Genomic DNA, 72,089 nt, shown 5'->3' with positions numbered 1-72,089 from the left:
TATATATATATATATATATATATATAGTGTATGTGTGTGTGTGTGTGTGTGTGTGTATATAAACAGTATATATATATATATATATATGTGTGTGTGTGTGTGTGTGTGTGTGTGTGTTTCTACTTAACCATATTTTGGGGAAAATTTGTATCCAAAATAAGCAAAACCTGACAATCACCAAAAACCTCCATTTGGGAACATCCTCTTTTGTAAAACTGGTATAAAAATAAACAAAGTTTATTTGAAAGTGTAAAAATGCAGAAAGTTTTCTGTGAGGGGTAAGGTTAGGGGTGGGTTTAGGTTTAGGTTAAAAAATATATATATATAAAAAATATATAACTATCTGCATATAAAAACAATATAAGTCTATGCAAATGTCCCCAAGTAAGTGTGTGTGTGTTTGTGTGTGTGTGCGTGTGCGTGTGTGTGTGTGTGTGTGTGTGTGTGTGTGTGTGTGTGTGTGTGTGTGTGTGTGCGCGCAAGTTTGTGTGTGTGTTTAAAAAAACATTTTGTTAATATTCCTTAATGGAAGACCTGAACATTTTTTGATTGGGAAACAAAATATGAACTACTGGGAATTATGTTCTATATAGTGTGTATTTTTATGAATAAGATGACAAAGGCTTCATCTGCTTCTTGTTATTCTAATTGGCTAAATTATTATTTTTTTCAATCAAAACTATTTATTAAAACAAAACATAGACCAGGTTGTTCATCTGACCAACAAACAGAGAGAAACGGAAATTGCCATTGAGATGGCGTAAAACATTCAGAACATACTCTTGCACCATGCGGAAGGTTAATTTGTTTCTTTCTACTTCAAGTTGTTCACCATGGAAGCTTTATATTGTGAATAGAAGCATTATTTATCTTTTATTGCATCGCAGGCGTACAGAGAGCAGTAAGGTCACACCACACAGACCATCTGACAGAACTTATGCCAGGCAAAGTGATGGAGTGATCTAGTGCCAAGATGAGCTGTAGGCATACACACACAGCACTGTGTGCACTCCACCCAACTCTGAGCAAAGTCATTTAGGTCTTAAAACGTTAGTTCACCCAAAGATGAAAATTCTGTCATCAATTACTCACCCTTATGTTGTTCTAAACCCGCAAGACCTCCGCTCATCTTCGAAACACAAATTAAAATTTGTTTTTATTACTTCTTCTCTGACCAGCAATGTAATTACCGCGATAAAGGTCCAGAAACATAGCAAGAAGATTGGTAAAATAATCCATGTGACATCAGCGGTTCAATCGTAATTTTACAAAGCTATACGAAGATTACTTTTTGTTTGCAAAGAAAACAAAAATAACAACTTTATTCAACAACTCGTCTCCTCACCCTAGAGTCATTTTGGAGAGTATCCAGTGAAGGCAAACAGCATATGCTATTCTTTGTCAGCTGCGTCACGCGGAAAACAACGTATCTGTATGGGGCCTGCACAGAATAGTATATACTGTTTGTGTGGATACTTTCCAAAATTGAGCTAGGGCAGTGATCCTCACTATTTTTTTCACAAGAGCCACATTGGCAGAGCAAAATCAAAATGCGAGCCACTTTTACGACAACATACTAAGTCACCTTTGCAAATGTGCATTTCTACATATAAATTGGACATCCCACAAAAAAGAAATAACACGGCCAATACATTTTCGTTTAAGACCAGATTTACTAGTGGGATGAGCGAAAGCTGGCATGCATGTCAAACAAAATGCCCCCAAAAGAAAAAAATCTCTATGTTTTCAGTGCTGATGCATTCATGTAACATTAAGGGCACCTAAAACCTGTCACAACGAACCGGCAAAATTAATGATTATGAATATGTAAAATATAGCAGAAGACATTAAATTTTTTTTTATGTCTGTCGTCTAGAAAGATGCTGACTCTCGATCTTCACAGTAGTGAACGCGCCTGAGATAAATGCACATTTCATACGGGAGGGAGAGCAGTCTGTTTTCTTTCGTTTTGAATTGTTTTGTTTAAAAGTAGACATTTCAAGCTTTATATATAGCCTATTTGTCGGGTCTGTGAGGCAAGTAGGCTATACGCTGAGTTTCGGTTCATTCATGAGACTAACTCCAGGTTCACACCGGCTCCTTCGTATCGTGGTTATCTATTTTCTATTTACTTCTTATTAAATCCAGACAATTGGTTGATGAAACCTTGATTAAAATTAAGATACAATTAATACAAAACGAAATCAAATTTAAAGACAGGCTTTGTGCTTTCTGTTTGAGGTCTCAGTGAAAGTTTTAAAGCAGTCTTAGTGCCGCTGTCAGAGCGCTCACGTCCGTAACGGAGAACTGTCCCGTCCATAAGATTTTTTTTTTTATTATTATTTTTTTTTTATACATTTCTAAATAAATGCGACTTATAGTCCAGTGCGAGGCTAGGCCTATATGTTTTTTCTTCTTCATGGCGCATTTTTTGACTGATGCGCCTTATAGGCTACTCCGGAGCGACTTATATTGATAGGCTACACCTGTATGAATTCTCATTTTACTTTTTGAACTCCATTATTGAGCCGAGTTTTGCTTGAAAATAGTCTACTGTTGATGACTGTGCAAGACTAATGGATTCAGGATCAGGCTTGAATGAGCATGCTTCAGACTCGTGGTGTGAGCAGAGCGAAATTGGAGCGGGAAATGCGACGCTCCGTCCACCACTCTTTTGAAATTGCCGCTCTGCGCTCTGTCCAAGATCCGCCCGCTCGCGCTCCCCGCTCGCTCCCGCCTCACATGCTCTGAAGGCAAGTGGCAGTGTGATACTGTAAGCTACTATGCGAGCCGCCAGTTATAGCTTGACGAGCCGCGCAATGAGTAACTGTGCGCTAGGGTGATGCGAAGGAGACTAATTGTTGAATAAAGTCATTTTTTTTTTTTTTTAAGTATTTTCGTAGCTTCGTAATATTATGGTTAAAGCCCTGATATCACATGGATTATTTTATCAATCTCCTTGCTATGTTTCAGGACCTTGATTGTGGTAATTACAGTGCTGTCTATGGAGGGTCAGAGAGCTCTCAGAATTAATCAAAAATATCTTAATTTGTGTTCTGAAAATGAACCGAGGTCTTATGGGTTTAGAACAACACAAGGGTGAGTCATTAATGACAGAATTTTCATTTTTAAGTGAACTATCCTTATAACTGTGTGTGTGTATATCATGCTGCTGCGTGTCGTCATCAAAGCATATCATTTTCACGTGTTATTAAGCCTTGCCACTTGCCAATTTAACCATTCAAAAAACTTTAAAGCATTCAAACACAAGACGTGGAAAAGCTGAACTGAGCAGCTGGTTACTCGCGCTGTGCTCGGTGCGCACGCGGAGAGAGAGCCGCGTCTCACAGACAGCAACACTGAACCGACCTCTCCTTTGCGGAATTGCTAATGCAACCTCTCCACACCACAGACTGAACACAATTAATCATTGCTTGGTAATTGGCCAACAAAGTATTGACTGTTGTATGAAGTTTTGTTTGATAGAAAGTTATGCAATGGATTACAATCAAAGTTATCTGAAATTATCAAGATGAATTTGTTCTGACAATTTAACTCTTGAGTTCTTGTCATATTTTATTACCATTTTCTAAACTATAGCAAATAAACTGATAATGTGAGAAATGTTGAAGGTGTCTGAATAAATTTTGGTTTGACTGTATGTTTAATTTTTACAGTGCCATTTTACATTTAATTATTCGGTTTCTGTACCTGGACACTTACAAACTTGAAAAAACTTAAACACTGTGTAAATAGCACAAACAAGTAAACAGAACGAACATACAAATAAAACACTTTTTTACAGTACAAACCTTGTCAGTGAACTATGAAGGAAAAAAAAAAAAACATTCAAAATAATCATTTATTAATCATAATCGAGGTAAAATGTTCAATTAATCGAGGTTTTGATTTTAGGCCATAATCGTCCAGCCCTACTCATAAATATATAAAATTCCATACAAGCAAAATCACCCAAATTTCACAGTCTCTCTTTGAGTGGTCTTCACCACAGCACAATGACTTCACTGTGTTAGTTTGACACTGCTGCTTGAATGGCATTGTATTTTGTTTTAATATTTTCACCCATCCTATTATAAAGAGAGTTGTTTTTCTTACTGCGATAGAGTTGGCCTGAGAGGGATATCCACCAGTCTCTCTAAGGTAAAATAATTTGAGAAACATTTAATTTCCCTGAAAATTTTCTTTATTGCCCTCCGAGTTTCTATTTGATTACAGAATACAGATTTCATCCATCCTCCCTCGTTTCTGTCATCTCATTACTCGTTTTTCTCTTTCACATTTCTTAAATAAATCATTGCTTATTTTGTTTCTATTTCCTCCACCCCCCAATCTTTTCTTCATCTCTATCTGAGGTCATCAGTATAACGGAGTTCAGGTAAACACTGACAGAATCAAACTTCCTATCAATTTGCATAATGAGGCCTATTTGACTCTAATCATCCTAACAAGTAGCATCACCCCTAAGCCTCTCATCATCCTCTTAATGAGCATTAATTATTCCATCTACACAAACAAGAGCCACCTCTAACACTTACAGTATCCTCTTTTTCTCCACCTTCACTCTCTCTTTCTCACATCATCACAGGAGAAAGAACCAAACCTAATCGATACAGAAAATTGCCATAGTGAGAAAGAAAAGGAGAATGATAGCCAACTAGTAACACAAAAGTGCAACTCTAATTTCCTGAGCCAATACCATATGGCTACAATACATCCAAAAGAGAGTGTGAGAATATATGTAGTCTAGCTGATAATAATGCCAGTAATTTCTCAAGTGTTCTGAGAGCATGTATGTGCTAAATGAACTGCTGGCCGAGAGTCGTTAACGACAGAGAAATACCTTCCAGCAGCCTGCAAACAGACAGTTAAATGGAGGCGAAGAAACAACCTCTCAGGAAACCAACTGAATAAAATGGAGATACACATATATTCTTGAGTCATAAATCTATTTATTCATGCCTTTTTTTACCAATACATCAAGTCTTGCTTTTGCTGCCAATTTGTATCACAGTCTGCTTTTTTTTCTTCAGTCTGGCTTTATATTTATCCACATGCCCTTCCCTAATGCAAAAATCTCCTTCTCAAAGTCACAGAATGGGTGAATTAATAAGTAAAGCGGAAGCCTGTGTGTGTTCTCACCGCTATACGCAAATTCTAAAAGTCCCACGGTACAGTCATGCTCCAATGATCTAATGATTTTTTCCCCTCCTCTTCATTCTTCATTTCTGAATCCAACTGAAATCAATTTGCTGAGATGAAAGTTTTCAATTTTATTACGTTTGCAAAATGGGAACTCGCTAACTGGTCTTTTTGCAGTTGTAATGGAAAATAAATTCGGTCTTAGCAAACTTCTTTCTCTCCACCACTGAGGTTTAGAATTGACAAAATCTAATTTAAGTATTCCGTATGAGAACACAACAGAGGATTTCTAAGAAAACATTTACCTTTAGACTCCCAAATAACGCTTCTTTGTTAGGGGTTATAGAGCCATCTTGGAAGTGGGGCTATCAAAATGATGAAATTTCATGCAGTCACTTCTAGGAAATTGAAAGGAGAAAAATAGAGGGGGGAATTAAAAAAGAAGGGGGAGAAAGAGAGAAAGAAACCTTTCCTTTGGGAGTTTTATTGTCTTCCTCTGGGTCCTTATCTCAATTAAAAACATAGGAGATAATGATCACAGTCATTACTTTCACTCATCTGACCCCCCTCCCGTCCACTTATCCCTTCTGTCTCTCTGGATGCCAATCTGTGGGGAAATATCTTCTTGATTACCCCTCTTTGGCTATGGATTATTAAAAGCACACACTCACAGTTCTAGCTGTGATACTTGGATTTAATCTGATGAATTTAAGAAACAAAGCCAAAAATTCACTGTTTCTTGCTTTGCTAGACAGTTTGTCAGCAAGAAAACCCACCAAGGGGGTGTGTGTCTGTGCGCATAAGCATGCTCGAGTGCCTGCATGGTTGTATGTGTTTGTATGAACGAGTAGAGAGAGAGAGAGAGAGAGAGAGAGTTAGCGAAAGAGATTTGGGCTTCCCATCTCCCTAGAGCAAATCATCTCCCTGGTGTCAGCCAACCTTCAAACATATGGGCTCCTTGCTCATCCTGGCTCGCACACGGCCAGTGTGTGTCTGCGTGTGTACAAAGTGTGTGTGTGTGCGGCAGGGCAACCGTGTTTGACAGCCTAATAGTCTGACAGCTTTAATAACACCTCTGGTTTTGTTACAACTGTTCAGACCTGCTTCTGAGCCCTGAAAAACACACAGCTATCTGCCCTCAGACACAGAAGGGTGGGGAAGCTGAAGACGAGAGATGTTTCACAGTCAGTTTTCACAAAGCTAGGAAAATGAGCTCTAAGCCCTACTTGGAAGACGGTCCTTCTGTAAACATCCATCTGCTTTGGTCAATTAAACTCATAAAACTCCCTGAAGCAACAAAAACCTTTCATCCCATAGATTTATCGATGGCGTCACTGAGAACAGGTGTGTTATCAGGCCTTCAATTGTAGACAAATTGCAAATTTGGTGTAACTCACTCACAGATCTGTCTCCTCAGTCATTAAAAACTGGCACATCAGCCAGACACATGCACATTATAAGCTGTTTCTGCTTCTTGCTTTCATTCCTCATATGCTGTGCAATTTGAACAGTCCATCCTACTATATGTCAGCAATTCTGTAGTTTAAAAGGAAAAAAAATGATCAAACAACTGGCACTTTCACAATCATACTGATAGACACTAACCTGCAAGCACTGCACAGTGCTCTGCAAACACAAATCTGCAAATATTCCTGTGGATATTGCAAAGTTCACCGGACACAATTCCATGCATTCAAACCACATGCTGTCTGAACATGAAAGTGATGTACTTTTTGCATGCAGTCCATTAAACACAGCAGTATGAAGCCACATTTGCTGGGAAGGAGGCAGGGGGGTCGGGGGATTGTAATGATACTGATGACAGTTTCAGTGCTTGATCAGCAAGTGCTGTCTCCAGAGTCAACATCTCTGATACCACCCAAGCCCTCACACACTTGGACAAACTTGACATCCCTCATGTTGGAAGATCTTCAACACATACTTTCTAATTTTGCAATCCTCCACACTTTCTGCCTGTCACTCCCACAGCCTAATTGTTTGTATGACATGTCCAGTTTCAGTCTTGCTGGGATAGTACAAGTAAAAATAGATGTGAAGGCCACTGTGGGTCCTCAGCTGGATGAATAAAAACAGCACGCTGCTGAGACACAAGTCTGCTCATTTCATCACTGTCTCTTGCTTCTGTGGACAGTGAAAATAGGGTTGCTCACCTTTAGCAAAGCAAATATATTTGTATGTATACAATACTCACTCAAATATAACAGTACTGTCTCCAAAAACATGCTAAAAAATTAAATGCATCTGTGTTACTTTCATCATCAGTTAATCTAACAAGCTTTAATTAATGACATAAACAGAAAATACTACTGAGAGAAGAAATCAAGCTTATTTTCATTTACACAATCAGATGTTTTTGAATTTGCGCAAAATACTCTAAAGTAAAAATAAACAGCTAAAACATTGCACATTACGCACCATTTTTAAATGGGAAAAAAAATCTGCTCGTGTCTGTCATAAAACTGTTATTTCCGCGCAATATTTCGTTTAAGACGCGTCAATCATCCTATTTCTACATCTTTGTCTTACCAGCTTACTAAGTGCATGTATAATGCTTAGTATGATAAGACTGCAAAACAACAAGGTGAGAAACAAACATTTCTATTATTTATACACTTGGCACAACAAAACCACACCGCTGCTGTCGCTGCGCGCCACAGTCTCATCCAGGGACCAAACGCACGAATAACTTACCACATAAGTGTGTATTCATCTATAAATATTTAGTGTAAATTAAGATGTTAAAATGGGTCCAGACTGGAATAGGAAGCAGCATGCACCAACTTTTTTTTTTTTTTTTTGCATTCTCTCTACAGACGTGAATGGCGCACTGTCACTGGGTTTAATGACAAACGGTTGTTTGAATACATGAAGAATGCTTGTAATTTTTATCATGCTGGTTATATTTAGTCTGCACGATTTGCATCTCGCAACAAGTTTTGGATGTGCGTAAATGTTTCTTTACCTCCGTGGAGAGACGCGACGAGGAGCGCGTGCAGTAACGCCATCCGTACTGCGATCATCTTTGGCTTTCTGGGTAGTAGTATAATATTTAAAAACGCCTAGTGTGAGAAGTTGTTGAATAAATAACACAATCCTGTGGAAAGTCATGTGATATTGTTACTGGTTCGACTGCAGATTAGCGTTGTTGCGTCCCCAAAAATCCGTGTCCTTCAACTATCAGCAAAATTCAGTTGGAAACGAGAATCAAACCATTCACTAAAGTAGTAGTGCTATTATACGCGAGGGAAAGTCGCTGTCATTGATCTTCTGGTGTTCTTATTCCTTCAATACATAAAGTTTAAAACACAAGTATAGAGGTCCGGACCGGTGGCGTAATGAAGTCACGCGCAGCAGAAGTTGGTGATGTTCTCCGCGCGAGCTCGAGGGTAGACGCGCTTCCTATGAATCCGTCTCTTGGCGCACGGGAGCGTAAACCCACCAGCGGTCGCCACTGATGCTCTCTGAAATGTTCCCATCGCTTCTGAGACGCATCTTTTGCGTTAACATGCCTGATTTTTCTCTTCGCTTTCCTTAATGAACTTCTTCGCGTAGTTCTCCTGAGACAGAAAAGCCAACAGTCAAGCAGGCACTCCAGCGCTAAGAGCGGGAAGCGCGTGAAGAACAGGCGAAAATGAATGACATCTTAGCTAGCCAATGGGATTTTCCGACGGAACAGGTGCACTAAAAAGACAGCCAATCACAAGCAAGAATAACCTCTCATCACTGCAACCGAGGTGGCAGATAGATTAACAATAACATTTTCATTTTACAAAACGCGGTTTTTACGCACTGCGTTCTAATGTTTATTAAAGGAAGGATAATAAATATATAAGCTTTTATGCACAACATAAGCCTTCCAAGACCGGACAGTTTGTAATTATAGATGTTAAAGTTGATTATTTATGGCTGTACAAATATGACTTTGGTTCATATTCACATGCTAACAGGCTTAAAATAAATGTACATTTTATCTATTGAAACAAAAAACATAAAAGCAACCAAAACTGGATTGCTGGCCTTAGCTGGTTTTGGTTCGCCTGACCAGCTTAAATTCTCAAAAGCCTTCAAAACTAGGCAACAACCCAGAGTAAAGACCAGAAAACCTACTTAGGTCAGTTTGAGCTGTTTTCTTACACTATGCATTTTTCAGTATATGCATACCCTGGGAATCAAACCTATGACCTTGGTACATAAAAATGAAGTACTTCAGGATGTATTTTAAGTATAAGAAAGGGCCTAATTAGTGAGAACCTCAGCATTAGTAAGTGTGAGTCTCTGATCAAATAGAGGAGCAATAGGGACCCCTAGTGAGAACTAAATGAATGACTTGTCTCTGTGTGTGGTCCAAGTGGCACAAGCAATGTAGTCTTTTTCCCTCTTTTAGGTTAAATGCAAAACTAATTCACTTAAAATTAGGTATGTTAACTCCTTATCTACCTTTCTGATGATTACAGGATTTTTTTTTTTTTTTATCATGATTTCTTTTTTCTTTGGCAGGCAAAATATTTCCAGCTATTGAGTGCGTGAATGATGAATGCAGCAAGGAAATCCAATGCATTCTGTTTCTTTCCGAATCTAATCGCCTGGCCCAGCTTTTGGGATCGATGTTTTTTGGCCCAGATTTCAGAATGGGCTGCACTGTGCATTAAGAACAAATGCCACTTGCTGTCTTGTATCTCTCTATCTCCCTTTCTTGCTTTCTTACCCTCTATTCCTCTATTATATGCATATACACTAGCACACAAACATCCGTAAACCTCAGAGACCCAAGTACTGATATTCATGATATTTTTTATTAAAAAAAAATAATTTCTCCACACTTAAATGTCTTCAGGAAACCATTAGTTATAAAAACCATTCATTTAGGCAAAATTTGCATTAAGTATATTTGAAAAAAATATTGCAAAATTGCATAGCGAAATTTCACAGATAATCTTTTGATAAAGTAAACATTTTAAATTCACAACAGTTCAGCATTCAACAATACATTTCAAACAGTAAGGATTTAGTCGTGAAAGGTTTAAATACCATTTAAATACTTTAATGAAATCATATCAAATCATATTTTATAGGTATGCACAATATATCACTCTACATATCATTATAGATCCGATAAGAAAATGTATCCGATATATTAAAGCCGATAATTAATGGACTATTTCCTTCAGAGACACTTCAGATAGGCAGATATGTTCAACATGTTGGTTTTGAATGGCTTGAAATATAATTGGAATCACTTCAAAAAAGGCCAATTCATTCAAGTGCAACATGAGCAGGGCAAATCTGTCATATAAGCTATATAAATTATGATGAGAACATTGGTGTAAAATAATGTTGTGGAATCTATATGCACCTGTGTTTTAGCATGTACAGGAAGAGTGCATCCACAACAAAGCTAAAAGTTAATGGCTAACACAGTTTGCTTGTGCATTTGCAGCCTTTTGCGCAACTGTAATATTCTGCTTTGTAATACTGAGTTTATTTTTATGTAATAGTCTCAATTTTTGTTTTTACTTTTAGCCTTTTCCCCATCACTAGTAAGCTGCAGCATGCTCATTTTTCCTAGTGTCAGAGTTCAAGAGAACATTTACAAATTAGAGGGGGTTTGCTCTGTGTGTCAGCGATACCTAAAATCACAATTTCTTCCACACCACAAAGTAATCTTTAAATCACTCTTGGGACACCATTTATCAACTTGGGAGACTCCATACAGTAATGACTAAGTTAACAAAAAAACTTTAATTAAGAGCTGTTTGTGATGACTACAACGCTTCCCTAAAATAATGAAGGCACAATGTGGCTGTCGCTAGAGGAACTTCATCTAGCCTTAGAGAGGACAGCAATCAGCAGACACTGCAATGATCCTTATTAGAACACACACAAAAAACACTATTGTCACAGGTACACCGAACATGAGCCCCAGTGCAGAAAGGCAGCTCCATGTTTGTTGAACCGTACTGCATGTATTAGAATCTCATTTACAGTGGGTGAATTGCAGGGCTCAGAGGGCATGCTAGCAGGCACATCACTGGGGCGGACAGACCAGCAACACTGTGTTACACACCTCAAGGCTGTCATGAAATACTGTTCATTAGTTAGTGAAACAAGCCCTCGTAAACTCAAACGACACTAGCATCCCAATTACAAAGCCTATATTCCAATCAAGAAAGGAAGCCACACACAATTAAATAATTAACTGATGCAAATGTACGCCATCATGTAGGCCATCAAACCAATTGGGTTTGCAGTGCAGTGTGCAGCATTTTTGGCTGTCACATAACGAAGAAATCAAAATGAATATTACAAAATACACTCATAAGATTGTGATATGTAAATTAGCTGTGGTTTATTAAGTAAGTAATGACTGTTAAAACGTGTTATCTCTGCCTTTGAAATAGACAAAATGCATCAGCCTTTGAAATGAATGCTCTTCTTTCGATGCACAGAAATGAATGTTTTTCTGACTGAGGGCCTCCAAACCTTTCAGGATCTCTTACAACCAGATCAATTACGCTCTTGAAAAGCTGTTGTTTAAATGCCCGTGTCCTCAGGAGATGCAATTTACCACTGAGCATAAATCAATGCTGACGAGAAGGGCTAATTCAAAGCCCTCATTTAATGTCAATTTGGCCCTGACCATGGTCCGTTTATAATGACTGAATGTGCTGGGAGTATATTACCCGGAACGGAGCCACAAAGCGTGTGCAGTCATAACTTCTTGCTACATCGATAGCACATTTCCATATTGCGCCTGACCGGAATGGTTTGTTTACTAGCCTTTTTGGATGAAATAAGGGTGTCATGAGTCATCAATCTGCACACGACTGGAGGTGCGAACGTTTCTTTGAACCGGATCTTGTATTCAGGGAAACCTTGAGTACTCTACTGTCTCACGTGGGAAAAACTCATCTTTAAGAATCTAGAAAATGAAGCCAAATCCTTTCCCATATTCAGCACCAATCTGTTTCTGGCTCATCTGAGATCCATAATGATAAAACACAGAGTGGATATGATAAACAGGACATGACTATTAAACTGGTATCTGTGTATTATCCGTAATTCAAAGAGAGGAATTTTCAAACTTAGTGGAATTTGGAGCAGTCTTTTGTAAGCATTCAGAAATTTTAAGAGTCCTTGTCTGGGCCTGCTGCACTGCATCTAATTTGACAGATAAATCTAGAAGATTAATGTAGGCTAGAAGAGGCTAGAAGATTAATGTAGAGTGCAGAGGTAAAAGATCAAAGGTTAAAGTGAAGAAGGTACAGTTGAGAGGAGGTCAAAACAATGGGAAATGTACAATGAGGAACTATTGCCTCTAAGAATGGAAGCTGGTGCCATCATGCTGTAACGTGAGCTATTTATGGGAGACTAAATGAGAACACCTACTGTAGTCTGGCAGTTTACCATTTTTTCTAGCCACCAGAGAGACCACTGAAAACAAAGGAAAAAATGCATGACCTATACAGAACATCATTATGACACATAGAAAATAATGCATCTTTAACATAAATAATGATAATATTTAAGAGTTGGGTTAGGAGAGAATGAGAATGCCAATTTAAAGTCATAATTCCCAGAGAGAAACATACTTTCTTTTCTGATTTAATGTGTTGGGGCCATGTCAATTAAAAGAACAAATTGTTATTGATCATTGTTGTAATTGTGAATCTTTACAATTTAGGCATTTTCTGTTCTGTTGATGAAGAATAGTGATTAAGCTTGCCAGACTAAACTATTGATTTAGCTTGTTTGAGACATATTAACTCATGTAAGACACAGATTAGCTATTGTACATTTACACAAACTCTATGGAGCTGAGATTCCCAAACAGGATCTTGAACTGTGTTTATTCACATGCAAACCACTCATGATCCAGTCTTGTCAGTGTCTCAGAGTGCATCTCCATCTCTGAAATTTATTTAAACATTTGAAAAAAAAAAAAAAAGTATGCTTGAAGGTTTGAACATTTAAGAGTCAAGAATTTAAGTCATAAATATTAGTATTATATCTTGAAGTATAAAGTATTGCATTATTTGATAAAATATTTTTTATTTTACTCTACAATTGCAATTTACTTTAATATATACTAATATATATTAATATCTTTCAATTTTTATAATTAGAGTTAAAACTATTATTATTATAATCATTATTATATTTGGTTGTGTTCCTAAAAACCCAAATATGAATGTAATGTGGACCGTATCACAACTAAAAAGAGCTTTGAATCAACTTTAAAAGTTAAAATACATACAGTACAGACCAAAAGTTTGGAAACATTACTATTTTTAATGTTGTTGAAAGAAGTTTCTTCTGCTCATCAAGTCTGCATTTATTTGATCAAAAATACAGAAAAAACAGTAATATTGTGAAATATTATTACAACTTAAAATAATAGTTTTCTGTTTGAATATACTTAAAAAAAAAAAATATTCCTGTGATGCAAAGCTGAATTTTCAGCATCATTACTCCAGCCTTCAGTGTCACATGTAACATCCAGTCTATCACATGATCATTTAGAAATCATTCTAATATTCTGATTTATTATGAGTGTTGGAAACAGTTCTGCTGTCTAATATATTTAAATATAAATATATAATATTATATTATAAATATATAATATAAAAATATATAATATATAATAAAAGGTTAAAAAGAACTGCATTTATTCAAAATAAAAAAATTTCTAATAATATATTTTCTTTACTATCACTTTTTATCAATTTAACACATCCTTGCTGAATAAAAGTATTGATTTTATTTTAAAAATAAATAAAGAAAAAACATTACTGTTTTTACATTGACCCCAAATTACTGACCAGTAGTGTATATTGTTATTACAAAATATTTATATTTTAAAAACATAGCTTCTTTTTTTTTTTTTTTTTTTTTTTTACTTTTTATTCATCAAAGTATCCTTAAAAAAGTATCACATGTTCTGAAAAAATATTAAGCAGCAGAACTGTTTCCAACTTTGATAATGAATCATCATATTAGAATAATTTCTACAGGATCATGTGATAATGATCCTAAAAATTCAGCTTTGCATCACAGAAATAAATGATAATTTAAAGTATAATAAATTTAAAAACAATTATTTTAAATTGTAATAATATATCACAATATTACATTTTTTTTCTCTATTTTTGATCAAATAAATGCAGGCTTGATGAGCAGAAGAAACTTCTTTCAAAAACATTAAAAATAGTAATGCTTCCAAACTTTTGGTCTGTACTATATGTGTTGATAAATGATTGAAATATTTACTTGAAGTACCCCCTAAATTAGGTTTGGGAACCTCTGCTTTTGTGCAGAATGATAAAAGACACAGATAAAGCATCTATTATATTAGACAATAATTTGAGAATGGGACACCATACTTGGCTACACGTCACTCACTCACTCACTCACCAAAGCATCTAATGTGCATCTTTCACCCTTCATTATATTTCATTAGAGCAAAAAGGTCAGAATACAATGGACTGAACGTACTCAAACTTATCATTAAACCAATAAGATTTCACGGTGGGAGGGGCTAGCCAAATAAAAAAAAAAAAAAAAACTGTAGGTCATTGCAGCCATGGCTGGTTAATGCAAAAATATTCATTCCTTATCAACGTGTAAACCCCTGCCACCAATATATTTTTAATAATTATTATACACTTTTATCATAGTTTTATCTGAGCCTGCAAACACTAACCCGTCCAGTTCTGATTCACAGTTTCCCCTCTATGTCAATTTATACGACATAAATCATTCTGTTAGGCTTTTAGGTCTAACTCTGGCAAAGAGTAAGCCGATCAACAAACAAGACCCCTGAGCCGAGTGCCAATCACTAAAATAATGATAATGTGAATAATAAACACAAAGTAATAACAATAATGGCACACTTCCCATGAATCTGCGGTAAGTGGGGATTGTCAGTGAAGCGTGATTCAAGCAAACATCTCACTTGCCAGTAAATTACCCTAGAGAAAGCATCCCACCTGCAGAAAGAGAGAGAGAGAGAGAGAGGATAGGAAGATAGACAGATTTATTGGGAAGAGTGTAAATATTAATTTTGATCTCATCTCATGGTGTGCAAGGACTTAATTTCCCTCATTTGCATATAATTGCGTCCCGTGGGATGGCCCGCAAGGCATGACTCACAGAGCGAGATGCTGTTTTGGTCGTTGTGGTGACGAACGTTGCTCATCAGTCTGGCTAAAACCTTGCAGTGTGATGAGGCGTGCAGGAGGAGTCTGACAGAGCATGCTCAGTACACACCCATGAATTTCAATGAAGACCGGCCCATTCACCTTCTGTCCTGTGGCAGTTCCAGCATGACACATGCTGATTAGCAGAGCTCTGTAAAATGAGACTGAATTATGTAAATGCAATGATTTATAATACATCCAATCTGACTGGGCAATCTTGCAATCAAGCCTGCAGTTCTCGGTTTTAGTTATTTACATGACTCTTATTCACCCGCCAGCTTGTTTATGTGAATTTGTAAATCAATTCAGGGGCATCATGCAGATCTATATCTGTTTGTTAATTTACTTCGGAATATAAACATTTACTTTCCTCAAGTCGTTTTACATGCCTGCACAAAGCGCACAGAACTATTCCTCAGTGGCACATGGTGCATTCATGCATTCAGAGAGAAGAACAGAGAATTTTAAACAACCCTTCAATCACCTCTCACACACACACACACACACACACAGGCACACAGTAAAATCAGTGATGCTTGGTTTACAAAATGTCTCAAAAATGCTTCTGCCACCCAAATCCAATGAAAACACCTTATCGACACGAGGACTTTGGCCAATAGAGCTGTTTAGCTAATGATCCGAATTTAACACTCAGTAATAATGAAACTCAAGGGTAAAGAACAAAGGACATTGAGGCCTAATCCAGAAACAGCATTCACACATTTATTCGCAGCACACAAAGATCCATTAGTGGGTGCCAGGAATGTTATATGACTGTTGGATGACCAGAAGGAGTTGTGCTCACAAACGGAGGGAGAATAATTGTGCTAATGAACAGAAAGGAGGGATGAGATGCAGACGAGAGTGTGGCAGATGGCTATGGCGAGCTGCTATTAGAGAATGAAGGACTGACTCGATGTGCTCATGAAAGCTAAAAAAGAAAATCGCTGTATCTGAACACGTTCAGTCAGAATTTACATACAGATAATTGTATACAAGCAGACACACACGTAGTCATACTCAAACTATGTCTCAGGATGCAAAAGCTACAGCTCATTTATGTGGCAACTTGTGCATTTGCATGCAAAAAAAATCACCCAACTATCATCACAGATAAGCAAACGTCACTGAAACTGTAATAAAATACTTTAAAACATCTGAGATATGGGGTCTCAGTCTGTTCAGCATGCATGGAAGCTTTTTGAATTTGGATTAATGTGAAATAGTGCTCCAGAGTCAGGCAGGTACTGTGTAATATATGTATTATGCAGCTCAGAGGCACAGTGTTACATTTTTGACCAATGCATGAAGTCAAAAAGAAATCATGTTTAACTGCCTCTAGTGTATGCAGAATAATATTTGATGGGATGTTACATAGCCAAATCTATTGCATGCAGAGCATGGCTGGTGGGTGACAAATAAGTAGTTAACCTAAATATACAGTAAAAAAAAAAAAAATACTGTAAAATACTGATACTGCAAAATATTGTAAAAAAAAATGTAAAATAAAAAATTATATGCTGATTTGGTGTTTAAAAAACATTTCTTATTATTATTGGTGATGAAAACAATAATTGTTTTCAGGATTCTTTGACTGCTAAAAAGATCAAAAGAACAGCATTTATATGAAATCGAAATCATTTGTAACATTGCATTCACTCTACCTTTTGTGCACCCTTGCTGAACAAAAGTAGGCTATTAATTTCTTTCAAATAAATAAATCTTGCTGACACAAACATTTGAATGTTAGTGTACAATGTCCTGCTTTGCAAATAATAACTAACTAATAAAATGATAAATTTAAAATATATTTATCAGGGTTTTTTAATAACTTTCTTTTGTGGATGATTTAAATAAAAAATTAATAACCCATTATACTGGATTAAATTAAAAAGTCTGGCTGTTTTCAAATTGAAACATAAAAAAAAAATCCATATTGTTGATGATGTCAGCCTACATATTGGCCACGTTAAACACCACACAGTGTTTAGTTCCTGAACGAATCGAATGTTGGGATGATCAAGTGACTCATAATAGTTGCTACTCTTACTAATTTTAGAATATTTTTCTATGGTAGAAATAGGAAGAGTAGGCTAGTGTGTGGTTTCGAATTCAGCAAATGTACTAAATTCCTGAAAAAAATCAGTATTTTGAACAAGTCGACAAGTCGGATAAATCAATCAATTATTTATTTAAAGATCTATTTTCGCCATCTACCTGTGTCTGAGGAGTAGAATCCTAAGCTCTTTAATTCAAGCTGATGAGGTGTTTACACTCAACAAGCCACACGTTTCTGTCACTGAATCGTTTACTGGAGTCCCAACGAACTGGAGAGGAGAGCTAACGAGGTGTCAACTCCCAGATGCTTGCTCATCATAGAGGAAGAAGAGTGGAAAGAATAAAAGAGAGAGAAAAACAGAGAGAAAGAAAGAGCATAAGTTAGCAGAGGGTGGACAATGGATGACATTGTGTGAGAAGGTGGCAAGAACAACAAAGAGAAGAGAGGAGGAGAGCGACTGAGAGAAGAAGACGACTGTTAATAAACTTTAGTTTATTAACACTACCACATCAGCTGGCGCAGTTAGTGCCATCTGGTGTAATGGCCTGGGTGCCATGCGCCCGGAGGCAGATGGTACCCGTTTTACTGTTCATTATTACACCATCAGCATGTGCATATGGCAGACGAGTACGGTCTGCAAAACCCTGCCTGGCAATGTACAATTTTTTTTTTTATTATTTCTGAAAAAAAGTCTCTTTTGCTTACCAAGGCTGGATTTATTAGATGTGAAATACAGTAAAATAGTAATATTGTGAAACAGTATGACAATTTAAAAGAATTGTAAGGCCTATCTAATTTAACATGTTTTAAATTGCTATTTATTCCTGTGATAGAAAGCTGAATTTTCAGCAGTCATTACTCCAGTCTTCAGTGTCACGTGATCCTAAAGGAAGCATTCTAATTTGCCGATTTGGTGCTCAAGAAACACTTCTTATTATCAATGTTGGAAACGGTTTTTGCTGCTTTTTGTGGAAACTATGGTACACCACCATTTTAAAGTTTTGGGTAAAAAAAAAGGAAAGGAATATAAGTAATACTTTTATTCAAGGGTGTGTTAAACGTTGACAGTAAAGTCATTTATAATGTTAGAAAGATATTATATTTCTAATTCATTCTGTTCTTTTCAACTTTTTATTTTCTATAAAAAAAATAAAATCCTGGAAAAAAGTATCAAATAAATATCGAGCAAAAAATAAAATATAATAAAACAGTTTTCAACACTGATAATAATAAGAGCCATTATTAGTAATTGATCAATAATAATTGATAATAACTGAGCACCAAATAAGCATATTAGAATGCTTAATAAAAAATAATTATATTGTTTCATGGTGAGCATATTTTTCTAAAACAAAAACAAACAAACAAACAAAAAATAGTGTACTTCACCCCTACACACACACACACACTCACACACACATGGGACAGTTAGATCAAGATTTAAAGGATCTCATTGCAAATAAACACAATCAAGCCACAATAATCTGTTGAATATTTATGACGAGATTGAGCTTTATAGTGTGTTTAGATCAAATTTTCTCTTCACTGAGCTCATGAATGTGAGTTCTCAGATGCTCTATTAATTTTTGAACTTCTCCAAAAAAAACAAAAAAAAAAGGCTTGTGTTGGCTAAAGTGTCCCCCGTCAATAAAACTCTCCCATCACAGATTGCCGTCTAATCCAGGTAATAGCCATTAAGCTGCCTTGTCTGAACACAAATAAACTTCACTCCACAAGCCAAATGTGCCAGAGACATTTTTGGATTCAACAACACCCAGAGGAATAACTGAACCCACCAGACAAACCTCAGTCCTCCCAGGCTGGGGAAACTGGGGAAAAGTGGCAGGTTGTCATGAATATTCATTATACAGTGTTTCCTGCATGTCTATGAGAACAAGACAGAATATGGTGTGGATTTCTAATGGGATAATGAGGATCATCTGAAGGGTCCATACAAGTGGCCATTTTGGAAGATAGACTATTCCTGTTTACATTAGGCATAAAAATCCTCCTTAATCCTAAATAATCCTCCGCCATCTGATTGTAAAGCAATCTTATACAAATCAGACTGCCAAAGCCATTCTCCAGAGCAATGGCTATAAAATAACTCAAGATAGACTTTTATGTGTAGTTTAAATAAGATTAAGCAGCCCACAAGGCATAATAAGCTTTAGCTATAAAACAAGTTTTTAACTGGTGAATTTTAGCAGCACAAAAACATTTAACTTTCATAACATTCATTACATTGTACAAAAGCCTTTTTCCATATTAACTGGGTCATGGGGAATAACATTTTCTTGATCTTTTTAAATAAAAAAGTACTATGAATTGTACTATAAAAAACACCGAACTTTATAACACATAACTCTGCTAAATACCATTTATATATATATATATATATATATATATATATATATATACAGTATATATGCTAAATTCCAAAACGCTCAACTTTTTGAATACAGAGGCCTATACCAGTGCAACACAACAGCCAAAGGCCCCCTAAAATTATACATATTAAGTCATTGTAGGCCCTTTAAAAAAAATTTAAAGTGTACCTTAGTTGATTTCATTTAATGTTTTGATTGTTTTTTTTTAAGAATTTTAATATATTAAAATAAAATTCAAAAATAAATCTAGCTTTTCTCAGATTTACTTTTGGTTCTGCTTTGAGCATGATGTATTTATTCTTTCTTTCTCTCTTTCTGTCACAATCACCAGCTGGAGTACCTATAAACTCCACTAGAGGGCACTCCACCTCTGACTCTTGCCACTCTATCCCAAACTACATTTCCCATGATCCTTTGCCAGACTCATCCTCTCTAATTGCATTCACCTGTATCTTGTTTCCTCATCATTCTCACCCTATTTAAAGCCTGGTTTTACATACACTCATAGCTTAAAATTGTTAGCCTTTGGTGTTCCGTAGTTCCTGGTTCATTGTTAGCCTTTAGCGTTCCTAGTAGTGATGGGCAGAGCGAGGCTTCATGAATCACTGAAACAGTTGAAGGAAATGTGCCTAATTGTGTCACGCTTCAAAACAATCAGACACAGATTTCCACTCTGACACCTAGTGGTCACTTGCTCGTGTTGCTCTGCCTTGACAATTACTTACGAATGATAACCTATGTTGTTTATGTCAAACAATAAATTGTGTCCACATCATTGTAACAGCAATTAAATTTTTTTTCTTTTTCTTATAAGATTTATTTAATTTTTTAATAATGTGCTGTGTTTTTAACGTGTCTGACAACTACATGAGCTTGATTTTGTAACCTTTAAGGTCATCATTGTTAATAATTGTAGGTTATTGCTTTTTTCATAAGAACTGAACATTAATAAAAGAAATCAAGCCACACAAGATGTCTCATTTGTTATATTGTGATTTTTATTTATTAATTTTTTTGGCCGATTGTCGGTCGAAACACTTGTGAACAGCACCGAAGCTTTATTTAACCTAGAATCACACAAAAGTGTTTTGAAACATCTATGCTTCTGGATCTTGACACTGCATCGAAACATCAGTTTCGCGTCAGTCATCCCTAGTTCCTAGTTCCTAGCCTTGCCTTATTTTTTGACCCTGGACTGTTATCTGGTTTTGTGATCATTTGCTGCCTGCCCTGACCATTGCTCATTTATTGGATTACTCTTTTGTCTGCCCTGGATTATACCTGTTTACTGCTGTTTGACCCTGCCTGTTTTGACCACTCTTGCAATAAAGCCTGCATTTGGGTTCTCAACTACGCTTTCAGGCCTCCCACGTTACACTTTCTATCTATTCTATTACACTTTCTATTCTATTACACTTTCACTATTCTATTACAGTTAAATAATGTGATAATTCATTGACATTGTTATCATGTGTCAAAATATAGTTTTTTTTAAATGAAATGTGTGAGTGTGTGTGTGACATGCTCCATCTTTTTCAGTCACTTTGAACTAAACAATACATTTAGAATTATATGTATTATGAGTAAAAATTACATCTTGGCTAACATTTAAATGATGTCAGAAGTAGTTTGGAGTAGAAACATAATAATAGCATTAAAAAGTTGAAATGTTCCTCTTTACTGGTGCATAGAACCCAACGTGTGTTTTTGGGTCAAAGTGACTCAAAATGATGTAGCAGTTCACAATTATGAACCCCATTCTGATGAAACCTTCACAAACCCAAACTTCCCTATTGAAAGACCAGGATCAGAAATTAAAATGCTGATCCAGACTGGTTTATGCTGTTTTGTACTGGTAAGCTAGAGTCCTTACCAGGTCAAGAAAATATGATCATATTACCCAAATTTTCAGTCTCTGCACTGGCTACCTATTAAGTTCCATATCAGTTACAAATTATTATTACTTACCTATAAGGCCCTAAATGGTTTAGCTCCTGCGTACCTAACTAGCCTTCTACCACACTACAATCCATCATGCTCCCTAAGGTCACAAAACGCTGGACTTTTGGTAGTTCCTAGGATAGCAAAGTCCACTAAAGGAGGTAGAGCTTTTTCACATTTGGCTCCCAAACTCTGGAATAGCCTTCATGATGATGTTCGTGGTTCAGACACACTCTCTCTGTTTAAATCTAGATTAAAAACACATCTCTTTCGCCAAGCATTCGAATAATGCATTTCATAATTTGTGACTGCAGTTGTATCTGATCAAATGCACATATTATTATTCTTTAGCTTGGGTTAAACTAATTATTTTTTGCTAAAATGCTAATTATGTCTATTTGGTTCTCTGTTTTTCCACTGGATTTACATCCTGTGGTAACTAGGATTCACACAAGCTCCAGTCTGGATCCAGAACACCTTGAAAACAGATGATGCCAACCCCTCAGAGGACCTCAGATGATGCTAACCCTGAAACAACATACAGAACTAACAAATATTGATACCTACTTTGCAATCACATAATAATTGCTGTTAATAGTGTTCATCGTATGGTTGACTACAGCTCATTTTAACATGTAGATACAGAATACCAACCAAAAAAAATCCAGAAAAAAACACATATAAAGGTTAGAAATTGATTTGATTTTTTAGTGAGTGAAATAAGTATTTGATCCTCAAGCAAATCATGACTTAGTACTTGGTGCAGAAACCCTTGTTGGCAAGCAAAGAGGTATGAGTTTTTTGTAGTTGGTAACCAGGTTTGCACACATTTCATGAGGGATTTTGATCCACTTCTCTTTAGAGATCCTCTCTAAATCCTTAAATGGTTAGTTCACCCAAAAATGAAAATTAGCCCATAAATTACTCATCTTCAAGTCATCCTAGGTGTATATGATCTTCTTCTTTAAGACAAATCCAGTCAGAGTTATATAAAAAATTGTCTGTTTAATGCCACTCAGCGGGTGTTGCAGTGTTTCAGTTCAAAAGAAGTTAATTAAAAAGTGCCCATCAGGAGGACTTTGTTCACCCACCGGAGCCATTTGAGACACTTTTTTTTTTAAAGCATGGGCGCTATTTATTTAATTTCTTTTGGACTGAAGCACTGCAACACCCCTGAGAGTCGTGAAACAGCTTGAAAGATCAACACTGACTGGATTCGTCTGAAAGAAGAAAGTCATATACACCTATGATGACTTGAGAGTTAGAAATGTATGCGCTAATTTTTATTTTTGGGTGAACTAAGCATTTAAGGTTTCTTGGCTGTCATTTGGTTACTCAAAGTTTCATATCCATAGATTTTCTATAGGATTGAGGTCTGGAGACTGGCTAGGCCACTCCATGACCTTAATGTGCTTCTTCTTGAGCAACTACTTTGTTGCCTTGGCAGTATGTTTCAGGTCATTGTCATGCTGGAAGTCCCATCCATGACCCATTTTCAGGAAAGGAGGTTCTCGTCCAAAATTTTACAGTACATGGCCTTGTCCATTTGCCCCTCAATGCAGTGAAGTCGTCCCATACCCTTAGCAGAAAAACAGCCCCAAAGCATAATGTTTCCACCTCCATGCTTGACTGTAGGGATGGTGTTCTTGGGATCATTGTCAGCATTTCTCTCCCTCCAACACGGCGAGTCGAGTTAATGCCAAAGAGCTCATTTTTGGTTTAATCTGGCCACAGAACTTTCTCCCAAGCCTTTTCTGAATCATTTTGATTTTCTTTGGCAAACTTTAAATGGGCCTGTACATGTGCCTTTTGGAGCAGGGGGACCTTGCGGGAGCTGCAAGATTTCAGCCCATTGCGGCGTAGTGTGTTACCAATGTTTTGCTTGGTGACTGTGGGTCCCAACTGCCCTAAGATCATTAATAAGCTCCTCCCATGTAGTTCGGAACTGATCCCTCACCGTTCTCATGATCATCCTTACCTCAAGAGGCAAGATCTTGCACGGAGCTCCAGACCGAGGCCGACTGATGGTTGTTTTGTATTTTTTCCATTTCCGAATAATCGCAACAGTTGTGTCCTTCTCACCAAGCTTCTTGCTGATGGACTTGTAGCCAATTCAAGCCTTCTGCAGATCTACAATCTTGTCTCTGATATCCTTTGACAGCTCTTTGGTCTTGCCCAAGATGGTGGGAGAGGTTGGAATGAAAGTCATAGATTGTTTGGACAGTGTCACATAAATCTGTAGCCAGAATTCTTGCTGATGGTAGGGGATCAAATACTTATTTCACTCACTGAAATGCAAATCAGTTTCTAACCTTTATTTAATGTGTTTTTCTTTCTGGATTTTGTGGTTGATATTCTGTGTCTATCCGTTAAATTAAACCTACAATAAAAAAATAAATAAATACAGACCCTTTATTTTTTTTGTAAGTGGGCAATCTTACAAAATCAACAAGGGATCAAATAAACATTTTCCCCACTGTAGGCCTCATCAGTAAGTTTCAACTACTCCATCATCTGCTCAAAACTAGTATGTTCCTCTAACTTACTGTATATATTACCATTATAATGAATAATATTAAAAAGAAGATAATTCCATGATTCCCATTTAAACTGAAAGCGATTTAAAATGGGGAGAAAAACAGACTGAAGTAGCTTCCTCTCTTTTTAAAGGAACAGTTAACCAGAATAAAAAAATAAAAAATAAAAATAAAAAAGAATTTACTCACACTCAGGCCATCCAAGATTTATTTCTTCATCAGCAGGTTTGGAGAAATTTAGCATTAAATCTCTTGCTCACCAGTGGATCCTGCAGTGAATGGAGTCCAAACAGCAAATCGACATTTTAAACTTTAAACCATAAACTAGCTAAAACACTAATCCTTGATCCATAATATTACTTTCTCCAGTTGTAAAGAAACTTTCTCTGAGAATTATCAATTATTTATAAATGAAAACCCATGCAACAAAAGTAAAATCAAACTTAAAATTTAAACAGAAGCTCAGAGAGTAAGAAGTATCACCCACAAGTGAATCAGTTGTTTTTACAATACACAATTAACATCTACATAGTTGCACATAATGTGTAGTATTAGCCTACATTCATATATTTACGTTGTTAGTATACATTGTGTAGCTTTCACCTGCTCTACATCGTTGGTTAAAATTGCTCTGCATGCACTCAAACAGTATAAACACTCAAAACCTCATGACCAGTGTAGGCACAGAACATTATGAATGTTATCTTTCTAATTCAGACAGGGTTTAGAGAACTGCAACAAGTCAGCAACGCTTCCAGTAACACCCCTGCTGGCTGGCAAACAGAGGAAATCTCAACGCATGAGGATAAAACATTCAAAGGCTCCAAAGTCACTGAGCTAGGACATCCGCTGGGCTGGCACATGCTTCAAGTAACAAGTAGTTTTTAGAAATGTGATGCTTTTCTTTGTTTTTGATGGCCGCTTCTTGAATTGAGAACAACAGATGAACGTTTCAGTTTATGTTTGTGAAACTAGAATAGCGATTCATTGAATCGTTTGTCTACAGGTGACTGGAAAACATCACAAAAATCCAACCGATTGCTCAGCCAATTTATTTTTCATTAATCTATGGTTTAGAGTTATACTGTTCCATACAAATCAACTGTTGCAAAGTAAAAATGACCTCAGAGGACAGTACTGTACTGTAATATTGTTTTGTACAAGTTTCTCAGAGAATGCAAAAGTTTTATGAGCAAACGCTAAGTTATTTGGGGGGAACACAAAAGGTCTAGGTGCAAACAAGTTTTTGGGGAATACAAAAGTTTCATAAATTATAAAAATAAATGTTTTACTCATCACCACATCCTCTGTACCAATATAACATATTCAAGTATAGCAAGGGTATAGGTCCAGATATTAAGGAATGCGTGAACTATAAAATGTATATCCTACCATAAATGCAATGTCATTTATTTTGGATAAAAGTGTCTCCCAGAAGCATAAATGTAATATAATAGCCTAATTTACAAAATCACTGTGTCAAGTTTTCTTCAACGTTGTCTGGGAAAGTGTAGGTTTAGCAGGAAGTTGAGGTTTGTGGTTGTGTACAGTATATGTGCTCGTAGATACATACAGTTTCTCTTGTTTGCGTACATATATGTATGTTAATAACCGTCGGTTTGTGGCCTCAGCAGCTTTGGCTCGACCACACCTGGGTCTGTCAGAGAGGATTACACTGCTGCCAGCAACATCACCAGTGCAAAGAGGATTTAGAAATTATTTCCCAACTCCACCAGCACACTTTGACTTAATTTATTGGAGCTTTTCCACCAAATTGAATGAATACATAGATAACATTAATCAAACGCTGAAAGGCAAAGACTGTTAATGTGGAAAATGGCAGAACTGACGTGATTTGACCATTTTTAGTCAGCATGAAATCAAAATTCTATTTATTTACTTTATTAATACACATTTCTGGTCTTAGTGAACTTGAATGGTTACTACAGTTGTTCCCCAATAGTTAGCATGGTAATTTAAGTCAGTATTTATTTATATACAGTAAATTGGTAACAATAATACTATATGATAAATTCTCCCAACAATGAAAAAATGTGCTGAAAATGTACTCACCCTCAGGCAATCCAAAATGTAGAAGAATTTGTTTCTTCATCGGAACAGATTTGGATCAATTTAGCATTACATCACATGGGTGCCATCAGATTGAGAGTCCAAACAGCTGATATAAACATCACCATAATTCACAATGAAGTCAAAAAACAAATCTATCAAGGTGGTTTAACTTCAAGCTGTCACTTCTGGCCAAAATATGTTACAAACGCGTAGCTTGTGGATTACTTTCATGTTTATTATTGTGATGTTTTATCAGTTGTTTAAACTTTCATTCTGACAGCACCCATACACTGCAGAGGATCCATTGTTGAACAAGTGTAATGCAAATTTTTATTTTCCTTTAAAATGCCTTCAATGATGCAAAGCTTAACACAAATACAAGAATGAATCTGCAAATGTATAAATACAACAGCAACAGCTAAGGCACAAGATTTAATCCCATTTCTCCAGTGCTTCTGCAGCATTCTGACCTCTTGCTTTTGTGTGAACTCTTTTCCTTTTTATACATTTGACTCATTCCAAGAGTGCTCTCAAGTAAACCACTAACCAGGTGAGAGGGAAAGAGAAATATGAAGCATGTCGGGCAGCTCTCAGTGGGTTTTTGAAAAGACTATTATGGCTACCATTGCATTTTGTGAGCATTTTAAATGATACCTTTGAGTGTCCTTCATGTGGCCTGAGAGGTGATGTGGCTTTTAATATTAGGCCTACTTTTATTTTACATTAGCCATATGTTTAGACACTCTCAATAAATGTGTGCATGTGTCATAAAAATGTTGTAATTTTGAATGCAGCATGTCTATGTCTGTGTGTAAGTGTGTGTGTGTGTGTGTGTCCTGAAGATGGTTTGGTACAGTTTCTTTCGGCAGCAGCTACAGGCTCTTGTACAGTGAATGTAATGGAGCGGAAAATGCACTCGGCTGCTTTATTCGACACAACTACATCACCAGCGGGAAATCTCCACTTTCATCTGCTTCTCAGATACACACATGAACTACAACACCTGCCCACAGATCAACTGATGTTTGATCTTTGCAGCACATGCATGTCATCAACATACCTGAACAAACTCACATAAGGAATACAGATCAGTGCTCACATTTGGCCCCATTATTCATCAGCACACTTAACCAGAACAATATGAAAACCTTAATATAGGACTCTTTTTCAGGATTCTTTGATAAATAAATAAAAAGTTCAAATGAACAGTATTTATTTAAAATAGAAATGTTGTAACATTATAAATCATCTTTATTGTCACTTTTGATCAATTTTGATCAAACTTTTAAACAGTAATGTACACGACACAATCTTTGAAATATGCCAGTTTAGTAATCTAATTAATTTTGGTGCATTAGGATAAAATATTCACCTATGTAACATCTTCAAATTTTATATTTTTTAATAGTAATAATATACACAGAGAGATATAAAAATGTCAAATGGAGTTAACTTAGGTTAAGATGCTCCCTTTCAAAGTGCCAGCAGAAAATTTCAAATAGTTTTCAGAGTTCAGAGTGTACATCATAAGGATTTTTCACTATGCTGTGATTTGTCGTCATCAGAGATATCAAAGTATGACTTAACAGGAAGCAGGAACGTCCTTCATCACACCACAGCCCCCTCTGTGTTCATGTTTCTCTCAGACCCGGTCTCCTTTTTTCCATCTGCTTCAAAATGAATACCCCCTACCCTTCCATTTAAACACACACACTCACACTCAGATGTAAAATGCTCTCTGTGAGAGGCCAGTCGACAGATTACATGTTGAGCAGAGGCAATTTGCTGACAGAAAAGCCTGAACATTTCAATCATCTCTAGGAAGACGGATGACAATACTTCACCCGCACTCATGCACCTGACCCTCCGGCCCTCTCCTCTTCCTTCTTCAATGAGCCACAAAATTGAACCTGCACAAATCTGTCTCATCTTTTCTTACTATAAATGACGCCATTCATATGGGGATGGTGTTGCCTGATCTTTGAAACCTTTCATTTAAGTTCAGGCTGTCTCTCTCCATCACAGATAGGATTTCATTTTTGATCATGACACTGAAAACATCAGGGTGGAGAGTGAGATGAATCGGTTTTAAAAAAAAAAAAGGCAACCACAGGGTCTCACTGCACCTTTTATTTAATTTTTATTTAATTTTAAGACAGACAGACAGAAAATTACAGCAGACCTTAATTATTTCTTAGTTCTTTAATAAGGAGTCCAATAAGTGTTGTTATACATGAAATAAATGTATGCTCCTAGTGGACACAACTGAAGTGGACCATTGATATACAGCATATAGGCATAATATATTCACAACAAATATATTCTCAGCTATATTAGTAGTTGTCACTATTCACATTCAGCGATGTACAATTATATTATTTCGATGCAGGAATATTGCATTAGTCACCGAGAAGAGAGCACCTTTCATTTACTAGTAATACACCAAATACATTTAATGTAATACTATAATAAGAAAACTAAAATAATACATATTTCCAGTATTTCCATTTCCATGTATCAAAAAGGAAAAACAACATGGTAATAAAATGGAATAGATCTCCATGGAATGTTTATGAAATTGCTGAGTATGGAAAAATCGAATAAATGTTGGGGGACAAAAACAGTTTGCGACAAGTGGTAATGTACAGCGAAATCCACAGTGACTATCAATAAATAAGGATTAGGTGTTCACAGTCCCAGGCCAGGCGAGTCCGGTCAGCAAGACTGAGCAGATATGGGGCATATGGTGGCACAAGGGTGGGCATGAGGTGAAACAGACCGTCCCTGCTTGTCTGAAGCGGAAATAAGGTCTGATTTAATTCAAGCGATCTGCACAAGTGCTTGCCATCTGCACCTCTATACAGAATGATTTCAATTTCAAAGAAATTAGACTTTTAAAGGGCCCATCCACCATTTTGAGTATTGTCTAAGCTTTATCATATATAAAAACATTTTTTAAAGTCTGTATGGTGTCGTTTCTTTCGGGAAACCAAGCAAGGAGCCCTCACTGAGGTCAGAAACTTGACCCATTAAAACTTGAAATCAACATCAATAGTAGCCTGCCAGGCTTCTTTGTTGTAAACAACTACTGAAATAACATCATTAGCACAAAAATGATTTGTTGCGAGCAAGTGCAGCATATCCTCTCTCAGTGTCAAATTTACTGGATGGAAGCCTGCTGCAAATGTGTTGGTAAATATTTCCGTGATATGCTGCAAAGCTAATGTAAATGCATCATCGGTTCACGTCAACCAACTTAAATCTGATCCAACATAAATCAGTATTTTCTATTTCTCGTTGTTGTTTTAGATTATATCCTAGACATTTCGACTGCCTGGAATTTCTTCCCTTTACTCCTAAAGCAAAAATTATAGAATCAAATAATCTAATAATACATGGTTGACTGGATTTCATGTCATTGCAATGGAATTGCTGACTTCATATACCAAAGAAGGGCTCAAAGAATGAAGAGGAGCTTCAGTTGATGAAAACTTTTCACAACCTGATATAAGGCATACCGAAAGAGACCAAAAAGTGTCACTGTGAAGTGTAGCACACAACATGCAGCTGCATTTATATACAGTATATATGTAAAAATATATGGAAATCTTTTTGGCCAGTGAGCTACATCAGCTTCAGGTAAATCTACACTCAGCAGACAACAGAGAGTAGTTCTGGACAGTATAATATACTCTACAAATAGAGCAGATGCGATGAATCACTATTTACTCATATGATATCATTCAAAAATATAAATATATTCTTTTTTTCCGGAGAGGAAGTCAGGCTTTGGGGGGAAAATTGGAAAAGCTGCACTGACTTTATTAAAGCAACAGTTTGTAATTCAGGAATCTGTACCAGTAATACTTTGACTCATAAAGTTATTAGTTCCGGAAAACAGTTGATTTGACCCAGACAATCAGTATTACTAGAGAAATGGCTCTCTTCTTTGACACAAGAAAAATAACCTTAAATTTGTGGAGTTCAGTAACATATAAGTGTATTTAACTCGAAGATTTAAAAGCAGAAATAGAGTAATTTTTCACTTAGATTTTCCTACACCATTACGGTCAAAGTGACATTGTATCAAAATATGAGAGGGAAAATATGGGAATGACATGGTAGGTTAAGAAAAAGTATTTCTGAATTACTTGCGAGTTCGCTACATCTCTTGGAAATAATGCTTGGTGGACGCAATAACAATAGATAAAATGTCCCTTTGAGATCCATGTTGGAATCTCATAAAATGGCACTCAACTTTCTACCCAATAGGAACCCAGTTACACTACTGAGGACGTGTTACATGTTCAGACTCCATCAGTTCCAATGGGTCCACAACAGCTAGAGAAAACTAAGAACTTTGAAGTTTGAAAGCTCAAGGAATTCCTCCAGATGGTGCAAAGTTCCAACAGGTGTCAAGAGAATCTGAACCCTTCGAGTGGGCTCAGAAACACAGGACTTTCAGGAGTTCAGATGTACCTCATGCAGGTGCTCAGAAGTTCTGGAGTTCAGGTAGGTTCTTGTAGAGGTCCAAGGAGTCTGGGTTTGAGAAGGCCCCTCGCTGAGTGACGTCCTTACCTGCAATCACCTGCTTTACAGCAACTTCGACCTTCTTTCCGCTGATAGTGTACTGCAGGCAGAAGAAATGTGGAAAAGTACAGAAAATAGAAGCAAGTGAAAGAATGAACGTGCAAACTGAGCTCACTGGGATGTCTTTGGTCTCCAGTATCAAGGCTGGTACGTGTCGGGCAGAGAGAGCCACTCTGATAGCACCACGGATCTTCCCCACTAGCTCTTGACTGAAGGTGTTTTTGGGTCCCATCTTTAAGAACAGAATCACCCGCTCCTCTCCATCACTGTTGTACTGAGGGACACAAAGGCTGTCGGACACTTCCTCAAAAGCTTCCACTGGTTGGAGAGAGATGCCGTTTTACTATGTTAGTTAATGTTAATGTTAGCACACTCTAAATAATTATATATGTTGATCATTATTTTCATGGAATGGCCGATAACATGAAATTAATAATTTAATTCAGCAAGGATGTATTAAATTGATAAAAAAAAGTAAAGAGTTAAACATTTTTACAAAAGAGTTCCATTTCAAATAAATGCTGTTCTTTTGATCTTTTTATCAAAGTAAAAAAAAAAAAATTAAGCAGCTTCCAAACTGTTTTTTTTTATTATTTTTAAACAGGAAAAAATTGTGTTTATTTTTTTTCTCACCAATGTTATAAATTTCTGAGCTCCCAAAACGAACACCATTAGGATTCAAGGTTCCATCACTGAAAATATAGACAGAACAAATAATGCTTTATACCATAAACGGGCATTACTAATCTCAGAGTATCATAATACAGTAACAAAGCAATATAACAAGTACAAACAAAAGATGATGATCAAAATCTTCGATAAAACAAATCAGAACAAAAAGCGAGACTTACCTTCTCCCCAGCATGATGACTCCTCCCGTTTTTGGATTTATCTTACAGTAATCACCATGGGCCCAGACTCCTGAATGAGGAGATACACACAAATAAATGAACTGAGAAGGATATAATAGTTATAGAAAGAAGCAGCTACTGACGGTCTGAGAACGCTAATGAGGTTGAACTGTTCTGACTGGCCTTTTCCTACTTCTCCAAACTGACAGCAATAAGGCTTCAAGGAGATTTTTCGTGCTCACAAAAGCTGGCAGGTTCTTTTCTTCCCCTTTTTGCCCTCAGAAATCATTTAAATCAATACGGCGAAAAAGCTGCAGCATCTTCTGAACAAACCGAGGCAGCATGTTTGTTTTCCAAATCAAAGGGATGACTCGTTTTCTTTCTAAATCAGACACACTTCACTGTGACCACTTCACCAGTTAAGAGCTTTGAAGGAAGGCAGCAGACTGCATCTGTGAGCCTCTATAGGCAACGAGCAATGAGTCTAAAGCAATGCATTTTGCAATGATGCCCATAGTATCTTAAAATACTGCATATGGAGGCAGTTCACTAGATTTTGAAAGAGATCTAGGATGATGTCATGTGAAGGGTTACCTGGGAAAGTAGAAAAGTAGGCTTTGTGGTATTTGCTGCCATTCTCGTCATTCCAAAACTGAGTGGGCTGGCACGGGATGGGCTTCAAACACACCAACTCCCCACTCTCACCCCAAACAGACTTACCTGAAATACACACCAAAGACAATAATAGGTTTGTGTTTTACCATTGTTAAGGGGTAATACAGTAATAGTAATAGTAAACAGTAATACTGTGAAATATTATTACAATTTAAAATAACTTTTCTATTTAAATGTATATTTTAAAATGTCATTTATTTTATATGATTGCAGAACTTAATTTTCAGCAGCCATTACTCCAGTCTGTAGTGTCACACTGTCCTTAAAAGAAAAAGAAAAAATATTCAATCTAATATGCTGATTTGGACTGTGCTGCTTAATATTTTTGTGGAAACAATTATTTATTTTTTCAGGATTCTTTGATGAATTGAAAGTCTTAAAAGTATTAATATCTTTTTTTATTTATCCTTCTGACACCAGTATTTATATTTAACTTATTGTGAAACTAATCAAATCAGATTTCAGATTCAAAATTATTAATTTTATATTAAAATATAATAAAATAAAATAAAAAAAGACCTCCATGTCTTGACCATAAAATCATAGAAAACATGAGCTATGTCTCACCTTCACAGTTCCAGGACTCCACGGCCATGCCCAGATTTCGGGCCTGAATTTCCCCTCTGTAAACCGGCACCGTCATGTTCTGACCCATGAAGCATGAAATTATGTCTGTGCCACCTGAGGAAATATTAAAGACAGTTTATAAAGATAGGTAAGGAAATTTCACAGGTTTGGTGGTAGAAATTCAAAGACAGACATATTTTTTGTGTTTTAGAATATCTTCAGAACAGTTAAAAAAAACTCTAGAAATAGTTTACTTTGTGGAAACTGATGGGATGTTTTCATTAATGCAAACTTTTTGGCATAATTTGCTGATAGCTTTGTGCTCCAGTCTCCATTTATATGGATCACAGTTTCTATAGTGCAGCTCTTTCCTATAGATTGGTTTAGCAGACTCATTAAAATCAAAAAGAACAAGATGAACAAAGGTGCACAAATATCCATTTGGTCCAACAAACTCATGCTTTTTTCAGGAATGAAACTAGCTCACACGATATTTCTCAACAAATATAAAATGATTGTTTCGTAACCTCATCACGCCTCAAACAATCTTTTTAATGGCAGAGAAAAAGCCAAAAACACAAGTTATAAGCCATCAATGATGGAGAATAACTAAATAAAAGCAGTGACACTACCAAATTAACTACATTACATTCAAATTTGCCAGTCACAAACATTTATTTCCAAAAAGTTGCAGTTTTTATATTACACATTTGTGTATAACAAGGTCTGTTTAAAGTACCATTAACTGCATAGAAAATAGATAATACTTAAGATGCCTAGATACCTTAGATAATCCATAACAGATAAGATGAACTCAAAAACTAGCCATAAATGTGGATTTTAAGTAGCTTTCTCAGCAAAATCCTCTTCAAACATCTGCTCATCCATGACCGCAGTTGACCTGAAAGAACTGACTGAAGGCAATAACAGTTTGTGGGAAGTCGTGGCCTAATGGTTAGAGAGTCGGACTCCCAATTGAAAGGTTGTGAGTTCAAGTCCCGGGCTGGCAGGAATTGTGGGTGGGGGGGAGTGCATGTACAGTTCTCTCTCCACCTTCAATACCACGACTTAGGTGCCCTTGAGCAAGGCATCGAACCCCCAACTGCTCCCCGGGCGCCGCAGCATAAATGGCTGCCCACTGCTCCGGGTGTGTGCTCACAGTGTGTGTTCACTGCTCTGTGTGTGTGCATTTCAGATGGGTTAAATGCAGAGCCCAAATTCTGAGTATGGGTCACCATACTTGGCTGAATGTCACGTCACTTTCTAAGTTTACACTGACGCACAATATAGCGCCCCCTGTGGAAATGATGAGAAATGCAATGGGCACTTGTGTTAGGAATTGCATCGACACATTCTAAACCTCAACATCTAAATAATTATGCAACTAGAAGCAAGTGAATTCTGGTACTTCAACAGAGTAATTTTAGGCCTATAGTTCTTGAGTCACCCAATACAAATACTGAACCTACCACATATATGAGCAGCTCTGATGCTCGGTCAATTAAATGCAAACACAGAGAAGAGCGAGAGACAAGCAAAGAGAAAGGGGGGAGGGGGGGTAGATATTTGATATTGCAACCCAAAAGAAAAAGCAAGACAATCAATATTTCTAAATAATGAGGTTTTGTGGTGAAAAACAGGGAGATGTTGGTGTAAATAAAAAAAGGTATCAGTAATTGACAATTGTAATAGCTATAAAGTCAAATTTTAAAAGAGACAGAAAACAGGAGAGAAATAAAAAAGGCAAAAGTGAAAAAGGTTGCTGGGACAATAGATATATTGTGTATAGTGTGTGTATATGACAGATGGTAGGTGATATTGGGGGGTCTATTGGATTCATGTGATTCTGGGTGGCTGAAAGTGTTAAAGTTTCCTGCCAGCTGCCCCTCTGCGCTCAGGAGTCTGGCTGGCACAGTAACAGGAGCGGCAGGAAACATATGCTCTGCTTGACATTGGGGTCAAGGTCAAATCTGCCTTGGTTTGGCAGAGGTCGCGTATCTGAGCGGAGGCGGGTGCAGCGCTGATCACATAAAAAGCGGGTTCTCAGTATTTCAGAGGGTCAACAGGCTATCTGAGCTCAGAGCTAAAGACATGCATCGTGTTTCTTCAATGCTGTTTTCCAGCAGACATCTTTAGGTAGCCTGACATTTCAAAAACCACTGGAGTCAAGAAACGTCAGTCAAAGCCTTTTTCTGAAAAGTTATGAGGCTCATGAGCTCTGCAAACATGTTAGAATTCAAGGAGATTGCTGTCATGGTATCAAATGTGAGCCAAATTGCAAATCAAAGAGCCTTCATGGCAGACATATGCAAAAATGTATTCAGAACGTTTCATAATCTGTCACTCAGTTAAGACAAAAAGATTAGATTTTGTCTACTTTAGATTCACAATCGGATCAGTTTTTAACAATTATTACAAAAGTTTATTGACTTAACCCTTCCAAACATTTACCACGCTAAATCATAACCATTTTAACCATATATCAAAAATCACTCTCACAGACCTTTTCCTGGACTGTGCCCAGCTGGTGGAATGACCTCCCAATCTCAATTCTTACAGCTGAGTCTTTACTCATTTTCAAGAAACAGCTAAAGACTCATCTTTTTCGCCTGCACTTAACCAACTAACACTAGCACTTTTCCTTTTCTTGTCTTTTAATTAAAAAAAAAAAAAAAAACCTACCTAAGCGTTCTATACTAGACTAACTGAGACTAATGCCATTATAATTTCCAGTAATTTTCCATATAGTATAATATTATAGAATGGCTATACATGGCTATTGACCAAACCACATCAAATGGCGGAACTACCCATTTTATATAATATAAAATGTAAAGTAAATGTAATATAATAAATGAGCAAAGACTAAAAATATCACAGCTGTAGCCTCCTTGCAACAACTTATCCAGGAACAAGAACTGTACATAAGAAGTTAAATGACAAACAGCTCTGAAAGGTTCATTGTGAAGAACATGACTGTAGCAGGCTGCCGCTGACCTGCCATGAGAGCAAAGCTCATCTGGTGGAACCGCAGGGAGAAACTGGGCACAGGTGGTGTGTGAGAGAGACATGCTGCGAGACCCCAGTCACAAACACACACACACACGCACACAAAATCAGCAGTCCACCACAGCTGTTAACGCTGATGCTAATTTGTTTCCGCAGGGCCCTGCAGACATGAGATCACACTGCAACACACATGCACACACACACACTGTAGAGACAATCAGAGAGAGAGAGATTGATGAAGGAAGGAAGGAAGGAAAGGAAAGGAAAGGAAAGGAAAATGAAAAAAGGCAGATAAAAGAAAAGAATAGAATAAGATAGAATTAAATAGAATAGAACGTCCACCTGATATGGATCCCAGGAGCACATTGTTCTTAATACAGCTGTACACATACTCATAGCTCTGAGGCTTCAATGGAGATCCTGTAGAAAGGATTGTGTGGAGGGACTGCAGGCTGTGTGTGTTTACTGTGAATAGGCAAAAAAAAACAAAATCTATTAGTTAAAACAAAATAGCATTTCCTAAAGGAAATACTACAGCTTGCAAGGCCTCAAAAGAAGATCAACAACAATAAGCACATATATTTCAATTCAGATCGATGTCCCTACATTTCCATTCTGTAGAATGCCAGTTGATGTTGTCTTTAATACCTCAAACACACCAAGAGCTTCATCTTTAGAGGAGTTAGGGGATTAATATATTTGTTTTGCAATTGACATAGCACGCATTAAAACATTTTATTCAAATTAAAATGTTAAAATGTTAAGCGGAAATTTGATATGCCCCAAATTCTACCTTATATTATAAGCAGTCCTGAAGTATAAAGCTCAGCTCGCTGTCATCTATTCAGATTGCCTATAGTCCGGAGGCAGATGGGTATGCCTCACAGTGATCAGAATTATGAACCACGTTAAGCTGTGCTGAAATGTATGCAGGCAACATGCCAGGCCACCTGTCTGGGGTCCCATGTAGAGAGGGTCTCTCGCCCTGGTTATCAGAGCCAGTGCCACACCCCACAGGCTAACAGGTGTTACTCTGAAATGTCAAGCAGCCAAAGGAAGCAGTGGAGAGCCAGGAAGCACATTTCTGACCTCCCAACACACAATCCACTGAACCACACACATGCCAAACAAATAAATCCACTAACTCCTCCAATACCTCAAACACAACAAGAGCTTAATCTGTAAAGACGAAAAGCATTGAATATGAATATGAATTCAATGAAGTCAATGGCTACCAGCGACTGTTTGGTAACCTACATTCTTCAAACTACCTTATTTTGCATTCAGCAAACTCATACAGGTTTGGAACAAATTGAGGGTGAGTAAATGAATTTAGTAATTTAAAGCAATATCAATTTGAATTTCATTCGATCGCTCTCATGGCAGTCATTATGCATAAACTCCATCTTGCACTGTAAATTGCGAGTTAATTCACTTTCAGTTTGTTTAATTTTTGAATATTCACAAGCACGCATATGCAGTTTAGTGAACGAGTTAGGGGCATCTAGAGACTGCTGGGAAAGTGGGGAAATTAATGTGTACTAGGGGTGTCAAAAGACCAAAGTACTTTGGAAGCAAATTGAGGCTAAAAAAAAAAAAAATCATACATATACATTTATTATCTGGTGCATTTGCCTCACAGGTGCACATGAATAGTCAAACATGTGCAACAAAGTGCTTTCAAACAAGGTAAATTGTAGATTTGTAAATAATCAAATCTGTGCCCAAAAATGATGTGGCCAAAAAATCTGAACATTAGGCCTTGCAGTATGAATGTGCAGTGCTCGACAATGGTATTGGTATTGACTTCTGTAATATTTTATAGTGACAATCCTATTATGACAGAAAAAGTGGAGAAACGAAAGAGAGAAGACATAGGGATTGTAATTCAATGCAGCTCACCAGGTTTTAGATTTCTCTCCTCCAACACAGACAGCCATTTCGCTCCAGTCCCAAAAATCGTGATTCTGTCAGCAGATGATAAAACAAAATGGACAAAAACAGATGTTAACTATTAGGTGTATATTCTGAATGAATAAAAATAAAATGGCTTTCTTAGAACTTGCAAAACTGAACTACAATTTAGGGGTAAAATAAAGGGCAGCATCCTTGCTAAAACCTGAGGTACACATGGTTGGAAATCGCTACACTAGGTCAAATCACCAACAAATATGAAAACCTAATTTCCACAGCACTTTAGATCTCCTTGCTTTCACTAAAGAACAATAAGTGGAGCACTTTCAGTGTCAATGAGGTGGAATTGATCTAAATGGCCTGTTGACCTGCAGAGGCCTCGGTCAGCCATCTCTTTATGGAATCACTCGCCATCAGAAATCAGGGGGTGGGCATGATGCAAGTGCAATATCTGAAGAGCACAGACAAGCCTAAAGGCTGTTAACATGGTTGTGTTAGTGTAATTTCCATTTTCTAGCACTGTTTTATACTGTATTTCCAGGAAGTTTCCAGTAGAGCAGAATTTCTACTTTAAAGGTTGTATAATATAAGAACATGCCTATTTCCAAATGCACATGGAACAGAATTTTAAGTGCAAGAAATGATCCTAACCAATGTTTAACACTTAAACCTGGTGAAAACAGGATTCCTATGTACTCCAATGTTCAGAATACACAGCTCCAAGAGCAGCAAAAAACGTGTCATTCCGAAATTGTCAGCATATTGATGACACAACCATGAGAACTTTAATAAAACACGCACAATCTGCACATCAACGTAACATTTAAAGAGGCTAACCAATCACAGGGAATTTGCAAAAAGTGTTAAATTTATAGCAATAAAAACATTTATTATTATTTATTTGAATTTATAAGCGGAAAATGGTAGGGTAAAACTAACCTACTAATAAATGTGCAAAATATTAAAAGCTGCACATAAATATAATTAAGTATCCATCTTAACAAATTTGTCATTCTATTTTCTTTCTTTATAGTGTCCAAAAAGAGACGCCCCCTATGTGGATAGGTGCCATGACAACGTTGTGCTTGCGTGTGATTGGTGGCAGCTGGCAAGGTCTGGTTAGTAATAGGTCGTTTAGGATGTAAGAAGAGAATTGTATATAAAAATGAAATGGAACATGATTTCACAAGCAACATATCGATTAGGGAAATATGGGAAAACTTGCCAGAACCAATCTAATGATATGACCAACCACTGATCTTCCTTCCGTTTATAGCATCATGGACCTCTGATTTACTGCAAAGTCTATCAGTAGAATTTATCATGGGGTTGTTCATTTTTCTAATATTGAAGACGTGAAGCTTGTCTTAATATTCAGACAGCTCGTTTCCTATAAGCCACATCATTTTGGACACATCTGCACATGGAAAATTAACTGGCAAATGAGACAAGCAGGTTTGGCCTTTAGAAGTAAAATCTCAAGCAAATGTAATTAATTTAGACTTCCTTTGCAATATATAGGTGTGTACCAGATCTTAACAAGATACTGACTAGATACTTAGCTTACTGGTGAACATGGAGATTCAAAGGGGAGATCCATCACCTATCACCAATGAAGCACTGAGAAACGGCACTCAGATCCAGGTTTATCTTGACTTTAAACTAGCCCAATTCATGTCCCGGACGAGCCCCCGGTTATATTAAGGCCCAGCTTAATGGTGCTGTATATATCAAGGTTTCCAATCTCAAAATATGGAGAAAGTATTGTGTCCATTGTCTTACACTTCAACACAATCAATTCTTAGTCTCTTCTGTCTTATAAAAGACCAAAAACAGGAGCTATTTTTCCCCAACAATGACAATATGGGACAAAGAAAGGGTTGTCTACCATGACCAAGTTTCACAATGGCCCTTTGTCCAGAAAACGTTTCCCTTATGCATTTTCTTTCATCTACATGGACATCCCATCTGCTTTCTGATTGAATATTGATTATTTGTAAACATTAAACACAATTAATCTGAAAGGGGAGCAGCATAAAATAAAAGCTAATCCAGGATCAATACATTCGTACATCTAAACATAGTGGGACAAAAGAGAGAAAAAGAAAGAGCATGTTTCATTCTACCTGGTCTGCAGAACAGTGGTAGATGGGCTGATTCAATCTGAAGTTATTAACTTTATTTGTCTCTATTCAAAAAAGTTTTACAGATTTGGAAAGAATGATCAAATAAATCTAAGTACACAGAAATGTTTCCCTGCTCGCACTACTCAACTGATCTCAGACCCAGAGTATAGCGATGATCCCAGAATATATTCCCTCACAAACTTACAAAGCAACGGAAGAAGTGTTTCTTGACACTGTAAACAGACAACAGGAAGGATAAGCTTGCAGTTGTTTTATACAGCATTGCACAGAACAGGAAAACTAATAAACAGAGCTCAAACATATAGATGAAACAGCACTTGGTGAAATGTGTGGATCAGTTTGATGCTTTTTTATTTTTTGTTTACCAGTTTGCCAATGCCTTGCTTTCTTTTAGCTTCATTGTCTGTTGCTCATTAATGCCCTCTCGCTTGTCAGGATAATGAAGACAATTGAAGAATTAATGGAACGTGCTTCAAAGTCTGAAACAAGTCTGGCAATAAGTTAAGAGGATGCCTTAAAGTAGTCAGTATTACATAAGAAGTAACCAATTTGATGTTTAAAGGAATGGAAAACAAGATGTTCCTTGCTTTTTTTTAATAAAACAAGTTGCCATGTAAACACACTCCTAGTTTAATAATCAAAAGGTTCAGAACCGGTTGAGATTGACTGCTTCTTTATAGTTCTCATATGATCATTTCTCCCAGAAAAGCGCGCCCGCGCACACATTGACCAGAGGAGAGCAAGACCGCGCACATCAGCGCGCTTCAAAATCGTCGTCAGTGCTACATAGGATTTTTCGAGAATGCCTCCAAATTAGTGCATTTTTGGATGTGAGGGAAATTTAACCGTGTTCAGCTTCCCCAAGAACCCAGTGTTACATGAACAGTGGATCCAGTTTGTTTTTCCAGGGCAGCAACGGAGAGTATCAAGTGCGTTTGTGTGTTCTGGTCATTTGAGTGACAAATGTTTTATAAACAAGGCCCAAGTCGATGCTGGATTTGCCCATCGTTTGCTATTAAAACATGGAGCCGTCCCTATGATAAAAGACCCCATTCATTCAAGTAAAATTGCATCAGATTTCTGTCTTTTGTTGGAAATCAGCACATAAGTGAATATATGTTAATGGAAACAACACAAAACGGCACGCCTCCAGGAGCTCGGCTTTTTCCGGAAAGAATCGGAAAGCTGTATTTTTCTTTTATAAATATGATAAAACTAAAGACTTTTTGGATATATGAAGGATGCAGTACTACTCTATAGATACTCGAGATTAACATGAGATTAGGTGAAACCGTGTATGTTATGTACCCTTTAAATTATTTCTATAATCGCAAAGCTACAGTACATTTTCAGCGGCTATTTCTCCAGTTGTCAGCATCACATGATCCTTCAGAATCATATGCAGAGTTGGTGCTCAAGAAACACTTCTTATTATCAATTTTGAAAACTGTTGTGCTACATAATATTTTTTGTGGAAACTGCATTTATTTAAAATAGAAAGTGAATGTCTGAATTATTGCAACTTTTGCTCAATTTAATTCACGTTGTGGATTGAAAGTATTCATTTCATAATAATCGTACTGACCCCAAACTTTTGAATGCCAGTGAATTTAATTATATTAATCTGTATGTAATTAATTATATATTATTTTTTAATTGACCGTCAGCCCCAATAAAAATAAAATAGAATGAATAAGTCTCTGAAGTGAAGTGATTTAAGCAGCACACATAGGTAAAAAATGTATGTGTGTTTTGGCTTTCCCAAAAGCTGCTGCAAAAAATGTCTCTATTTTCTTTCTCTTGGGAAGAGGCGAGACAATGGGAGTTAAGAACAGAGGCTTTCACCAGCAGCCATGGGAGCTGAAAATGAGCGCACACACACACACACACACACACACACACACACAAATCAAGTGTGATCCAAAGGAACTCCAGTGTCGGTTGCACTTCGATCATTTCTGATCAATAACAGGTAAACTCTGAAAGGAACATGATGCCACATTAAAGGTGGCCAATTAGACCCATCTCTTTAAATCAGGTTTCCGTGTTGATGTGGTGTCATTTACACAAATGGCACAGCAGATGCTGGTGGTGATCAGCACTGCCACACCTGAGCCAATTACAGCAGGGGCATGAGGGGAGAAAAAGTGACTGAAGCTCCTGACTGTGACACCTTCATTATAGTGCCTTTCACACAAACATAGATTTACTTACCCCAAACGGTCTACAAGGTCCCAGAGCACATTGGCACTGGGAAGAAGAGGGGAGCCATCGTACAGGACCACAGAAGCCCCAACAGCTAGAGAGGACACCAGCCAGTTCCACATCATCCAGCCCGTCTGCACAGAAAAACAGAGACTGGGTCAGAGAATACATTTTTGTGTTATTGGGAACGATTCATCAGTGTATGTCATGCTTAAGTAGTATGTTTGTTTAAAATCTTTCATCAAAATGTAATGATGTTCTCTGCCTCTGAAATTACTTTTCCTGAAATTGTTTTTTCTATGCAATAACTAAGACTGGCAGCAGCGAAAAATAACATTAATCAATCACATCAAAAACTAACACAATGAGTTCTTTAATGCCTGTAGATGTAAGCAATCTACATGCTGCTAACGTTCAAAAGTTTTGAAGAAACGGATACTTTTAATCAGCAAGGATGCATTCAATTGATCAAAAGTGACAATAATGATTTTTAAAAAGGTTATAAAAAAAAAAAAAAAGTCAAATGAATTGTTTATCAAGGAGTCCTGAAAAAAAAATGTATAGTGGTTTGTTTCTATAAAAATATTAAGCAGCACAACTAATTTAAACATTGTTGATAAGAAAGGTTTCTAGAGCAGCTAATCAGTATATTCAAATGATTTCTGAAGGATCATGGGACAGTGATAACTGGAGTAATGGCTGATAAAAATTCAATTTTGATTAAATTTTTTCTAAAATGCAGATACATACCGTAGTATAATATATGATGACATCACTGTAGGTCATGTTGCCATGGAGAATGTGTTCTTTGAGATGCTGGATGAGAGTGCCCTGGGGAAAGGAGAACAAAAAAGATCAAACTGGTGAAACGTTCATGGTTAATGTGATAAACTACACCTGTGGTTTCTTTGCTAGGACATCTGTGTGAACCCGAGGACAGCTGACTTCATTCATGCATTACAAATCACCTTGAGTGGAAAAATGACTAAGAATTAGGGGTCTGCAATATCAGAGGCGATATAACACAAAGCATGTGTTTGTTTTTCTGAATCTCAAGTTCTTTCTCCTGTGATGGTGTTGTACATTAAGATGTATTCGGGCAGGCAGGGAACGGCCTAATTAGCGAACTAAAGGATCAGCAACACTGCATGAAAAAAAAATAAAAATAAAAAATAAAAATAAAAAGACACATTCCTTTTTTTTCTAACCCCATGCCCTGCAACAAGCGTCTAACACGTATCCTAGTTAAAGCATTAATTGCTAGCATGTTCATTCATTTGCTAACAGCCATAACATGACATGACTACTGTTGTCATAAGCGCTCACTGAACATTGATCATCCATAGAGCGAGAAGAGAGAAACGAGGTTGCACGTGTACATATGCGATTGTGTTGTGTTTTCATAGACAGCACTCTAATTATCCAGCACGCAAGAGAGGCGTCAGACACAAATGCTGCAAAGGCTAAAGGGAAAATCTGTGAAAAATGAGAATTGAAACACACATGTGTTTCACATGAGTGTTATACACACACTGACCAAGCGCTTCAAGCACTGCTTTTGCCTTGTCTGATTTTTCAGACAAATTGTCTGAGCAATGGTTATTTTTGAAATGTGGCTATGTCAAGAAAGAAAGGTTGATTTAGACTCATGTGGGCTGCTGCTGTGTCCCTAATGTTGGGATTACACAGGAAATGCATTTAGAAGGGATGAGAATGGTGCACATAATTGCTCATCCCAATTGCATCTGGCTTATGGTGTCTAGCAGGTTTTAAAATAGCCTCTTATTGCCATCTAGTGGTCAATATAGGTGATTCAAGAGATTTTCCACGAGATGACCAACATGCATAGGAGGGAGGTTTACAAAATCATGCAGCAGTTAAAGACATATTTAGCTTTATTTTATTTCAGTTTTAGTGCTTCAACTGAAATAAAATGCACAGCATCATCAATTTATTCCTCTTTTCTTTGTTTTTAAATTACATTTTTATTTTATTTTTTGTTATTGGAATCTTTGTTTTTTTTATTGTTCATTCTATTTCTTAATCTGTTACGATTGTTTTATAATTATTTTTAAAACCTTTTAATATACAGCACTTTGAATTAGCATTGTGTATGAAATGTGCTATATAAATAAACTTGTTGATTTTCAAGGAAACATTCCTAATTTTTTTAAAAAATTAAAGTTTTCAAATCTAATGTTTTTCATCTAATATTTATATTTTTCATTTCAGCTTTATTTCAAATAACAAAAAAAATTATGGCTTTAATTTTGAAAACATTTCCCTAAACCCGGTCTCGTTCTCAATGATAATGTCTCATTGATAATGAAGCTATTGATATTTGTACACAAATGCTTGCATCTGTATGGCTCATGGCTCTTGAAATTGTATACATCAAGAAGTAATTGCACAAAATACAATATATCAAATTGGACTCTTGCACAATGTCTTAGGTGCGCGTGCACACTCACTCCAGCAGAATGCACCATGCACTTGGGAGCTCCTGTGGTGCCAGAAGAGTACATGATGAAGAGAGGATGAGAGAAGGGCAGCTGCTCAAACTCCAACTGAGGGTCTTGATCCCCTTCTTTACCCATAGCCAAAAAGTCTTCCAGGAACACGCTGACAGAAAAAGTACAGGAGACAGAGAGTGAGGACTTAGGACTGACTGTATCCTAACCAGACAACTCCACTTCAGATTTATCTGAACATACAGCAGGAGCTGTCAATGAGAGAGGACACAAAACCCAACTGAAACTTCATAGAAACATCTGAAATTGAATTGGATTTCGCAGGATATTCAGCATCTTAAAGGGGACAGCATTCCAAAATTATGTCATCATTTACTCACCCTCAAGTTGTTCCAAACCAAACCTAGGTTTATTTCTGTTGCTGAACACAAAAAAATACTATGGTTCAAATACTATGGATTTCAATGGCTATCAGCAACAGCAACATTCTTCAAAATATCTTCTTTTGTGTTCAATAATAGAGAGATTACAATTGAATGTGTGTTCTAAGTAATAGCTTACAATTATAATGCAATTATTATGATCACTGGTTAAATATCAGTAAAGAGGTTCCATAAAATACAACCAAATTTATATTAAACAATGCAACAGATATTTAAATAGCAGGATTGAAAGGTTACAGTATGCAAACATTTAATAATAAATCTTACAATACACTGATGTATTTTATACATCTGTACACTACCGTTCAAAAGTTCGGGGTTGGTACATTTTTTAAAAGTTTTTGAAAAAACTCTTATGTTCACCAAGGCTGCATTTATTTGAAAAAATAAATATAAAATAAACTGTAATATTGAGAAATATTGTTCGAATTTAAAATTTAAACTGTTAACCATTTATTATATTTTAAAACGTATTCATGTGATGCAAGTTGAATTTTCAGCATCATTACTCCAGTCTTCAGTGTCACATGATCCTTCAGAAATCAATTGCTCAAGAAACATATCTTATCAATGTTGAAAACAAGTCATTTTTGTGGAAACTGATAAATATTTTTGAATTCTTTAATGAATAGAAAGTTCAAAAGAACAAAAGTGATTTGAAATAGAAATCTTTTTTGACAGTATAACTAACTTTACTGCCACTTTTTATCAATTAATGAATCCGTGCTAAATACAAGTATTAATCAACAGTCTATATAAGATCGTACTGACACCAAACATTACCGATATCATTGCTTGTCTCAAGTGTCATTTGTGTTTTATGACTTTAGGGCATTACAAATGAGCATATTTTGTCAAGTGAATTGAACTTGTAAATGCAAATGTAAGTATCAATGCAACATATAATAAAAATAAATGTGATGTACTGTAAGCACACACAGATGCACAGACCTGTTGGGAATCTTGGAGAGGTCAGTCTCTTGTCGAGAGCGAACGTATGGAATGACCACAACCTTCTTCAGGTCAGGGAGACCTGAGAGAGATGTTGGGAGAAAAAAACTATATACGAGGCTCCATGAAATGCAAATATATCAACAATGACATGATGGAAAAATGAAGCTTTGCATGAGCTGAAATGTGTGCTGTATACCTTTAACAACATTCTGGAGTTTCTCCATATGGTCGTGTTGCTTGCCGTTGTACACAACAGCTGCTACTGAGAACATCAACTTCGGCTGGATCTGAGAAATCCGGTCTAGAACTCCCTGAAGATGAAAAGAGACACATAAATTATAGGGAAAAAATAAGATACCTAAGGTACAGTACACACACACACAATAGGCCATATTGCAATATATATATATATATATATATATATATATATATATATATACATACACATACACACACACACACACACACTATATAGTCACTACAGTTCGAAACTGGGTTTATTTATATACATTGCATTAAACTGATAGAAAGTGAAGTAAAGACTTCTGCATTTTTACAAAAGACTTATTTTTCTAATAGGTGCTGTTCTTTTGAACCTTTTTATTCATAAAAAAAGTCCCGAAAAACATCATAACACTGATAAGAAATGCTTCTTGAGCAACAAATCAGCACATTGGAACGATTTCTGAAGGAAAATGTGACATAAAAGCTTTGCATCACAGGAATAAATAACATTTTAACATTGAAAAAAAAAAACAGTATTTTATATTTCACAAAATTACTGTTTTTACTGTAATTTTGGTCTTAAAAAATTAAACATAAAAAAGAACCTTTGAACAGAAGTGTATACACAATTGCCACATTGTTTCCTCTTAACTGAAGTATTTGCTGTAGTTACCAGACTTAACCACAGGTGGCAGTAATGTATATTCTACGTTTACTTTAGTCAATAAGCCTTGGTGAATCTATGTAGCTTTATCTGCTAGAGCCTGTCCTATTTATGGAATAACCTCAGCCCTGAGGGGGCTGTAGACTTACTTTAATCTCCTCATAGTAGTGTGTATGTGAGAGAGACACACACAGAGGCAGGAGTGAGAGGTAATGTGTGTGTATGTGTGACAGAATGTCTGACATAGCTTACAGGTCACACGTTGGAAGACAGCGAGAATTGATGGTAAGATGACCTACTTTTTTGTACATGGGGGAAGCCATGTTGTGATAATATGACCAGTGTAATATTGCTTATTTTTTTTTTATTTACTCATTTTTGCTTGAGGGATATATAGAGTGCATTTACTTTAATACATTAGACTTGAACAAAGCAGAAGCTCACGACAACAAACTGCACCAGTGGAAGTATGAAGGCATGTGGGCATAAATGCCGGGTCAGCGTGGTACAGCAATGCCCGGCATCTGAGAGCAGTCTAAAGTCATTCTTTATGCAAAAGTCCAAAACTGATATTCATGTATCTGGTAATGACTGGCAGCAGGAAAGGATTTCTCAACACCACTCGCTGGATCCTTCAGTTTTTATCTATCATTTATTAAAATGAATAATTTGGCACTTTAATTTTCAGTGACTGACAGTGAGGAATTTGCTCTATGAGATACTTTTCTGTGTAACATACACTACTGTTTAAAAGTCTGGAGTCTGAAAATCCAGAAACAGAATAATAGTCCCCTGCTGCTTTAGTTAAAGCATTTATTGCTACTACATTTAATCTCTAAACACAAACAGTACAGTACTTCTGTGTAGACATAGATTCTCTATGGCAAATATTAGGCATTTATTTCAGAAATATATATGTTCCCTGGATCAACATGAAAGTGAAATACCTTGCTGACCTGATCTAGCCTGTTTATTTGGCATGTTCTGATGATCCACATATCACACTGGCTGCTATACGCTCATTGTATATTTCACACGATTAAAAATATATATATATTATAGTTGTCATATGGTAAATAGTGACTATTATGCATGTATAGCGCTTACATTGACACCAAAATCTGGAGAGGCTGAACTCCAGATGGCACCAATACTGGCAGCAGCAAGCATAGCCTCAACAGCATGAATCCCATTGGGAAGATATCCTAAGGTAAAGAGAGAGAATATATCACATAAAATGACATTCGAAACAGCAATGGGTCTCCTGAATCGTGCAAGAATGACTCTTAAGAGATGCAAGTTATTTTAATGAGCACTCAGCAGGCACAATATATTAAAAGAATGTCTGAAATACTGTGCTTCTATAGCCAAAAGAAGAAAATATTACACAAATGATAAATGCAGCACCTTATATGCAACACTGACAAACAGTTGCAATTTTACTAAAGAAGGAATTATACTTCTAAGAGAGAAATTATACTAATGTACCAACAAGGCATCAAAAATATATATCTATATATCAAATATATTTCTTTAAATTTATCATTCAGGCTGCTCCAACTCGACTTATCTTCTTTTGGCTCTGAGTTTGTGGCTAAATTTGATGTTTAAAATATTATTGCCTCCACAAGTCACTTTGGTAAGAAAGCACCTCTCCAAAATACTTAGTATACATGTAAATTATATTAAAGTGTGGTGAATGAAATAGAGAAAGGAAAGACAAAAAGCAACACAGAATAGAAATGGTGTCCATTAGCTAAATGATACTGCGGCAATAAACCCTGGCCTCATCTGCAAAGTGGCCATATATTCACTCCTACTCATACACACACACACACACACGCTATAAATCAAGGGGACAGACAAGGACACTCTAGAGAAACACACTTCATAAATGAACACACACACAAGTTTGTTTTTGTGAAAAGTGGGGACATCCCATAGGTGTAATGGTTTTTATACTGTACAAACTGTATATTCTATGGCCCTACACCTAACCGGAAAACATTGTGCATTTTTACTTTCTCAAAAAAACTCATTCTGTATGATTTATAAGCGTTTTGAAAAATGGGGATATGGGTTATGTCCTCATAAGTCACCCTCTCCTTGTAATACCTGTCATACCCATGTCATTATACAGAGTTGTGTCCTGATAGGTCACAAAAACACGCCCACACACACACACAGGACTGCACACCCTAACAGGATCAATACACTCGAAGTAAACTTCTATAACACACACTTGTACAAAACAGACACACCTCTGTGAACACACAGTTGTGTTTGCACCCACGTAGACATACTTCTAAAAAGGGCATAGTAGTACTGGAATTTATATAGAAAATTAGCATCACACACTTTCAAAGCTATCTTAAGGGAAATATTACTACTTCAGTTCTTACATGTAGCTAATAATTTTTACAGCTAAGTATATTAGATTAAATATACTTCACTGTCCCACTAAGGGAAATTCGCTTTGGATTACATGCACAGCAGCATCTCATAACACACAAACATTCACAAGGGGACCGACAGACATTCTAAAAAAAGGTTTTGCATTTGTTTGATTTAATTTCAACTTTTTCTAACCAAAAATCTAGTTAATAAACCACTTTCACTTTTGAGAATGTCCTCAATAGAACATTTTGTCAACTTTAGACTACTTCTGAAAATATTTGTTTAAATCTGTCTGCAAAGAACAGCATATAAACACAGTATCTGAATCATGAAGATACTCATAAAACTAACCAAAATGTCTAAAGTAAAGTAATGTCTAAATCTATAGAGCATAACTGTATAAATCTCTATACCATATTGGTCATTTTCCTTTATTACTCTATAGGGACTTGTAAGAATAAATCTAAGTGTGTATGTTACTGAAATGGCCCTCTTCCATTTACAGCCATTACAATTCAAAGATGTTCTGCAGATAATGGACCCAGTGGCAGCAGAATGATGTCAGCGATTACGCACACTTTTCCCCCTCTCACATCACAAGCATAAATTACTCACACATGCTGCCAGAGTACAGGCTGGAGACATATCAAGCATCTGAACCTTCAAACGAACCTCCAGCTTGCCTGAATGACATTTGAGTTTTAAATCTGCACACAGACTGCTGGAAAAGACTAATTCCCCTTGCCACTGTATAACTGCATCCCTCTTATCCTCCATCTATAGCCAAGAATGACTGGCTGAACCCAAGGACTGAGACAGAAAGGGGGAGTTTGTCATTTCAGGAGCGACTGTCTGGCTCTCAGAGTTAGGACAGTCATGAAGACAAACGAGGACAGAGAGAAAAAGCAAAGAAAGAGGGCAGGAAAAACAGGTTCGAACACCCAGACCTGATGCAATATTAAACACTGTGTTAGATTTTCTTTTATTTGGCCGAGTGTTGGCTTGCATTTCCTCATCCCACAATTGTCACCCAGGTGTCAAACGGATGACTGAGGAAGAGACAGACAAAATGAAAGAGAGGAGGAGGTGATGCTCACCTACGACCCTGTCTCCAGTTTTGATGCCCATCTTCCTCATAGCAGCAGCGAAGAGAGCGACATCACGCCTCAGCTCTCCGAAAGTCACCTTGACGATCTCTTCTTTCGCCTCAGCTACAAAAAAATTAAAATTGAAAAATTCACTTTAAGAAATCTCAAACATGCTAAAAAAAAAAGACATGACAAGTAAAAATAAATAACTAAATATTATAAAAAAATTCGAGGTTGGTAAGATTTTTTTATATATATATTAGAAAGAAATCCCTTTTTTCCTCTCAAGTGTTGCATTTAAAAACTTATTAAAAAAATAATATTGCAAAATGTTATTACATTTTAAAATAATTTATTTTTATTTGAATATATTTCAAAATGTAATTTATTTCTGTGATGGTAAAGCTGAATTTTCAATGGCAGTGTCGCATAATCCTTCAGAAATCACTCTGATATGCTGATTATGGGCTCTGGAATATTTCTTATTATCAATATTGTTGACTAAACCGTTGTGCTGCTTAATAAGATTATAAATGTGACTGACACTTTTGATCAATTTAATGTATCTCAGATTAATAAAACGTATACATTTCTTAAAAATACAAAATAAAACAAATCTTACTGATACCCAACTTGTGAATGGTACTGGATTTAAAAATGTTGTGTTCATTATTATTAAATCAACCTATCATTAAATCAGTGAATATCAACACAGTAACTTTAATGAGCAACCAGAGAATTCTTTGCCATCTGTGACTGTTCTGCAGCTGGGATAACGCAGTCAGTCAACTCAGGTGATGTTTTTCATTACTGTATGTAATCAGTAAATGAAGTGTTACATTTAGTTTGCGCTCTAGAGTCATATATAATCCACTTTTTCAGGTAAATGAGCCTCCCTGTTTCCCAAAGACGCAAACAAATGACGCAGGTACATTCCTGATAGATGCCACTTTGCTAATTACGTCTGCTCTTTCCTGGACCGCATCAGGACATCCATCAACTACATGCATCCGCCCCTACACAGACACTAAACCCCCAAATCAAATTACAGATAGCACAATTCATTTAGTGTTACATTAGCCATAGGGCCGTGCAATGACAGATTCTATCTATACAGATAAAACACATGCATTGTTGCTATTTTAAAGTAGCCATTTGTGTGTAAGGTCAGATAGACAACAGCTCAAGGTGATCAGCAGAGATGCAGAGTCTTGGTTTGAATTGGGAGGCGTTTGTGAAGCATCTGGTCATGGAGATATAGTGGTAATAAAACATGTAAATGGAAGGTTTGCAGAAAAAAAAACATGAAAGATGCAATGGCAGCCAGGGTTTGAATGAAGCGGATGCAGTTCTTAGATAAATAAGTTTAATAAAAAAGATTAATATTGTTTGAAAGTGCTTGATGGTGCAGTTTGGGAGTGTGGAGTGAATCATGGTTAGCTGTTTTCATATGACCTGGATGACTTCAGGACTTCATAGGTGACAGGCAGGTGTCCAGGTCATTCATTAAAAACTGAACATAATGCTCACAGCTTCAAATTATACAAACACTCTGCCTTCCTCGTTGCATTCAATAGGGACAACATACAGTTTGACAGTTAATTATCACAAAATAAACCAGGGAGGAGGATCGGGATCAACCTGAAAGGGTGTATTTTGCAAACGTGGCCTGCTTATTATTCATCTACTTACCAAGCAAGTAAATAAAAGCATATGAAATATTGACTTGAGATTAAATTTTATTACATGAGATCAAAGAGGCAACGTACTTACCAGGGACATGCTAATTTATAGCCGCATAATAAACTTGGGTAGTTCAGAAATTGGCTGTGACTTACTTGCAGCATAGAGAGCCACTTTGTCCTGGTCTTTGTGTTTGAGCAGGTTTTCTGCGTAATTCAGTCTGCTGCCTTTGAACCACTCGGGTACATCAGATATCCTTTTAGACACATCAACCACCTGAAACAGAGAGTGAGCAAAGTCACACATCACACTTTTTTTTTTTTTTTAACAACTGTACATCAGTTGATAATGATATTGTAGTTTAGTAAAATAGTATTGTAGTATTTTAGTATAATATTATGTACTTTTACAGTATTATTAATATTTTTAATTAGCTTTTATTTTAATATTTTCAGTTTTCATTTTCATTTATTTGAAGTTTTAGTAATTTTGTTATTTATTTACATTTCTATTTAACTTCAGTCTATTTTTATTGCAGTTTTATTTTTAGTAATTTTAGTATTAATATTAAACTTATTTTGTTTCAGTTATTTGCCAATTTTCATTTCACCACAAGCTGGTTTGAAAGAAGATATCATAGCTATCACCCCAGTATTTTGATAGGCAAACACCCTTCCCAATTATTAGTTAGTTTAACTACACAAACATACTGCAATCCATACTGTCATAACATTAATTAATAAAAGCATCCTTGAGTCATCAACTAATCAAGACAGAGCATGCAGTAAAACTAGATTAAGAAGATTGTACATAGATAAAATACCATAACTAGACTGCAGATTGTCTTTTTTTAATTATGTTTTACCCTATGACACTCCTTAAAAAAAATGTAAAACAACAGCTCTCTTAGACGGAAAAGCCCCAACACACCCTTCGAGCCAGAGATATGAGCTTTAAATAGTCCCAGCAGTAGTTAAGACAATAGTTCTAAATGGTAATAAATTGATAAATGTTTACTAGTTAGGACAAAAGTTATACAAATCATGACATCATCAGAGTTTTTATTAGTTCTCGTCCACACTAATTATTAATTGGCACGGTGACATCATGAGCCTTGGTGCCACTCATTACAAAACAGGATGACTCAGGATGACAAAACAGTCTCCTTATATATAAATATAATATATATAAAAAAGTGAGGGGGAAAAACCTACCTCCTCATACATCTTTGAACAGGTGATGCCACAGAATTTCCAAACCTGTGTCCAGAACTCTGGATAACTGTCCACGGACCACTGATACAGGTCATTATAATTAGCTTCAAAATAAAAGAGACGTTTATTGAAAGTACCATTAGACAAAATGCATGCCATTATTTAATTTAGTTTAGAAATGGAGCAACACTACAAATCAATACTGTAATCATAATAGACTTTTATTACATTTAATCTGACCCCCCTATTTCTTTGTTATTAGTAACAATTCAAAAGTTTACTGCATCGATTGTTTTTTTTTTCTTTCTAGTATTAAATGAATAGTTACACATTTACACAATTACACAATTTTTCTAATATTTGTAAATTATTTACTAGTGTCAATTACAGTTTTCCTAGTATTAATTAAATAGTCATAAGTATAGCACCTATCAATTAGATACTGGCGTGTAGCCTATGCCATTGAAATGAACCATGCTGAAATTTTCTTCACTCTTACTAATAGATTTTCATTTCCTTACGAACTATAAACTAATGAGACAATACTGGAGGAAGTACAGTAGCAACAACAACCGCAATACATACTAGCTGAAAGCAAATAGTAGTCATCTAAAAAAAATACATTATTTATGCTATTGGGGTACTAGTAGCAAAATGAATAAAATGAATATGTAGGCTACTGTATCTTATGTCTTACTAGTTTTAATGGATAGACGTTAAAGCAGTTTTGTCATAGATGAAAATGATGTCACACCTGCTGAGGTGCACTTCCATGATGGCACTATAAAAATATTTGGTGAATAGTATGACGACCTGCCTCAGTATTCACTGTATACTGACCGTTGGCATTCCACGTCTGATTTGAAATACTGGTTCGACAACTCATAGCATGCATTGAGATGTGGCATACACGAATGAATTAATGAATGGAATTATGTGTCCAGACATCCAATCTTATACAACTGAAGTAGAAAATGGACCAAAAACTGCATCTGAATGGTTAAAGTAACTGTTTTTGCTCAAATGCGGTCACGACATTAACCATGACAATCCCGGGATGAGCTATTAATGGGCTTAATGCTATCGTACTAGGTTTTGTTTTCCTGTGGAATGGGTGTGTTGTTAGGTGGCATACCATCTGCATTCATTATAGCCCAGGCTGGCTCTACTCACCCAGATTCAAGCCGAAGTCCCGGTTCACTTGAATCCGGAATCGGTCCATTTGTGTGTTTCGTTTGGAGTCCGGGTACCACAGCACCTTCGACTCCATAATCTCCTCGCTCTTGGCCTCTGTGTCCTTAGACATGATCGGATGACACGCGCCGGTATGTCGTGAATAACCTATGAAGACTGCAAGAATCGCACTACGAGAGCTGGACGGGACGGTCCGGTGATCATGTATTGGTGTAGATCAGAGTCAGACACATGTGTCACTTCCGACCGTCAGCCGCACAAAATCAACCAAGCAGCTGCGGAAGCCCCGCCTACCACGCAACCGCACATTACCGTGCCAAGCAACATATGTTCTTCCGCTTCTTATGTAGTGCTAGGTTTGGTGTTTACACAATCAAATGTATGTATGGTTCAGAATAATTTATTGAATAATAAATTTTAATAACGTTTACCAGCATTTGTTGGCTTGCCCTGACGGACGGTTTTATCAGTCTCATCGTTTCATCTATCGGATAGTGATGACGAGGAAATCCGTTTTATTTTAGGCAATCGGTTCTTTTGAACGGTTCGTTTCTGAGAAGGAGATTACTAATTTAACATATTAACGTCATATGTTCGCCCCTGCTGCCAAAACGGTAATGGATTCAGTGAGTCAGTTACTAGAGAACCGCTCGGACAGATTCAGCACGATTTGTTGAACCGATTCATTAGTTTAATTGAAAAGATACGGCTCAACAGAACGATTTGTTCACGAATGGGGAGTCTGTATCATTATTTATACATCCATGAAACTTAATGAACTAAAACGGTTAAGTGACACCAACTAATAAGGGTGATGGGGGGAACCAATGGAGCACATTTTATATTTGTGCTCCATTATATTTTATATTTTATATTTGTATAGTTATTTGTATAGTTATTTTGAACTCCAGACTGCATTTACAATACATATAAGGATAATATATACGTATAGTTACTATTATAGAATTCAGAAAAATTAAAAGGAACATTGCAGCATCTCTAAAAGTGTTATATAATATATTGTTCACATAGAATACTGTATATAATGCTCGTTCTTGAACACAGACATTATATTTCTTGGATAAAGGATACTGTCAGGGTTTGGCGGAAGAATATCTCACCGCAATTAGCATGTCTTTAATTCTATTGGTTACTAAAGCTGGTCTCACATCAGCTGAGACCGCAGCACGAGAGAAAGCAACGTGGACAGACGGAAAAGCAAACCAATCAGAAGTCTGGCAGCCGCTCTGCCAGTTCGACCCACTGAAGCGCTCAGCCAATAGAAAAAAAGGATCATATAGAGGTGTGCCCAATCCCGAGCCTGCAGCCTGCAGCTTGATCGGATGGACTAAAAACCATAGGATAACATGTAGAAGGTGTGTCAGTTCTGTGTTTTCCATAAATGTTGTTTGAATTCATGCAGACGATGTGTTTTCTAAAGATTTTAATATCAGAGGGCGTTTGTATAAGAGTTGTTTAATGTATTTGCACAGTCAGCAGCGGTGATTTGCAAGGCCCATTTCATCAATATTTATATAACATATAGGAAATAGTTACAGTTCATAGACTGGCAGTGTAAACGCTGCTCATTCACATTTAGATGCAGCTAAAAGAAAAACGATTTTATAGAATCTATGCTGCTTGTTGGTGATGAAACAAAGCAATCAAGTTGATATTTCTGAAAGCCGTTAAACACGTCTCATAGAAATCAGTTCAAAACACAGCTAGAGCTGCAGCCCATCTGCTTTTGTTTCCAATTTTAAATTAATTGTACAGTGCCTTTTACTGTACTCATCGAAAGCAGCTTTACAGAAAATAAAAAAAATAAATAAAGTAGATATAAAAAGAAAAGAACATCAAGTTTTTTTGGTGGCCGCTGATATTTACAAATTACATAACTGCATATCAGTCTTCATTTTACAGGCTACTTGGCCAGTGGTGACAAGAATGTCCAGCACCATAAAACAACTATTTTGCTTTTGTTGTTGTTGGACAATTTCTATGCAAACATGCATTCAAACATGCACAAAGGTGAATCTAAAAATAAACTGTTCTAGAAGTACAATTCTAAAATGGAATTTCAGTTCTTTGTACTTGATTTGCATCATAAGCTCTTTGCTGATGCAATCTTTACAGATTCAATGTACAGTATACTGTTAGGCCTATCATGCATTTACATAAACACAAATGTAAGGATGTGTTTTCCCTCTTGTTTCATCTATCTATCTATCTGCCTGTCTGTCTAAGACACTAAGAATGGGAATGGGGTCATGCCTGTCCCCTCTGGGTGCAAAAAATAAAAAGCAACAATGCAGCATTATACACAAGCCAAATATGGGTGTCTTAAAGGCACAGCGCTCCTTTTGATTGTTACATATTACTTACCGGTAAGCCATTTTAGACAGCATTTGGATCAGCTCTCACAGGGAAACAAAAGATACAGCCGGCAGAGTATATATGAAAAAATAGAGAAGAGGGGAAAACACTACATGGAGGTGATTTTAGAAACAGTTTGTTTACAATATGTCAAACTGTATGATGAGGATAGCACATATAGGCAAGGCAAGGCAAGTTTATTTATATAGCACATTTCGTACACAATGGTTATTCAAAGTGCTTTACATAAAAGAAAGTAAAATAGTAATGAAGAAAAATAATAACAAAACAAGCAATTTTAAAACTTTTAAAATTATTAAAACTGTACTTATTTAAAATGAATTTAAAACAGTAAGAAAATGATTTTACATCAAATAAAAAAAAATAAAAAAACAGTGAAAATATATATTGCAATCAGTTCGGACATTGCACAGTGCTCATTCAATAAATGCACAGCTAAACAGATGAGTTTTAAGTCTAGATTTAAATGTGACCAGTGTTTTAGCACATCTGATCTCTTCTGGAAGCTGATTCCAACTGCGGGCGGCATAGTAACTAAAGGAGGACTCCCCTTGTTTTGTGTGAACCCTTGGTATTTCTAACTGACTCGATCCTAATGATCTGAGTGCTCTGTTAGGTTTATATTCAGTGAGCATATCTGCAATATATTTCGGTCCTAGGTCATTTAGTGACTTATATACAAGTAAAAGTACTTTAAAATCAATCCTAAATGTAACTGGAAGTCAGTGTAAGGACCTGAGGACTGGTGTGATATGCTCATATTTTCTGGTTCTAGTCAGAATCCTGGCAGCAGTGTTCTGGATGAGCTGCAGCTGTCTAATGGTCTTTTTGGGAAGGCCGGTGAGGAGCCCATTACAATAGTCCACCCTGCTGGTGATGAAGGCATGAACAAGTTTCTCCAAGTCTTGGCTGGAAACAAAAGATCTAATTATTGCAATGTTTTTTAAATGATAGTATGCTGATTTAGTTACTGCTTTGACATGGCTATTGAAACTAAGGTCTGTCTCCAGAATCACACCAAGGTTCCTGACTTGATTTTTAGTTGTTTGACCCCTAGAGTTAAGGTATGCTTTCACCTTGAACACTTCATCTTTGCTTCCAAATGCAATGACTTCAGTTTTTTCCTTGTTTAACTGAAGAAAGTTCTGGCACATCCAACTATTAATTTCATCAATGCATTGGCAGAGGGAGTCAATTGGGCTGTAGTCATTTGGAGATAAGGCTAGGTAAATCTGGGTATCATCAGCATAGCTGTGATAGGCAATTTGGTTCTTTCTCATTATTTGACTTAGGGGAAGCATATACAGGCTAAACAAGAGCGGTGCAAGAATTGACCCTTGTGGGACTCCGCATGTCATGGACGTCCACTTAGACTTATGCTCTCCTAGACTCACATAATAACCTCTCCCTTCTAAGTATGACCTGAACCATTTGAGAACCATCCCAGAAAGCCCGACCCAGTTTTCCGGTCTCTCTAGTAGTATGTTATGATCGACAGTGTCAAACGCAGCACTGAGATCTAGCAATACCAGCACCGATATTTTGCCAGAGTCACAATTTAAGCGAATATCATTTATTATCTTAATGAGTGCTGTCTCTGTGCTGTGATGAGGTCGAAAACCAGATTGAAAATTGTCCAGGTATCCATTTGAGTGTAAGTATTTGTTCAGCTGATTAAAAACTACCTTTTCTATAATTTTACCTATAAAAGGAAGATTAGATATTGGTCTAAAATTGCTCAAAATGGTGTTATCAAGATTGCTCTTTTTCAGGAGGGGCTTAACAACTGCATTTTTTAAGGAGTTTGGAAATGTCCCAGAAAGAAGTGAGGCGTTTACCACTTCTAAAAGATCTGCTTCTAAGCAGTTAAACACATTTTTGAAAAAAGATGTGGGAAGTGTGTCAAGATAGCAGGTTGACGATTTTAGGTGCTGCACTATGTCTTCCAGAATTTTGCTATCAATTGCTTCAAAAATCGACATAGTATCTTTTTTATATTGTGGCTGAATCTGTCTGACCTTTGCATTACTTGAGGATGTGCTAATCGCCTTCGTGATATTGATGATCTTCTCAGAAAAGAAGGAAGCAAACTCATTGCATTTGCTGTCTGAGAGCATTTCACTGGGAATCTGACTTGGGGGGTTTGTCAGTCTCTCAACAGTGGCAAAAAGAGTACGAGTGTTATTTAAGTTACTGTTTATAAGGTTTGAGAAGAAATTCTGTCTAGCTGTGGCTAGTTTCACATTAAAAGCATGAAGGCTGTCTTTGTAGATGCTATAGTGAATTTCAAGTTTTGTCTTCCGCCACATCCGCTCTGCTTTTCTGCATTGTCTTTTCATATAAAATGCCAAGTTCAGCTAACTTCACAAGCTTTCACCTCAGGGTTATCAAAAAGTTGTGCTGCTAGCATGTTATAATGCTTATTTAATTTATGCAAAGATCTGTTGAATCAAAATCAGGATTGTCTCACAAACAGTACATTTGATCAGACTGCAAAAGCACCTTTTGGATTCTTAACTCGACCAGTTTGTTGACTGTCCACTCTGACTTAAGAAAGTTCATCTGAGGCCATTTGAACAGACAAATGAAGCAATCTTCAAACAAGTGACTGTTGCATCAAGTACAACCTTGTATGTCCAAATTATGAGTTGAAGCAGCTTCACAAACGTGGAGAAAAAAAAAAAACTTGAGCAAATATAATACTATTAATGTGAGTCAGGTTGAGCTCTTAATATATATGTTATTAAATAAGTAAAAACATAGAAAACGTGTAGGTCAAATTGTATATTACATTTATTCAATCATTTTTGGACCACAGTTTCATCTTAGAGAAAATCACTGAATAATATTTTCATAGAGACAAAAATATGTTAAAGACAGTGCAAATAATATCAGAGCAAGCAACAATGCAGGTAAACAAATCTGATGAAAATTATACAATACAAATGCAAACCTGATTTACTATGCAAAAAAACAGACAGAGATTCAGTGTATTCTAATACAAATCAGTCAATGACTCGGAGTCCTCAACACATGATAATTGGCACAAGCGCAGTCAACTGGAATCTATGAGAGATATATTAATAAAATACATAGTATTCCACAAATAAATGAAGGACTTGACATGGTGCTATAACTTATAAGAAGGACATTAATTACTAAAAAGTGCAGGTAGGAAAATATCTGTCAGCTAATGATAAAACTCATAAAATACAGAGCATTTTCCACAGTATATTACTGTGGATTCTCATTCATTACAGATATGCAAGTAGATAAGACCTTTTTAAAAATAGGAGTGTCTGCTGAGAAATGTACTGTAGGCTATATGTGTAATTATTATTAGTTGTCCCCAGTACAGTAATGCTGGTACATTGCAAGTACACAAGAGTTTTCTATTTGGAGATTCCTCAAGGCTGGTGCTTATATTGTATGATTTCCTTCACACAATAATAGTTAAAAAGGACCTTCTTGATATTAGTGCTTGACACTGCTTTCCAGTAGGCTTGAGCTACAGTACGTCACAGATTTGAACTGTGATTGGTGGATGGATGACAGACTACAATCAGTGAAGTGCAGGATGAGTCATCATTATTTTGGCTTGAAAAGAGCAACTGTAAATTTTGAACATGGATCTGCTAAAAGTGAACTTCATCAAGGTCTAAAAAAAAAAGTATAGAATTGCATCAACACTGACACAGGGACTAAATGCCACAAAATTTTTAAATAAAACATGCTTAAAAGAATTATTTGAAATTCATTTTTAATGCAAAATTTAATAAATCTTTGCTAAATAAAAATATTGATTTCCTTAAACTAAAAAAATCTTACGGACTCCAAACTGTTCATTATAGTACTAATCATGAAAAATCATTAAAAAAAAATATATGGCATATTATGGAATGGAAATATACTTTAACATTGCCCATTCATAATATTTCTCTCAAAATGTAAAAACTTATAAAAATGTTAAATTACAGTACTTTTTAAAATCTATTCAGCAGGGGGAAAATGTTTGAAATATATCTGAAATTGGATCTGGCTACACAGGTTGCAAAAACATGATGAATTAAAAACCACAAAGTGAAATGAACGTTAAAGTTGCAAAAAAAAAGAGAACAGTACTAAGAGTGAATAAGAACAAGCAGAGAAGATGGGACACAAGTTAGATTAATAAGCAGGCATTTCTAATAGACAAAATGCCACTGTGGATGAAACCATTGGCCACTTTCTTAACTTTTTTTACTTGATCTTATTAAGCAGCACTAATAAGCAGTGGTACTACAAGCTATTTAATGAATCCCTTTCGATAGGTGTATTAAAATGGTACATACAATTAATACAACGATCTCATGCTGAGAGCAAAGTGCATGACCAGGTTTTTCCGGACAGAGATACTGGTGTACATTGCAGCACTGTTATTTTGCTGCCAGGAACACTGGTCACATATCCTCACGCTTCAGATGACTAGCTGCTTTCTGAAAGCCATTTCCACATACACCTCTATCCCTGATTGGTCCTGTACCAGTAACCTCGGGTGACCTCAAGAAGACACATGGGAGAGATGAAAAATGCAGTGATACTGACTTTTCTTCACACTTTTGAGTGTTTCTGAATCAACTCTCAATTTTATTGCCTTTGACTTATAAATAACACACACGCTTATAGAAAGTGCCCTAACACAGCTTATGGAAAAGGCGTAACACTGAACGACGGACTAACACACTCAACTCAAGGCTTGTAGACACAGAGACCCACAAAAAAGTCCATATTTACTCAAAAATGTGTGGCCACAGTAGAAATGGACAGTGATAATTCTACGACAACAGGGTGAATCTAATAGACTTTTTTCAGCATATCAACTAGGGAATTTATAAAATTTCCATACGTCACATACAATTCTTGCCTGACTAAAATGTTGGGACATCCTGAGAAAAAAAGGGCCGAAACAAAATTTTTTTCCTTCTCATCCCATCCCACAAACCCCAGCTCTCACCCTCAGCCTGGGGCGGAAATCATTTCATTGGTCACTTGAGTGCTCTAGGTTTTCAATGACTCTGGTCAAGCGGATGTTTATAAGGCGAATCTGGTTATCAAGGTGGTCGATCTTCTCCTCCAGAGTTCCAGATCCACTCCCTTTCCTCCAGTATGCTCCCACTGGTCCCGTCATGAAGTACACGGCCATGATGAAGCACAGCGGCAGCACCGCTTTCTCAGGGTCACCCTCGAATTTCTGCAGAATGTACAGGCACGAGAGGGCGAAAAGGGCCATGCGGGCCAGCCAGAAGAAACGGCCGAACATCACATGGAGGATGTAAAAGAAACTACTCAGGAACAAGGACAAGAACCAGTAAGCCACCAGCAAGGCTGCCACTAGGAGGAGAGCACGAGCAGGAGAGCTGGACACGGACGATGGGCTGAAGTAGTGCGTCAGGTTAGAGGCTAAGGAGAGAGAGAGAGAACCGAAGGGGAAAAAGACAACAGAGACAGACAGAAATAGAAGCAAAAAGAGAGTAAGGAGAGAGATTAAGGAGGTTTTAAGGACATGATTTTTGGCATCACACAAACAGTGGAGATGTGCTATTTCAGTCACTGACACACATAAATGCAACAATTTTGATCCAGACTTACAGTCAATGCCCATAACATCAAGCAGATCCACCCACAGTTTCCACAAGGTGTCCAATAATGAATCCACTCCATAAACAAACCTCTCTGTAGTTTTTGAGAAGAACTGCAAAACATTGACCATATATTATATATATATATATATATATATATATATATATATATATATATATATATATATATATATATATATATATATACACACACACATATACATACACACACATATATATAAAAGAACACTGGAAAAATGTTATACGCAAACATTTAATTAGTGTGTATATCATAAAAACATGCATAGGTCACAGAAGAAATCCCCTTTTAAAAATATAATGTTTCTATCAATCTATATAATGTATCTGCATAAATTATAAATTCTATATTAAAATAACAAATAATGGAAATCTAATAATTTTGTTAAAATTGTTTTAAAGGCAATTTATTGCTATAATTAATAGACTTTAAATTAATTAGCCTATTATTTAAATTATATATTTAATTATTATACATTATTGTAAAAAAACACTTTCACTAAAGTTATGATAAAGCGTTACCAATAAAAATAAATAAATAAACAAGTCTAAAATGTGGCAGGTCAGCTTGTCTATCTGACAATATCACAGCACTGACTCTATCCAGAAGGTATTGACCAAAATAAACAGAAATATGTCCACATACAGTATGCGCCCTAGGTAGGCAGCTCACTAGGTTTTGAAACACAGCCACTGATCACACGAGATCACAGACTGGTGGTCTTTTCAGGCCCTAAGCTAAAGCACCTGCAAACAAAACGAAATTTTTAAACTGCATGAGAAAATCGAATGATCTTATACGGACCTTGTACAGCGCTCTGATGTTCTCCTCTCCGAAGACACTGCCGAGGGTTTGATAGAAACCGCTGGCCGCCCTCCTGAAGCTGTTCTGGCTGCTGGAGTCTTTCCTGCTTCGCGCTGCCTCAGTCAGGAGGACGGAGGTCAAAAACACGCTTAAAACCACGGCCAATTTCGCTCCCTTCATAATTATAGACGACCTGAGAAACGTCGAGAAAATTCTGTAGTGAAGCGGTCGGACAGCGCTTGTAATAGACTGAATGAATGTGATGTGCCGGAAAGAGATGCTAAGGAGGCTGCGCGCGGGTAGAGAGTGTGAAAAAACGTAACAGTGCCGGAAGTACGATTCTTTTTTTTCTTTTTTTTTTAATAAAACCATTTTTTGCAATGGTTTAAAATGTATAACGCTGTTTCTGCCTAAGTCTTCTAACCTGAATTGAAGATTAAAATGTGAAGACAAATAAATTAAATTAAATTAAACATAATGAAAAGCTTTATAAAACAAGGAATTCAGAAAGGGAGACTGTTTCTAAAAAACAACAACAACAAAAAAAGTTTAGAATGGATAAGTCTTTTAAATCTTTAAGGTTCCCAAACATGCATGAGTTTAGTATAATTAATATTTCACAATATTAGTTTTCACTGTGTTCTTGATCAAATAAATGCAGCCATGGTAGCATAACAGACTTCTTTTAAAGACATTAAAAATATCACGCCGACCCCAAACTAGTGTAACTTTATTTACAAACACTATTATAATACATTTATTATACATATGCAAAAATAATATGATCAGCTATTGTGTATCCAATGACTTAAATATCATCATGGTTATTTAAAAGTTTTTATTAACAAAATAATACATATCTGAATGTGATACTTAACAGAAACATGAAAATTCTGTCGTTATTTACTCACCCTAATTGCTCCAAACCAGGATGATCTTGTTTCCCAGCATCCCTTTTCATGTTCAGTGGAAGAAAGTACGTCATACAGGTTTGACATGAAGGTGAGTAAATGGTGACAAAATTACATTTCTTCATTCCTCTACAAAGGCTGATTTACAAAGATATGGTTTAAATATGTATTTTTAGTATTAATTTACAGGCACTTGAGTGTTTCTGTGCTCAGTTAGGTTTGAAGTATTTCAGTATGTTGTTACACTGGCTGCCTTTAGCAGCACTCTTCTTGTCTCTGGTATTGGAGGTTTTATGCGAGTGTTTGGATGGGATTTTTAGGACTGGTTTCTGCTGTCTCCACTCTGTCAGTAACTCCCTTTGCACATCAGCAGGAAGTTGTGAGAATACATAAGGGTCCACATTTGCAGGGACATCTGATTGGGTGGCAGGTGGGATATCATGACTTTCTTGTCCAGAATTTAATTCCATGGTGGACCGAGCAGATGACAAAGTCTTGCTGAGTTCATTATGAGACAAAGAATTTTTGTTATAATTCAGTGCTGACTCACAAGGTTCTGGTTGGTTAACAGCCAACGTGAAATGATCTGCTGGGTCAGCATCTTCAAAAGATGTTGCAGTGGGTCCGTAATTGAGCTGTGCGGAGTCTTCACTTTGAAAACTGGAAATCAGCTCCGTCTGAATGTGTTCAGGAAGGAGTTTGAATACTTCTGGATCGACACCTGGAGGCAGCCTGGAACACAATGTTTTCTCGGGAACACTGCTCAAACAAGACTCTGTTGTGTTGATGCTTGTATCTTGTGAGTGCTCTAAAACATGCTGCCTGGGAGAGTTGGAGTTGATGAAGGGTGGCTGTGTTTGTAATTCTCGGGTTGGAGATAGCCATGTGTGTTTTATGGGTTTCATGCTGATCCATGTTTTATCTTCTTTATGTAAAACATCTGGTTGAGTGAATTGGTAGTTTACAGCAGGCTCAAAGATATCAGGTTCCACCTGGTGACAAATCAAAAGATAGACTGTTAACTTTTGCTGTTTCAAGTTACTGCTGCCGTGAATGATGAACATATAAAAGGCTAAATATGTAGCTTTCAGTTAGTAAGAATTAATCTGTAACTGAGTTATTCATGAATAAATACATAAAATAAATATATAAAACTACTGTTCAAAGGTTTGGGTGATTTATTTGTAAAGAAAATACTTTTATTCAAACAAGGATCTATTACATAGATCAAAAGTGGCAGTAAAGAAATGTATAAAAAAAACATTTCTATTTTAAATAGAAATAGTTTCTTGAGCACCAAATCAGCATATTAACATAATTCCTGAAATATCATGTGACACTGAAGACTGGAGCGATGGCTGCAGAAATTTCAGCTTTGACGTTACAGAAATAAATTGTATTTTAAAATATTTCAAAATAGAAAACCATTATTTTAAACTGTAAAAAAGAAAATAAAAATTACCAACCTTATCCCAACTTTTGAAAGGTAATGTTTATATTCATAAATATGAATAAAAAATAAAATAAATGAAAAATTAGTCCCTTATCAGTTTTTATCAAAAGTATTCAACTCATAATAAAGGGAAAGTCCCATTAAAGCAACACTATGTAACTTTTTCTATGTTCAAATGTTTATAACGAGCAAGTACATCATAAGTTAATCCACCAACCCACCTTTTTGTCTTATCCCAAATCACTACGGTACATTTATAATAAGTGATTAATTTTGGACTATTGTAGCCGGCTCGGGTCGTCACCGCTGCGGAGTAACACATACCTGCGTGAATCACCATAGATATAAACGTGGAGAAATAGCTACGGTTAGAATGTTCTTCCGCGGTATGCGTGCAGTTCTGTTTATTAACCGCTAGAGCGCCAAAATGTACAGTGTTGCTTTAGTTTAAAGCTCAGGTATGACTTTGATAAAACAGAAAGCATAAGCTCAGCTGTAAAATGGAGCCAGTGGTACTGGCTGATTTTTTTTTTTTTTTTAAATGCAGATTATTATATATTAATATAATTAATAACTCTAAAATAAGGAAAATCATACATATTGACCTGGTGTTGAGATGTCATTTGTGTTGTTGTAGGACATTTCTGTGTAAAGAAAGAGGTGATGGAGCTCTTGCCAGAGCCTTTAGCCTGCAGGTTACTAAAACACACATTCAGCAGGGTCAGATGGAACGGCTCACGTGTGTCCACCATTTTATGAAATAGCTTCACTGACAGTGCCAGTAACTGAGGCACAGCCTCGCTCCTTCCTAATACAAAAAAAGAAAATGTGAATACCAAAAACATAACAGAGTAAAAATCTGAAGATGTCACATTTATATCACTTCTGTTTATTGCAATTTAAGTGAATTGTGAGATGATTGTGTATGGAATTATACGTTTAAAGCATGCAAAAGAACAAAACTGTACCGCAGGTGATCTTGAGCCCAGTGTGGTTGGGTATAGGACACTGTCGGCTCTCTCGACTGAACCAGCGATTGGTGACCGTGTATCGGCGAATCGTTAGTCTGAATGTGTGTGGCTGCCTGCCATCTTTGTGCATCCTAGACCAAATTCAAACACAGAAACAAACTATAAACCTGCCATTCAGGTTGTTCTGATATTGTAAAATAAATGAATAAATTCACCTCTCAGTAAGGCTGGTGAGTAGTTCATCAATTTTCTTTTGAACTTCCTCTAAAGTGGAAATTTTTTTGAATGAGTCCTCATCGCTGAGAGACTGAAATATATAATTTACCACACAGATTCTTTTAGATTTCATGCAGCATCAGAAGCATGCTAGCACTGTTTGTAAAACATTGTTATGCCTCAAAAGAATGGTCAGTATGATTATTTGTTATAAGAAATTACTACTTTTCTTCAGCAAGGACGCATTAAATTGATCAAAAAAGACATTAAAGGCATTGATCATTTTACAAACATTTGATTTTAAATAATTTTCTATCCTGAAAATTTTATCATGGTTTTCACAAGAATACTAAGCTGCACAACTATTTTAAATATTGATAATAATGAGAAAATGATTCTTCAGTAATGGCTGCTGAATATCCAGCTTAAATAACAGAATAAATGACAGAAAACTGTTATTTTAAATTGCAATAATATTTCACAATACTAATGTTTTAACTGTATTTTGATCAAATAAATGCAGATTTGGTAATAATATCTTTCAAAAACATTAAAAAACTCAATTGTTCCCAAACTTTTGAGCGGTAGTTTATTGTAGTCCTCTTAGATACAAACAGGATCTTAAAGGATCATATTTCTAAAATATTCAGCTTTACTTTTCAGAAAAGAGCTAGCTAAAAACGGAGAAAGCTAAACTGAAGTAACAGTGTTTCTTCATGTTATTGTTACTTTTACTTCTGAGCTTCTTTCTCCCTCTAGGTTGCTCTTGACCCTGGCATTATAACAATACTGGTTTTTCACGTATTATTAGCTCTTGTATGATAACTTAAAATTAATTTTCTGCTAACCTACTAAATGTGCATGTAAAATGTACCTCAGCAGTTAAATCTGGCTTGTGAATATTGCTAAATATTCATCTGAACACTCTATAAATATGGAGAATACCTGAGGAGGACCCGCCGGTGTGACTGGAGACTCATCGGTGCCACAGGAAAGGTTTTGAATCTTTTTAGCAGTCACTTCACCGAACTCCCTCACCAGGTCAGGCAGAGGATATAACTGAAGATCTCTCACACTGATCAGACCCAAAGCCTTTAACTTCTCACGTGTCTTGTAACCAATCCCTATAAAGACAGACAATGTGTACAGAATAAAAACAGTGTGGTGTACAGTGGGTGAGATTGTGTGTCATCTTACCAGGCACTTTGATTAGTCCTGTGAGGCTGCTCATGAGCTCAGCGGTGCTGTACGGCAGGAGGGTGGTTTGCTGGTTTGGTTTAAAGGTTCCAGACACTAGTTTGGCTAAGAGTTTGCTGTTAGCTATGCCAGAACAGCCGGTTAGTCCCAGCGTGCTGAAGATTGCCTGCCTCATCTCAGCTGCTATCACAGAGCCGACAGCCAGTCGGACGTTCTCCTCATCAACTGCCATACCTGAAAACAAGCAAGATTTATTATGACCAGAAACTCTAGCAATTCTTCCCTTTTGCATGAAATACTAAACAAGAAATAAGTACGCTGAATTTATCCAGTTCTAAAAAACGGCAAACTTTGAACTACTAGTCCTGATCTGTAACCAATGGATTTCAAACTGTTAGCATTTGTCTGAGGTGGCGCTCCAACTCACTTTCATGTTTGTATATGTGTCCGTTGAAGGAGAGATCTGAAATACGGGTCTCCTTCAGTCTTCTCTTCACCATTTCTGTAACGTCCATGAAGTTTTCGTCAAAGCCCAGCCTTTCCACTAGTGGGCAATATGACATCAGCAATTCTTGGGCAGATAAAGTCAAAAAGTCTGGTTTATAGTCAGTTCAAACAGGGAACTGTGGATTGTACTCCTTAAAAGACCTCAGAGAAATGTATTAAAATTTGTATTTAAATTAACATTTGAAAGATTGGGGTCAGTAAGATTTGTGTGTTTTTTTTTTTTTTTTTATCTTGTATACTCACCAACACTGCATTTATAATTTGACCATAAATACAGCAAAAACAGTCATTTGAAACAATTACAATTTAACAACTGTTCTATTCTATTTTAATATGTTTTAAAGTTTAATTTATTCCTGTGATAGCAAAGCTGAATTTTCAGATTTTCACAGGACGATCCTTAAGAAATCATTCTAATAAATATATATATATATATTTTTTTTTTTTACATTTCTGATACTGCTCAATAGAACAGCATTTATTTGAAATATGCATTTTTTTATAATATTGTAGAAGTCTTTACTGTCTTTACTTTTGATTCATTTAATGCATCTTAGCTGAATAAAAGTATTAATACCTTTTTTTTAATCCTACTGACCCGAGACTTTTGAAAGGTAGTGTATAAAATGGAAAAAGTCTAAAATTATGTAATTAAAATCTAATTATCGTAATGTAAATTTACTGTTGTTATAATTATATATAACACATAATGATATCTACTACACAAATACAATTTAAAGACACCTATAATTAAACAATATAACAAAAAATGCAAATGTATGATTATACCAGTGACTTTGTAGGACATCTCTCTGTAATGTGTGAGGTCTTCTCCTTTCACTAGCACCAGCTGTGGGCATTTCTCCATGGCATCAGTCACTGACATCAGTTTGTTCACGCCTTGCTCTCTTGCCACATAATTACACGTCACAATTATGTACTTCTGCTGTATCCCTAAAAGACCACAGATATAGACAGAGATGGTGTTACATTTATCGAAAAGAATAGCAATGAGTTTTGGTTATTTTAATGTGTTTTGTTATTTCTTTATTACCTGACTGATTATAATGTGTATGACTTGTATTGACTGTTTTGTAGAACTTTTATTAATGTTTTTTATGTGTGTGTGTGTGTGTGTGTGCATTGTCTCGACAGTGTTTTACCAAGAGGTTTGGTCCTGAGGGCCGGATTTCGGATCATCTCCACTTGTGCATAGAAACAATCCAGGTCAAAGTGCAGGATCACTCTCTGAGATTTGGATGTAACGCTGTCAGTGGAACTTCCTTCTGAAAAGTCAAGTCACAAAAGCACAGTTACTGTAGATACACCTTGACGGTCTATTCATATTGCATCTGTCATGAGACACTGAGCTGTGCATGTAGACTGAGCAAACATGAGTACCTTGAGTAAATATAATATCCATGCATTACTTTAAAAACACATTTAAGCTCAAGTTCACATAGTCGTCCAGTGATAAACCCACCCGTCTCCAGCATGTCCGACTCTAAACTTCGATCCCAGTCATTGTTTTCCTCCTCATCCGTGTCCATATTTACTTCAACGCAAGAGACAGATATGTGGATATATGATCATACAAAATATATAAAATAGCACTTTTAATCAACGACAGCAAAACATGTCGCCAGCAAAACCAAACATAAACCTACTGCTCATATTAGGCAGCATTTGCTGTCATTTTACTGGCACCTAGAGGTCTGGAGCAAAATACTCACGATATTAAATTACGTATAATACATTTATGTGTATTTCAAAATATACATATTAATGGAATGTTATGATACAGAAAAAAATACATAAAAAATATAAAGAATATTTTAGTTTTATTAAATGTAGGTATTACCTGTTATTAAATTTATTAGAGTTGCTTAAATGGAATTATATAAAGCAGAATATAAAATTATATAAAAGATAAAATAAACATGTAATTAATTGTAATACAATGTTTTAAAACGTTGTTAAATAAATAAGCAAAACTATTTAAAATATGTAATACCTAATTTAATAAAGATTAAAACTGACAACATTTAAACTGTTACTTTGTATATTGGGGGCTTTTATTTTTAAACAGGATGTGTTTTTTGTTGCAGTCTTCACACATGGAGTCGTGACTGTCTTCAGTTCAGTTTTTATCTAAACCATTTATTTCTGGAGTCTAACGTTAAATACATTCTCTCACACAAGGTTTTAGAAAGAAAACCACATATTTATCATGACGAGATCGCAGTAATGGTAGTAACGCAGTAAGTTATTCCTCGCTTGTCGTTGTGAGAACGGAGGAAACGGTGGCATCTCCTCAGCAGAGTGCGTCATAGCGCTGAAGAACAGCCGTTACTCTCTCCGTTGACTTCGGTCTTTTGAGTCATGTCGTTTCGGAAAGCGATCAGTCTCGCGTGCGGGATCGCCGGCGGATCCGCGGTGCTCATGTGCGCGGCGGTCGCTGCAGATAAGCACGGGTACTTCGGAGAACGATGCCGGTTGAGAGAGACACTGGTTGCCTTGCACGCAGCTCAGCCTACGACATGGCCCACTGCGAACGGATGGGATAACAATTGGGACAAGTAAGCAGTAGGAAACTATTTCTGATTGAGTAACTTACTGTTACATTTTCATATTATTTTAAGGTTTCTCGGGGAATATTATGAACAGGTTCCATTTATAAACATAGGAACATAAAACCATTGGTATAGCTATGTCATCATGTCCAAAATCCATTTATGTTACGTTAGTGTTAATCTGAGATATGATGCCTATATCAGGCGTGATGATAAATGAATCACCCAGTTTAAGGTTTGATCCTGCAACGCTTAGGTCTTCTTGAACCACTAAGCCCCACCACATTTGGCCGTGGTTGAAATGGTGTCGGTTTAGTCTTAGACCTGGTTAATTGTCACTAATATAGTTTCTTTTTACATAATGTGCTTAGCACTTCTGAAAGTGTCTGCCAACTGACAGTTCCAGCTTCAGATGGAGACTCGACCCTTGTATTATGTTCAAAATCTGGGACAGTTATTTCATGGTGGGATTCAGTATTAACCAGATTCAATAAAATTCATCAAAAGTTATGAAACTATGAAAAAACGGCAAACCTGTAACATTAATACCTCATATTTAAAAAAAAAAGGGGGGGGGGGGGTAGATTTTTAAACCCGTAATGTGAATATTATAAACAGTATTTGAGCTATTTTTTTAACTGATAAAAATGTATACAATGCAGCGTGTTTCTTTGCATAAAAACTGCTATGAATGTAAATTTAAATACCTTTAAGGTTAAATCACACTTCACCAA

General features: G+C 36.4%; 5 protein-coding genes across 6 annotated transcripts in view; 1 reads left to right on the top strand and 4 right to left on the bottom strand.

Annotated features, from left to right (window-relative positions):
• Positions 1-8,772, bottom strand: part of si:dkey-215k6.1 (transmembrane protein 132C) — a 254,678-nt gene extending 245,906 nt beyond the window's left edge. Inside the window, exon 1 of the mRNA XM_059548643.1 lies at positions 8,144-8,772. Within this exon, the coding sequence (XP_059404626.1) occupies positions 8,144-8,201 (58 nt within the window). The 5' untranslated portion in view covers positions 8,202-8,772. The remainder of the gene's footprint in view (positions 1-8,143) is intronic.
• A 19,792-nt stretch (positions 8,773-28,564) lies between these two features.
• On the bottom strand, positions 28,565-54,975 carry aacs (acetoacetyl-CoA synthetase). Its single transcript, XM_059548642.1, has 18 exons — positions 54,648-54,975; positions 53,475-53,578; positions 52,416-52,536; positions 50,587-50,700; positions 48,200-48,297; positions 46,400-46,514; positions 46,201-46,282; positions 44,807-44,957; positions 43,086-43,166; positions 42,345-42,469; positions 37,972-38,036; positions 36,412-36,534; positions 33,061-33,174; positions 32,413-32,538; positions 31,819-31,888; positions 31,601-31,659; positions 31,083-31,285; positions 28,565-31,007 (listed from the first exon to the last, which is right to left on the bottom strand). Exons 1-18 carry the CDS (start codon positions 54,778-54,780, stop codon positions 30,870-30,872), a joined length of 2,022 nt encoding a protein of 673 aa, XP_059404625.1. The 5' UTR covers positions 54,781-54,975; the 3' UTR covers positions 28,565-30,869.
• A 6,844-nt stretch (positions 54,976-61,819) lies between these two features.
• On the bottom strand, positions 61,820-63,873 carry bri3bp (bri3 binding protein). The gene is made up of 3 exons (XM_059548641.1): positions 63,528-63,873; positions 62,694-62,796; positions 61,820-62,504 (listed from the first exon to the last, which is right to left on the bottom strand). The coding sequence occupies exons 1-3, from the start codon at positions 63,705-63,707 to the stop codon at positions 62,083-62,085; spliced, it is 705 nt and encodes a 234-aa protein (XP_059404624.1). The 5' UTR covers positions 63,708-63,873; the 3' UTR covers positions 61,820-62,082.
• A 478-nt stretch (positions 63,874-64,351) lies between these two features.
• poli (polymerase (DNA directed) iota) lies at positions 64,352-70,468 on the bottom strand. The gene is made up of 10 exons (XM_059548640.1): positions 70,266-70,468; positions 69,946-70,068; positions 69,572-69,736; positions 68,703-68,846; positions 68,276-68,509; positions 68,024-68,202; positions 67,078-67,169; positions 66,860-66,993; positions 66,497-66,699; positions 64,352-65,430 (listed from the first exon to the last, which is right to left on the bottom strand). Exons 1-10 carry the CDS (start codon positions 70,330-70,332, stop codon positions 64,648-64,650), a joined length of 2,124 nt encoding a protein of 707 aa, XP_059404623.1. The 5' UTR covers positions 70,333-70,468; the 3' UTR covers positions 64,352-64,647.
• A 398-nt stretch (positions 70,469-70,866) lies between these two features.
• LOC132139927 (serine/threonine-protein phosphatase PGAM5, mitochondrial-like) overlaps positions 70,867-72,089 on the top strand; it is a 4,652-nt gene continuing 3,429 nt past the window's right edge. For both annotated transcript variants that reach the window (XM_059548639.1, XM_059548638.1), the window contains exon 1: positions 70,867-71,361. In XM_059548639.1, the coding sequence (XP_059404622.1) occupies positions 71,165-71,361 (197 nt within the window). In that variant the 5' untranslated portion in view covers positions 70,867-71,164. The remainder of the gene's footprint in view (positions 71,362-72,089) is intronic.

The sequence above is a fragment of the Carassius carassius genome, chromosome 4, assembly GCF_963082965.1.
Source record: "Carassius carassius chromosome 4, fCarCar2.1, whole genome shotgun sequence".
Lineage (NCBI taxonomy): Eukaryota > Metazoa > Chordata > Actinopteri > Cypriniformes > Cyprinidae > Carassius > Carassius carassius.
Note: the sequence above shows the minus strand (reverse complement) of the source record. Positions and strands in the feature narration are given on the sequence as shown.

Coding starts and splice junctions, on each gene's coding strand:
- bri3bp (XM_059548641.1), bottom strand. CDS start 63,707: ATGAAGGGAGCGAAATTGGCCGTGGTTTTAAGCGTGTTTTTGACCTCC. Junction 62,797..63,527: donor ACATCAGAGCGCTGTACAAG/GTCCGTATAAGA, acceptor AATGTTTTGCAG/TTCTTCTCAAAAACTACAGA. Junction 62,505..62,693: donor TGATGTTATGGGCATTGACT/GTAAGTCTGGAT, acceptor CTCTCTCCTTAG/CCTCTAACCTGACGCACTAC.
- poli (XM_059548640.1), bottom strand. CDS start 70,332: ATGGACACGGATGAGGAGGAAAACAATGACTGGGATCGAAGTTTAGAG. Junction 69,737..69,945: donor CCTCAGGACCAAACCTCTTG/GTAAAACACTGT, acceptor GTGGTCTTTTAG/GGATACAGCAGAAGTACATA. Junction 65,431..66,496: donor AAATGACATCTCAACACCAG/GTCAATATGTAT, acceptor ATTTGTCACCAG/GTGGAACCTGATATCTTTGA.
- aacs (XM_059548642.1), bottom strand. CDS start 54,780: ATGTCTAAGGACACAGAGGCCAAGAGCGAGGAGATTATGGAGTCGAAG. Junction 46,283..46,399: donor ACTCCAGAATGTTGTTAAAG/GTATACAGCACA, acceptor CATCTCTCTCAG/GTCTCCCTGACCTGAAGAAG. Junction 32,539..33,060: donor GGAGTCCTGGAACTGTGAAG/GTGAGACATAGC, acceptor TGTGTATTTCAG/GTAAGTCTGTTTGGGGTGAG.